This window comes from Cupressus sempervirens, chromosome 8 (genome assembly GCF_028749045.1).
Source record: "Cupressus sempervirens isolate cs-2001-9-10 chromosome 8, ASM2874904v1, whole genome shotgun sequence".
Lineage (NCBI taxonomy): Eukaryota > Viridiplantae > Streptophyta > Pinopsida > Cupressales > Cupressaceae > Cupressus > Cupressus sempervirens.
This window is the reverse complement of record NC_143125.1, coordinates 137,890,849-137,962,937: the sequence shown is the minus strand read 5'-3', so window position 1 is coordinate 137,962,937 and position 72,089 is coordinate 137,890,849. Positions and strand designations below refer to the sequence as shown.

The 72,089-nt window shown below is 35.0% G+C and overlaps 2 pseudogenes across 2 annotated transcripts; one reads left to right on the top strand and one right to left on the bottom strand.

Moving 5' to 3' along the window:
- The first annotated feature begins 35,020 nt into the window (after positions 1–35,020).
- On the top strand, positions 35,021–36,033 carry LOC149541934 (ethylene-responsive transcription factor 11 pseudogene; annotated as a pseudogene). The gene has a single exon (XR_016355168.1). The product of XR_016355168.1 is annotated as an ethylene-responsive transcription factor 11 pseudogene (transcript).
- Positions 36,034–39,165: 3,132 nt separating this feature from the next.
- On the bottom strand, positions 39,166–40,204 carry LOC149541933 (ethylene-responsive transcription factor 11 pseudogene; annotated as a pseudogene). Its single transcript, XR_016355401.1, has one exon. The product of XR_016355401.1 is annotated as an ethylene-responsive transcription factor 11 pseudogene (transcript).
- Positions 40,205–72,089: the final 31,885 nt, after the last annotated feature.

Sequence of the window (72,089 nt, the reverse complement as noted above, 5' to 3'; positions counted from 1 at the left end):
GACTGGTGAAGAGGATTTGCAAAAAAGGATAACAAGATTACCTAGAGAAAAGTTGAGTTATATGGTGTATAAAGGAAGCACTAAGACCAACTAAGACTTTAACGATATAGTGTATTGTTTATCTACTTAAGGATATTATGAAAGGATACATGAGAAAAGAAAAAAAGAAGGCTAAGAAAAGAAATTTGTTTGCCAAGCCTGATCAAGAAAATAGTGGAAGTCGAGTGAGTTAGTGTAGGCCAAATAGAAAGTTAGTTGAAGTTGAGCGAAGGAAATTTAGTATGTGTTGAGTAAAGAGAAATCTAGAAGGTGTTGAGTGAAGGAATTTTAGTGTGTGCTAAGCACCAATAAAGATTTAGTGTATGTTGTGCAACCTAGTGTTGATCGAGCATCAAAAGACAATTATTATTGAGCAAACATCATGTTATTACCAAGTGCCAGAAAATGAGTTTGATCAAAGATTTGATGAATCTAAGCTAACAATGTTGATTTCTTGAATTATGTGAAGCCCGTGGAAGATAAGTATGATGAGCTAGTGGCACAAAATTCAAGATTAACCATTTTGAGATGAATTTGAAGAGGATTGTAAGGGACATTTCTAGAAGGCAACATAATGAAAAAGAGGGTAGATTCAATGAATCTAACATAACCCTAAGATGGATGATTATGGTTAAGAGGAAAAAGATATAAATTATCTATATAAGGAGATAAAAGGCTAGAAGCAAAGTGTCATAGTGTGAACTAGAGATAGACAAGGAGTCTTGTGATGTTGTGCCATTTTGTGACTAAAGGGATGAATCTACGGCTGGCATACAAAGCAAGAAGGCTTAAGGAGGTGAAGGCTTGAATGATGAAAAAATTGTCAGAGACAAAGGAGATTGAATGTAAAAAAGAATAGAGGATTGAATAAGAGATCTATAATTCACAAGTGATCTATTTTGTTATTAGATCAAGCCCTATTGTTACTTTCTAACCACTGTATCATTCTAGATAAATCCTTTGGATTAAGGTTGACCTAATAGTTATGAGTAAATCCTTTAACATGGTGACATTCTAATGAAATGTTTTAAATTCCTCTAACAAGGTTCACACCTAATAGGGTGATTGAAATCCTTTAATCAAGGTCACATTTAATAGTCTGCATTTTAACCTTTAACAAGGTTGGCTCCTCATAGAGCTCACTTCAAAAGAGTGAAAATTAGTAGTATGTTATAGGTGGTTTTTCCCAAATTGGATTTTCCACATAAAATCCTTGTGTCAAATTGTGTGAATGATTTTGTGGTATTTTATATTTACATTTCTACAAAGTTTATTTGACCTAGGACAATAATATACTATGGTTTGAGATATTGGATGATCAATGCATGCACATGTATTTTTTAAGTACTAAAAAGTCTTATCTATATATTTGGAGCTTGGATAACTGATTCACTTCCCTCTCAGTTATTCTAAAGCATTTCAATAATATGTCATATGATCCTATCTTTTCTATTTACTCCAGTTACAATTATGTTTCTTGTTTATGTATGCTAAATTCTATTTGATGGTGTTATAGTATTTTAAAGTTCTATTCAATAAAGGATGTATGAAATAAGTCTCTAAATTTCAAGGGTTTTTTTTCATTTTTTATTAGTGGCAACTAAGTCATGGTCGAGTCAAAGATGAGTCATGAATCACTGGTCGAGTCAACCTTAATGAGTTTGAGACAATTGTGAGTTTGGGAACTATGATAAAACCCAAATCAACTAGTGAAAGAGACCTTAGCTAAGAAACTATTTCAACCACTAATATCATATTTGGAAGGATATTACAAATCACAATATATCACATAAGAAAAAAATGGAAACCACAAAGGATGGTGTTCCTATTAGAGAAAAAGGTTAATTTAATTTAATTTATTAAATTACCTTTTCTCCCTTCTTAAAATTTCACCTTTATGCAGCTTTTGCATTCTCATCTAATAATTAATTAGTAATTATTAAATAGCATTTACCTTTATGTTACACTTTTACCTTTTAAGTTATCCTTTTTGAGTTTCAATGTCCTTCTATAAGGATAGATCTTTTTTAATTATCTTACATCTTTTTCATTTCTAAGAATACAATTTGCATATTTTTAGAGAAAAATCCTTGCCTCTTCTTGTCTTTTTCTTCTCTATAATAGGTTTTTACATGCAGGTATTCTTCGAGCGTTGTGGATTTGTATTGATCAAATCCCTCATGGTATTAGAATCAGACCTGTTATAACTTGTTTCGTATTTGGAGAATAAGGAGAACGAGGGTTTGATAGATCAAATCTAGTATTTTTCAAGTATTTTTTTTGAAAATAGGGGGTCTTTGATTTTCGGAGCACTTTGAGGCCAAACAAACCTCATGGTTAGATTCAAAAGGCATCAAAACCTTTTTTTTCATATCATTTTTGTCCATTTTGGACAACATTGATCTGGAAGGCAAAAAAATATTTGCCCAACAGGGTCGTATGATACTTCACACACATTACAATGTGATTTTTTTAAAAATAAAATAAAAAATACGTTAAAAAAATTGTTGCAGTTTAGAAAACTACTACAATTTTTACAAAACCACGTGGCTTTTCCTTTTAACCATAGAAGTCATTAATTTTGGCCACCATTTTTTATTTGCCAACCTTGGTGTAGGTTTTCGGCCACCACTAAACTATTTCAACACAACCTCCCGAGCATTGTCGATGCTCCCTCGCGGTCACCGCACCACCACTACCTGCCACCACAACCTTACCTCTGCACCGCTCCAACCCTCGACTCCAGCCCACCACCTCCGCCATGAGCAATAATTTTTTAAATTTATTTTTTATTTTTTAAAAAAAATCTATTTTCATGCATATCTAGGGGCCCTGTCTTCTTTTTGCGATATCTTGAGCATAAGAGGGTATTTTTTTATCCGAAAGAAGCACTAAAAAGCTGGTTCTGAGACAGAGAAAATAGAATAGGTATTTTTGGGATTTTTTTTCTAGTTTTCTACATGTGATTGCACTTGAAGTCTATTGATGACTTCTATGTTCTGGGGGGCATAACTTCTTCGTTACAGCTCCATTTCTTTATCTAAAAAAAGCATCAAAAGTCTCTTCTTGACAACTTTCTAGATTCTCTATCATTTCACCAGTATTTTGTACTAGGTATTTGTGATTCATTTCTAAAGCTTTTTTGTTCTTCTCTCTTTTATGCATTCCTTCTAGTAGCTTGGGTTCCTTTTTTTGCATTGTGGGGGGTGTTTTCTCACATTGTTTTTATTATTTACTTATGTAAACTAGAAATAAATTCAAAAACAATTCAACGCCTTCTAAAACAATGGCTGAGAACTCTTCTTGTCTAGAACTTTTAACCCCTCACAACTACCACACTTGGAAGACCTTGATGACTCTGCTTCTCTAGTCAAAAGGGTTGTGGTCTTGTTTAGACGTCATGCAACCTATTTTTCAGAGGCCTTATGAGGTCATCCAGCATAGGAACAAGATGGATGAGGCAATAGGATTGATTTCTTTATAGGTATTAGATAGTCTATAGTTTCATTTGGATGGGTGCAATACTCCTCTAGTTGTGTGGACCATGATTCATGGCTTGTTTGGTGTTGTGAATGAGTTCAGGGCACTTCAGATAGAGGTAGAGCTTACCTCTATTATACTAGATTCCTTTCCTTCTATCAAGGACCTTGATGAAGTTCAATCAACAGAGATCCTTTTTGTAGGGTTGTGGAAAGAAGAAGACTAATGCTGAGTGCATTTATCTTATTCTTTCTAAGATTCGCAGAAACTGTCAAATTTTTTCTTCTACCTTCTATTCCACCACAGATGCTTTGGGAAATAGATTTACCATGTCATCCTTTGAGGTTTTTTGTGATCATTTGACTTGAGAGAAATCTAAGCTCTCTTTGTTCATTAGGGCCACCTCCTCCTAAGGGGGGTAAATCAAAGTCAGAAAGACTGAAGTGTGCTTATTGTAATAAGCCTAATCATGATGAGTTGCATTGCTATAAGAAGAAGTTAGATGGATATGCCAAATAGGTTTCGGATTTGAAAACTCTCCTTCAAAAGAGAAATAATGATATTCCTTCTACTTCTCATAGATGTTCTTCATCATCATCATTCCAGTCTAGTAGTAAAGATGTAGGAAAGGGTCATGCACTATGTGCAACTACTATTCCTCATTCTTCTAGATGGTTACTAGATTCAGGTGCTTCACACCATATGGCATGTTCTCAGGATTTGTTCTCTTCTTTTGAGGCTTCTCCTACTCCACATATTTTGATTGGGAACAACATTGTTATGACTGTATGTGGGAAAGGTTCTATTGATATTGATGACGACATATTTCATGATGTGCTTTATATCCCATCTTTGTCCTCTAACCTTCTCTCTATTTATCAGATTACACATTGTGGGACAAGGAAGATAAATGAGTTCGCATAGGATTTAGTGCACATTAGAGATAGTGAGAAAAACAATTTTTGAGAAAAACAATTTTATTGCTACAGGGATTGTTGATCATGCTTCCTACCTATATTCCTTCTCACATTTTGGTCCACTATCTCCACTATAAGAGAATCACTCTCTTTTTTCATGAGTGTCTACTAAGGTTCAAAGTTAGATTGCTTGAACTTATATGTTGTTCCTAAGACTAGTGTTGTGACTTCTACACCTCCACCTCATATTTAGATTCCATCTCTTGCACAAGATTACTCTTCAACATTGCCTACTATTGCAGCTCCAATCATTGATCCACCTACTGTAGTTGTTGAGGATATATTAGAGAACACACATCTCCTCTCAAGTGATAGATTCAACACACCTATTATTCCACCTCCAGTAGAGATTCCATTTCAAGATTCTCATGCTTTCTCCTTTCAAAATTAGCTAGGACTTCCAGCTACACCTTACATACATGGGTATTATCATCCTTGTCCACTGCCTTTATTTTGTGCAGATTGAAGCCACATTGGTATGTTCATTGACATAGGAGTTTTTCCATTTTGGGGGGGCCTATGGAGTCTCAAGCTTCTATCATGGAGGCATTCATTGTACTTATGGTCTTGAGAGATTCTCTTGAGATGTTTCATTTGTGCATCCTTTTTCTATCTCTTTTTGGAGTAAAGTTTTTCCCACTGTGTTTTCTCTATTTCTCTATTTCATAGATATTTTATTGTGATTGGGTACCTCATAAGGCCTTGTTGTCGAGACTCAAGTTTTCTTTCTGCATTGCATTGTAGTTTCCTTGCTCTTTCTGCATTGTTTATAGTTGCATTGTTTCTCATCTTAAGGGGGGTGCTTGAGAAAAAAAGTTAAGTTAATTTAATTTATTAAATTACCTTTTCTCCCTTCTTAAGATTTCACCTTTATGCACCTTTTGCATTCTCATTTAATAATTAATTAGTAATTATTAAATAACATTTACCTTTTAGGCTACCCTTTTCAAGTTTCAATCTCCTTATATAAGGATAGATCATTTGTAATTATCTTACATCTTTTTCATTTTTGAGAATACAATTCGCATATTTTTAGAGAAAAACCCTTGCCTCCTCTTGTCTTTTTCTTCTCTGTGATAGGTTTTTACATGAAGGTATTCTTTGGGCTTTGTGGATTTGTATTTCTCAAATCCTTCAATTCCTCATGAAACTATATGACTAGCATGAGAGAGAGAGAGAGAGAGAGAGAGAGAGAGAGAGAGAGAGATCATATTTTATAGTGAAGTTCGTGTGTCTTATCATGAATCATAACACAAAAAAAAACAAAAAAGAAGGTTTAAATGGTCTAACAGGTTTGTGTGTCTGGTAGTCAATCATATGCTTGTCAGCAACTTTTGGATGCATGTGTATGTATGTGTGTACACTCATTGATCAATTCCTTGGTATCACCATGACATGTAAATGTGTTTTTTCTCTTTTTAGATAGACAAAGGCCTATTATTCATAGAGATAAATGTGTGTGTGTGTACAAATGCATAATTTTGGGATGGAGAAGTGTTACTTATACCTATTAGAGTGGCATGTTGCAATGTAAAAGTGCATAAAAAGTAAATTATAGTATAATGAGAGTGTATGTTATCCCTTTCCTTATGATGAATATGTAACCATATACATCATGAGGAAGATAATCAAATATAACTACTTCTACAAATAAGGAGATATCCTTTAAGTGATAATATATGCTACCAACTTAGTGAAGAGTGTTAGCTTTCATAAGCTAAGAAAATAGATGAGTTATAAAAGGAAATGTCACTTACGAGAAGAGACCCTTTAAAGGAAGATTTTTTTTTAGCAAGACATCTACCTTCAAGAGGATTGCTTGAACAAAGATAACAACTTCAAGACAAAATAAGGGGATGAGAACATGAATGCACCTATTCAATCCCCTATGGGTAGGACAAAATAGGGATCCTTGGATGAAAGATGATAAAATTTAAGATACAAACTAAGGGAATTCTTTTATGTCAAACGTATTTTTTCAAATATAAAAGAGGTGATAATCAAATACATACACCTCTTGTATATAAGATAGAGTCACAATCAAGACAATTATTTACAGGAAAATAATCTCACATGATAAACAATTGTCACTTTAATGGAAAGTTGATGCCTAGAAAAAGAGGAAGAATGTACAAACAACCTTGCCCCCCAAGTATAAAGGGATGAAAGAGTGAGAAGTCCATGGAGGATTATATAACAAAATCTTGTAAGATATAAAGACAAATTGTAAGAAGCGACTATAATATAGCTTTGCACAAAATAAAACATCATATATCAAAAAGATGTATCATAAAGTAATCTGACACCATAGAGAGAAGACAAGAGACATCATAAGATATGTAATTCAAGGAAACACAATGTTATTATAGAAAATATATCATATATAAAGAAAGTGTAAAAGGAAAGATACTATTGATGATTATTAAATGCTAAACACTCAAATCCGAGAATGGAAAGATTTTTTAGGCAATAACAATAGCATCTTGCATGAAACAAAATATTACATACCTAAATATAAGAATGTATCATAAAATAATCCAAAGCTATAGAGAAATGAAGATTGTGATGAAAGGATACCATACTATACCTACTTAGTGATCACGAAGAGGATCAATAAAGAGAACACAGATCCTTGCGAGAATGAGAAAGAATTTCCAATATATGCCCTAAATGAGAGATCTTTCATAGCAAAGATGCACTTACAATCATAAGATTGAACCCTGGATGTTAATCCTTATGTAACACAATAAATGCATATAAGAGAGAACAAAAAACTACAAAAGAATGTAAGTTCATAAGGGATATTGGATTAAATAAGAGAAAGAGAGGAGAAAGATACATTCTACCACCCTAAGTGGTTTCAATTTGTTATAGACATGTAATTTCAAAAAAACATAAGATTACACTTGAGATGTAAATCCTTATGTAACAAAATAAATGAATGCAAGAAAAGATGCCATCATATAAAAGGAAAATAATTCAACAAAGGGAGAAAATGGTTCCCATGATATAGATAGGAAAAAGGAAATAGAGCCCTTCCCTCCCAAGTAAGGAGACAAGAGAAATGACTATTATATCACTCACAAAGTAGGACAATGAGCCCACAAATGAGAGGTTAGAAATTTCACATAATAAGGATTACCATTATAGGTATGTGTATATATTAAGTAGAGTGATCATGAAAAAGATTCCATTCATCATTGCAATTTATTTGAAATATATCATAAGCAATGAATTCTTTAAATTGTAAACAATTATAATGGTTAGTATTATGAATTTGATGAAGCATAGATAAAGACGATATTTTAGTTGTACTTATATTTTTATGTGAAGAGAAGATTTCAATATGCATACACTCATCAAATAAATGTATTTCATTTTTAAAGTCAAAGATGTTGGTTTTGGTAGAGAATGTTGGTGTGAAATCTAAGGTTCCACAGTCTTGAAGAGTTGATAAGCCACCCATAGGGTCAATGTGATTAGGATCATTATGATCAAAAGTTGAATTTTTGAAAACGAGGTCATAATGATTAACAAGACCTAATTTTATTTGAGATGTGACTTGAAAGGGACAAGTATAAGCACCAAGGGCATGATCCTCTATTTCTAAGGCACTTATAGGAGAAGGAAACACATAACTCATCAAGGCCTCATCTATAGAAAGAATGAAATGCATAGGAATTGGTTGATCATGAGGATCAATAATCACGTGATCATCCAATTGTATAAAAGTTGCTTCATAAGGAGGGTAGTAATCTACATTCTTATCCAAGGATAGAAGAACACATGCATTAGGGTAGGAATAATTAGGACTCAAAGCAATTTCATGAGGGGGAGAGTAGTCAATATCCTTATCAAAGGGCGCATCCCAAATAGCAACATTATTAAGGTTAGGGGTATCATGATGAAAACATGGAAAATAAAGACAACCCCATTGAAATGACTATAAAAAAATACAATCTAAGACTGTAGGATGCAAGTTTTTTGTATTTTCACAATGCAAATATATGGTATGCAATTGAGATCTTTAAGAACCAAATTAAGAACAATAGATCTGAATAGGTAGCAAAATTATAACTACAAAATCAAACAAAGGAGGGAGTGCACCAAGTTCACCAAAATGTTTAGGTGAAACTAAGAGAAAATATGAGAGATCTCAACAGATCAGGATATAACTCCAAGATGAAAGAAAGAGGTATATGATGTTGGGTTGACCAAAATGTTTAGGGATAAAATAAAATCAATGAATTTAATAGTGAAATGAGTTCATTAATCAACCACTTTACACTAAGTCAATCAACAAAAGAGAAAGAGGGCTTCCAAATATAACTCAAGTTAGATTAGAAAAACCCAAATAGGATGTAGGGCTACCTATACTAAACTAAAATTATACTAAGGAAGTAAGAAATAAATTCCTCTTTTGAATACAATATTAATTGACTTTAAATATGCAATGTGAAAGTTAATTGAACTAATTAATTACATAAAAAAGGTAAGATAGATCTAAAACCAATACATATGTGATCAACCCAATAAAAATATGAAAATAGGTATAAGATAGGAGATAAAAGGAAGGGTAGAAATATTACTTTGAAATATTCAAAGGAAAGTGCCTCTTCACTCCAAAAATAATGGGTCTAAAAGTGTGATTGGGATACCTAACTATGGATCTACGATCAAAATAGAAAACCCTAAAAATCCCAAATCTCTAGGTACAGGTTGACCAAAAGAAAGTCCACCAATAGGTTTAATAGACATGTTCCTAGAGTATCTGAACAAATTTGACCCATATATTTCCTAAAGCCCTCAACTGATAGTTCCTAGATCTAAATTTACAATTTCAACAACCTATTCCTACATGCAAGAAAAATGGTTTTTTCTTTGGATGAGGGCTTGCCTTGGTCAAGATCTAGATTGAGGAATCAACCTTTAAAATGAAATGATAATATTGATAAAGGAAGTTATGGCATGTACAAGGATGAAATTTAATAATGAGAAATACAATTACCTTTATAAATGCAATTGAATTTGGTATGTGATCAAGTATGCAAATGTAATAGCCCTGACTGAAAGAAACTAAAAGGAAACCATGAAAGTCAAAGCCTCATGATTGGAAATGTTTGTGACACACCTTGATAAAGAATGGAATAACTTGAATGGATGAAAGGAATATCTCTTCCTTAGAAGCTAAACTCCACTACCATTGTGAAGGAAGAATTTCAATGCAAGAAGGAATGATAGATCTTGGATGAAACACTTGAAAAATGCTTGATGTGAATGCTTGGAAATTCTTGCTAGAAGTCTTATGTACATGTGTATGCTTTCTCTTTTTAATGGGTGAGTGAAAATGAAATGCCCAAGCTTCCTTGTATACTAGTTTTTGGGATAAAAAAACAAATTTGGTCAACATAGGAGACAAAATCAAACAATTTAAACACCCAAGACTCCTCGAGCATCAAGACCCAAATCCCTCTAGGTATAAGTCGACTAGGTCAACCTATACCTAAGGTTAGTCCCAAGAAAAGGGACCCCAAGATCTAGGGGAAAGTGCACAAAGATTCAAGAAAAAATAAATTTGTTAGAAGATATGTCTAAAAAGGTGATAAAATAGAACCTAAAGTGCCATGCCAAAAAATGAGAGACGACCTAAAAATTTGAGAAAATATTAGGAGAGGAGAGAGAGAGAGACCAAAAACACTAAGGAGGGATAAAAGGTCTCAAAATAGAGTTCTTTAAGTATATATTCATTTATATGTATATTTATTAACATATAACAAATAATAGAGGTGAGATAATATCGAAATAAATATATTTATATATAGATATGTAAAATCTCTTTATGGCCCTTGTTGCTTATATACTTCCTTGGTTTTCTTATATATATTTTATAATTAGAAGTGATCTATTATCTAATTATAACTACTTGTTGTTTAATATTAATGGAACTTTGTCAGTATTCTAGTTAATCATGAGTTTTTTAATTTATGACTTTAATTGGTACCTTTGAGTTTTTGATTTATGAATTTACCTTTTACATTTATCTGTTAGCTGAACATTTTGTCTCAGTCTAAGAACAACAAATTATAATGAGAAACTTCATGAGTATTTGCAATAATGGATCATGAGAATTTTAAGTCAGGCTTTAAGTGTATGATTTATAGATGATGCTTTTAAAATGACAAACATATATGAAGAAAAAATCAATATAACGCTAAGAATTGTACTCATAATACGTTTAGAAATTGTTAAAGATATAAACAAGAAAGTCTGATGGATTGACTTTATAGATAACTATAAGCCAATAATTATTTTTTGATTGAGCTAATCTTGGTAACTAATTTCAATCCATTCAACATCATAATTAGTTAATTTAGGAATTACTTTTTAATCTAACTTTTCATAGAGAAGGTGATTCTAGATGATATGTGTAAGTAAGAAATATGATAATTTAAAATGAAGGTAGTGAATTATAATTTTTATAAGTTTCATAATTCAAATTAGAATGATGAGTCCTTATTCCTCTTTCTATTGTAGCCTTGATAATTTCTTACCTTAAATCCAACATAGGAAACATGTGGTTATAATCAAACAGATTATTAAGGTAACAATACTGTAAAGAAAATGACATCCTTAAGGTGGTAAAATAACTCTTCTACTAAGTATGTTACTTATGCCAAGTATCTTTAGTAAAGCTCAGTATAAGATGATGGAAAAAGTCTTTGTTATGAAGAAGGTTGATTAACATTATATGTTACAATATAATGTTGATAATCGTAGAGAAGATATTTCCTGCTACATGTACTCTATTTTGATTAATTGAGGATGTTATTCTATATGGCGATTAGAGGGTAAGTTATATTTTAATCAATTTGATTAAATACAATCTGACCAATTAAAAAGTATTTTAGTATTATATAATTTATTGCTATGAAAAGTCTAACAAAGATCTTAGCCAAATATGTTGAGTATACAAGGTACAAAACAAAGATCAAAGGCCAAGGGCTAAACACAATTTCAAATGGAAGGATAACATTGTAATATTAACATGAAGAAATTTCCACAATCGTTCATAGTATTAAGATGTAACTTCTGGTTTTGATTGTGTGCCATATTTTTGCATCAACGTTTCAAATCACATTCAGTGATCCATCACCAGAATGTGAAAAGCTATAGGAGAAAAATGAGAAGTTGTAGACCCATTAGAGTAAATATAAATATGCCAAGAATATTTACTCTTGGTATCCTTATATTTACTCTAATGGATTTGCAACTTCACATTTTTCTCCTCTAGCTTTTCTCATCCCGATGACAGAACACTAAGTGTGATTCAAAATGTTGATACAAAATCTGGCACGGTGCAATAAAAACCAAAAGTTGCATCTTAATTGTAATTTTTTTTCTTCACCTTGACAAGGAGTAATAGCTTTTTCAATCCTCAAATTAAGAGATTTGTATGAATATTAATACTAAATATGGGTATCTCATTAACATAATATTCAAATAATGTAAAGACAAGGCATGCTTGTTTAAAATCCCCATGCAAAATAGGGCCCATGTAATATCTAGTTAATAGGACATAGTTTCCCAAGCTACACCTCCTCGTTCTTTTTGCCTAGTGCTTACACTTTAAATGAGAAAAAATGTAAAAATTAAAATTTTAAAAATATATGACAAATATGTTTTATCTTACAAAATAATATCAATAATATAGATTTACTAGAAAGAAAAAATAAGAGTTTAATGTTTGCTACACTTCTTAAAGTAAATTTTTCTTAATAAAATATTAAAATAACGAATGATATTTTATATATATATAAAAGTTACAAAAGCATTAAAAAATTCTTTTACAATAAAAAAATGTAAAAAATGAATTTCTCTCCTTCTCTATCTCTAACACACATAGAAATATTGAAGATGTCCATATAAATATAATATAAAACATTGAAAGCATTCTTTCATTTGTGTAATTTTTTAAGTTTGACTAAAACAAGTTACATAATTGAATTCTATAGGAATATCATAATTTGACTTCTTGAGAAAATTTCTCCTATGTATCATTTATTTAACTTGTTTATAATATTCCACCAATCCTAGTTTAACAAGTTTAACAATAACTAAATTTTAACATTGACAAAATGAGAAAAAAATGAGATCTAATTAGGTTCTTAGTTCTATTGTGAATATTTAATCTAGACACATAAATAATTGACTTATTTGGCTTACATTAGGTAGAAGGTTTACCAAAAATAAATTTCAATGTCATTAAGTATAATATGGTGATAAACTATTAAAACTGTTAGATTTGTACTAGGAAAAATAAAGTCATATGGTTGATCTTCAAAAATAATAATATTGAAATTAAAGAAAATAGGAATAGATTAAAAAATATACAACTATTTTTTAATTAATATAATTAATAAGATATTAAACTTATCACTTTTTAGAATATTGATTTCATAAAACATTATGTCTATTACTAATTTTGGATTTGATTGTTGAGTATTTTTTTAGTTAAAACAAAGCTAGTTAAGATTATCTAGGAAATGCAATACAAGGTTTCACTCAAAGAGGGTGAGTGTGCTTCTCAAATATGCCTTGAAATAATGATTTGAAGCATTTCCATAATAAAAGACATATAGTCAAATTGAATACTGCAATTGATTAACAATAGTCACATTGATGTCCACACATCAAGCGATCAAAGAAGGGTGGTCTTGTGTGGAATGAATGTTATAGACTTGATAGGAGATAGTGTTGTATGCATCAATGTTTGTGATTATCCTTTGTGATCCATCATTTTTGGGACGAGACTATTCTCTTGACAAATTGCACCTTTGGCTCTTTTTTTGAAAATTACGAAAACACAACAAACTTTTACAAACAATTCATTATGAATTCTTCTTGATTTTAATGGTTATAATAGAAATAAAAATAGTAGTTTCTTTGTAGTCCCGAGGAATTTTTTTTCTACAATATTTTGACTTTTGGGTACAATTTTTCAGACGATAGCATTTTTCTCCCAACAAATGTTCATGCAAAAAACACACAAAGTCAAATCTAATTGAAACATTGGTACAACATACACCCATCATTGATACAACATGGAGTGAATTCAACAAGCATATTAGAAACAATCCCATGAGTTGTGGAAATCTACTAAGTTCCATAAAATATTATCGATTGTATTTAATTAAGACAAGTGTTAGTAGAATATCCATATCATAATAAAGACCACTAAGTAAAAGAAAAAGAAAATGTCACCATTGAAAGTGTTATCGTCATTAAATCAATCTAGTCACCCTCCATAAACGAACTTTTTTTTCCTTTTTCCTCCACCTCAATAATATATCTTTCTACTCCACAAAATTTTTAAGCTTTCAAATATAATTATAAATCATAGAATATGATTCCAAAAAAGCATACAAAAAAGCATAAAATCTAAACCAAAAAGTCAATATTTCCCCTCATTTTACCTAAAAGAATAAGATCTCTATCCAACATTAAATTGGGCAACTTTTTCCAATGTCAAATCCTTATTAGGGGAAACAACCAGTTGCCATCCATGTTTGTATTATCGCCATGTCTATTGCTACCTTCCCCCTCCCAATTACTGTTCATTAAAAGCACCTCAAAATGATCGCAAATGTACCAATAACCGATTCTTGGTTGCTGATTGACCCATTTGTGCAAAAAGTACTATTGTTTGGATGAGCGACTATTGAGAAGTCTTAGTGGTGGGTTTCGTGCAAATGTTTTAAAATGACATTTTTAGACCACCTCACACTCTACGAGTTCTACAAAGAGCTCCGTAAATGAGGGAAAGTCGAAAGGTTGGTGATGGGGAGGATCTTGAACAAGGTTCTAGCCTCAACTACTAGAACTCACTTTAGGCTTTCTCCTAGCCTCTTAGGGTATTTATCCTATACCCTACTCCAAGGGAATCTTCTCTCTATTCCCTTATTACACTAATCCTCACCAATCAACTCAAAACTCTATTTCACCATGGGGTCTCCCTAGTGCTCTCATTGCACCGTTCTTGACAAATGGCTTCCAGGAGTGCATTCTTGGCTATATTGAATTCCAAGGCTTGTATTAGGTCTCATTCAATAGTTTTTAGGATCACTAAGTGAATTGGAGTATTGGGTTTCCAATCGATTTGAAGATTGCATAGTTAAGAGGGCTACCAAGACTAATAACAAAATTAGGCCTCCAAAACTGATTTTTGGCTTATATCTCCTCAAACCCTTAAGAAGTACTCAAACAAATTTATGATTTGGATACCCTTTTGGCTCCCCTTGAAGATTTTTCAGGTCTGCAACACCCAGGTCATCCGTACAAGGGATTTCCAAAAATATGTCTATTTACAAGGGTTTCTTGTTTGTATGAACAGGAATATAGAGAGTTCTTCCTTCCACCACTCAAATGGACTCTAAATGATTGAACTCCTAGAATTAACTTCCTTCACTCACCACTCTTTCCTTCCATGAATTTGTATTGCACCCAACACCCCATTCTATGCCCCTTTCAAACACTTATTTGCTGATTTCATTGCCTAGCCGGGTATGCAAACTCGCCTAGGGCCTCTTGGAAAAAACAACAAACCTCTGCAAAACAAGACAAAAATACATATTTACATTGTTTATACAGTCTAGTACTTGATTCCAAAAGGCCATCATGGTTCCACCATTGGAATTCAAGTTATAGAGATTTCTTTGCTGATTGCTATGTACAGACCAGCGAACTGGCAACTTTAAAAAGATTTTTCAAACTAGTAATGAAACTGATCAAAAAAACTCCTAATCTTTACCAAAGCATCTACATTCCATACACTATAAAATCACATGAAAACAACAACCCTATCAATCCATTAAAGGTGTGGATGAAGGGTGAAATCAGAAAATTGTCATCAAAATGCTCAGTTTGCTCTTCATTCCAATGCCAAAATTCGTACAAAAGCATATGCCAACCCTCAAACTAACTTGGATTGGTCTTAAATACCTCTTACCCACGTGAATCAACAGATCCCATAGGTTTCCAACTGATTCTTGAAGCCCTTATAAAGTTTTAGCACTTTTTGTCAATGTTGTCAAGCAACTTTGCAAAGTTGCAAAGTTGCCAAGTGCAACTTTTGCACTATTGTGCATTTAATGGCTCCATGACCTCAAACATGGTTAAATGAACCTATTTCCATGTTTCCCATCCTCCTGGGGTCTTGGTTAGTGTTTGACCATTCTAGGCTCTAACAAGAAATTTAAGCAATTTTGCCAACATAGAAGCAACTTGGAAACTCAAACACAACAAAAACCTATTTACAAACACAACTCACACACTTGGGGCTTTATCCCATAGCCCTTATTCATGTGGTCTAGCCAAGACCACTACAAGCCAAAAACGATTTAGGAAACTTGGCATATTTCCTAGGTGCTCCTGCACCAGTTGGCTTTAAGCTTTTTACCGACCTACGAAGGTTCATCGAAAAATCAACAAATTTCAACATACGAATTAAAAACTGTAATTACGCAAAGTTAGCATGGACAACTACTAGATTGTTTCTCCTATATAACTTTACAAAAATAAACCAAGTGCCTTCTCAAAGGTTTTTGGTGGTTGCATGGCCCTTGCCCTAGACTGCTACCTCTTCTTTCGCCCGTAATTTCCTCCCGACTTACTCGCCCTAGGAATTCCGTGAGTTTACATTTACTTGTTTACCGTTGGGGCGGCAACCAGAAAAAGCGGCGAAACCTTTGTCCCAAATATAGCAAATGACCGGTCAAGACCGGTAGTCTTAACCGGCACGAGTGCAGAGCCAGGCGGCACTTTGTACGTCATGGATTCCGCTCCAAAACATCGCCGTACCAACTGGAGAAGCCGGTCATCTTATATTATCTTCTCGTCAAAATCACCGGTCCCACAGCCGGGGAATTGGATTTGACTCGTCAAAGTCACCGCTGTACAAAAGACGACAGATGTTATGCGCGTCGCCGTGAAAATAAAGCGGCGTTAAAAAACACGGCCGGTCAGCCGGCCGTGTTTAATACAAGCGTCCATTTCAAATAACTATGTTTAAAATGATAAAAATATATGATATTGTTAATTGATAAAAATATACATTAAAAAATGAAAGTGATGTCATCGAGCTCTACTTCTTTGTATGAGTACTACTTTGAAATACAGCCGTCACGCATTTAAAAAGGTCAAACATTTTATCACACTATTTTGATGTTCCGATTTATGTGTATTATTCATATGTCAGAATCCAGACTACCTTGTTATAATCTAGTAGTTACTAAAAATATCAAATTTCTGCCATCTAAGAAAGTTTCCATTATGTTTTAGTTTTATTTATTTTCATTGACAGTTATTTCATCATTAAGATGTGAGATAGCATTCATGAAATCCAAAAAAGTCTGATTATAAATAAAAACAAACAATTACTTTTAAAAATTATTAATAGGTACAAATTGTACTAGAAATATTCTTTTTAAACTATATTATTTAGGGAAGAGATCTTTTAGGTTAACTTCAGGCATGTAGATCTTTTTAAACTAGTATAAAATTGTTGAAAAGTGTCATTTTAAAATACTAGGCACTCATAATAATAAAAGTACTTATGGTACAAATGGACCAATCATCAACCAAGAAAGTTAAAAAATGATCAACTATTAGTACATGTGTGTTCGACTATTAGGACATGTGTTATCGGCTATTAGTACATGTGTTATCATTTTTGGGAACTTTTTAAAAGTGATAATTGAAACGTGGCTATCATGAAACCCTCACAATCATTGCACCATGACGACTATTGAGTCTCTTCCCCTAGAAAATTGTCTAAAAAAATAGTTATTATAGTGTATTTTATTTTCCTAAAATTTGATAATATTTGTTTATTTTAGTATTTTGAAAATCATTGTAATTTTATTTTAATTTATTGAATGAAAAGATAAATTTTGTCAACATTTCTATAAAAAAATTATTTTAAAAGGTTAGTTGTATGGGTTTTTTAAACCAAAAAAATATATTATTATGATTTTTATCTTAATCTATGTTTGAAATGATATTAAAATTATATCTTAATTATAATTATATTGTTTCACACACGCACGCATGCGTACGCACACACACACACACAGAGTTGTTCTTTTTTTAATTAAAGACAACTATCGATAGGTAAAAGGGTACAAATTCAATAGTTCTTCAAGCAATACCAATTCATCATGCAAGATCGAGCAGGGTCACTCAAGAACACTAGAAGAAGAATAAAGAAGATCAAAGTTTAGTAGACTACATAAAGTCACCAAATGACATTCTACCACAATAAAATACTTCTATATACATCGCATCACTAGCAATGCAAGGCCCACACACTATAATATAGTATAATACGTTCATCATATATACCATTTATAGACAATTATTTCATATATGTTGAAAAATATATACTAGGGCATTTTAAGATATTCAAAGTTGCACTTTACTTATCAAGATGATTCCAACCAATTGGTGGATCAACAAATGTGTCCTCATTTGACCTTACTAATTCTATTCTATAGATTTCCCTTGATTTGTAGTTAAAAACCACTCTTCCTTTGAATCCAAGATCTTTCAACATGGTATAGTTGAGTATTTCTTGTTATATGTTTTCTAGAATTGTAGATAGCTTCTAAATTCACAAAGTTTTTATCATTTTATATTATATTTATTATACATGAAAAATATTGATCTTATGTTAGTTGCATGTCACATTGTGTTAAATTTAGTAATTCAAGACTAGAATAATTTTTTTTGACCCTATATCTAGTTTAAATGGATTTGACACAATTCACTAAACAATAATTAATGCATTTCACTTCAAGCTTTCAATATGTCTAATAAAAGAAACAACACAGTGTTGTCTTTATTGAAATATGATCTTATCTAAGGCAAGAGTCTATACAACAATGGTAAATTGTGAGCCTCTTATTTAGGGAGGTCTTGGGTTCGAGTCTACTAGAGCTTAATAAATAATAATAATAATAATAATTAATCACAACAAAGAATAATAATTAATCTTGGCTTTGACATATGTTAACCATAAAAAAAAATCTTATAATTAATTATTTACTTATAAAGGTTGTTGGCATTGAAAGCATGGAGAACAAGTTATCAACCTCTCCAAGTCTAGTATAACACATTCTTTTCCTTTCTCTGTAATGTTGGCATGACCCACTACAACTTTGATATCAAATTCAACTCATACTCATCTATCTCAAAGTATTTTTAGCATTCAAATTTATATACAAATTTATGACTCAATCATATTGTTCTTAAAATCAAATGAAACATATTCAATAAATTGCATTTCAACCAATGTTGACATGTATAGTTCAAATTTATGCTAGCTTTAGTAAGAGATTTCAAAAGTAATAATTAGATATAATTTTTAAATGTATTGCAAAATATGAACTCCATACAGAGGCAGATATGACAAGTCTTTCACATTGGTGGGAGGCCTTCACATTGGTGGAAGATCATGCTCCAATACATCCCCTCTAACTCCTTACTAATGGAGGCAATAAAGCCAAGAACGGGGCAAATAATAAAATCTGATAGACTTTTAAGCAATTGAGAAACAATATATCAAACTCAAACCTTGGCAAGCATAATGTAGAGAAAAATAGTGAAGAAGCACAACATACCACCATGAAATCATTTAAACAAGTCCTCACCTACAACAAAGAACTGCCAGATGGAGCCAAATTTGTCCAACAAACCCATCAAGAAATAGAGAAAATCAACGATGATGTTAATGGAAGTAAGGATCCTTCCAATGTATGCATTATCAAACCTAACTTAAAAATTTGCATAGCTATAGAAGTAGTAAAAATATATATTGAAATAGTCACTTGTGTTTCCAGCACCACAATAAATCAATAAAATTCCTTCTAGGGCTTTTATGAATCAATGAATACATGATATATGGGGTAATAAATAAGGGTTTTAGGTTACCTATTTGTGTATGATTAAAAAAGGATTATTTCTCACTTTTATAGAAAACCCTAAATTACAAAAGGATAGTATTAACAAATAACTATGTTGTATACACAATTGCAATTTTAGTGTAATTGTATAGTCGCCTGATGTAAACCATGAAGAAACCTTGGCTCTCTTGTCACCAAGATGGATTACCATCAACAACCTCCCTCATTTCTTTTGGAACATCATCCCACAAGCCCTAGAACCAATAGACAAGGTAAGTAGAGTAGATTCCATAGATAATTTGCTTCCACATACAAATGTGAGAATTCTTATGTCTATCCATTAGAGTAAATACCCACTGAGTGTCATTCAATTCAACCTCCTGGATTAGAAGTTTACATACCCCATCATGTTCTTAGGTGGAATCAATACATGCTTCATGAGAGAAGGTGATGCAGGAGCATCTTGCAAGGGAAAAATTTAAAAAATAAAATAAAAAATTGTGGAGGAGAGAGAAAGTGATGAAAATAGAAGCAAAAAAAAGGAATTTCTATTTTTGAGGTGCATAGGTGGCGTAATAGAAAAAATAAAATAAAAATGGTTGTCATTCCATTTATTGAGGTGTGTAGGTGGAATTGTAGAAGGTTGTGGATATTGTGTGGGTGGAATCCTAGAAGGTTGTGGATATTGTGTAGGTGGAATTCTAGAAGGTTGTGGATATTGTGTAGGTGGAATCCTAGAAGGTTGTGGATATTGTGTAGGTGGAATTCTAGAAGGTTGTGGATAAATCATGCATTGGGTGGTAAGTGCCTATTTAAGCAAGGCATTTGAGCATTTCTAATCAAGTTGGAAGGTGTGAAGGTTTCAAGGTGTGAAAGCTTCAAGGTGTGATCTCTTCTTAGTAGAAGCTTGGAGAGGAGGAGCAAGTTTTTTTGAGTCTGTGGACAGAGCACCGAATGTGAGGCAGTTTACAACAGGAGTGTCATGGAGTTGTGAGTGTGTGGACAGAGTGTCGAATGTGAGGTAGTTTACGCTTGGATCTTGGATAAATTTTGTGAGAAGAGCTAGTGGTTGTGGTTTAGAAACAAGGAGGTTGCTTGGTGGCTTGCGAGCACAAGTTGAGATCTTGGAGGTTTCTACCAGAGTGTGGATTTAGACTAGCTAGTGTATGGGTTGGATCTTGAGGGATCTTGCAGAAATATTATTGTAATTGCTATTGGATTTTCAAGTATAATAAAATTGCTTTGTCTCCATATTGTTGCATTTTTGGTTGTGAGTTGGTAAGGGTGGTGTGGTCCTTCATCAAGTGGTATCAGAGCAGGAGTTCCTGAGCATGTAGACAGATTGCCAAAGCTAAAGTAGTTTACACCAAGACTTGGGTTGGAGAAGTAGATCTGAGTTGGTCTTGATCTAGTGGTGGATTTTCTTTCTGGAGTCCTAGATCTCTTGGTTGCAAGTCGGCAGATCATGGTTTTGACTTACAATTGCAGAGGGCTTGCAGATTAGTCGATGAATGTAGAGATGGAAGGTTGATCTTATTGAGGCATGATCGTAGAGAGTTTGTGGATTATAGATCCGTCGTCCTAGACCTGTGATGTGGTTCCTGATTGTTCATGCGAGGTGGCAGGCTGTGATCTGACTTGTAAACAATTCAAGGTTTTCACAAGGAGCGTGGGAAGGATTTGTTGCAGCAGGTTTATGAAGATCTTAGTAGATAGCTCCAAGAGGATTGGACCCTAAGATGATTGCGAATCTTTGTGATGTGGTGGAGAGGAGGTTTTATGAGATGACTGCTCAGCTTGAAACTAGCTTGGTTGATCGAGTTAGGGATGGGGTGAGGAAGGAATTTCATGAACGTTTGTGGAGTTGGAGTCTACTGATCTAAAAGAGAGTTGTTTGGCCGGTTAAGAGACTTGTTCAAGAGAGAAGATGGCATCGAAAGGTTGAGGTGGAAGAGGTTGGTTTTGTTGATCAACTTGTGGAGCCTGATACAGAACCTGTAGAGCAGTTGGAGGTTGTTGCTGAAGATATTCCTAACATTGTTGATGTTGAGATGGAGATTGGTTTTCATGATTAGTTGGTTGAGTCTGACATGGGGATTGTGGAGCACTCAGTCATGGATGACCTAGTTTCTATTGGTGATGATTTGTATGTTGTTGAGCATCTTATTGTGAGCAATGAGATTGCTAGTGTTGTGAGTTTGGCTTGTGTTGATGGAAATCTACATATTGCTGCTGAATTAGAGTTTGTTGCTGCTGATGTGGAGTTTGTTGTTGTTGTTGTGGATCCACTAGTTGTTGATGTGCATGAGGGTTTGTTGATGAAGTATTATGTTCATTTTATTCCTGGGAGTGAGCATGTTGATTGGATGGTTGAGATTCTAGTATTTGACATATGGATGCAGATGTGGAAGATTTGCATGTTGGTTTTCTTGTCCCTATTGATGTGGAGACCTTTGGTGAAGATGAAGATGGTTGTAGATCTTTCTTTTTGGTGTCAAAGTGTGGGACACACTTTTCTATCTACCGGCAGAGTTTGATGCAGGAGCATCTTACATGGAAAAATTAAATTTAAAAAATAAAAAATAAAAATTGTGGAGGAGAGAGAAAGTGATGAAAATAGAAGGAAAAATAATTTAAAAAATAAAATAAGGTAAAAAGGAGAAAAGAAACGAAAAAAAGAATTTCTATTTTCAAGGTGCATAGGTGGCATAATAGAAAAATAAAAATAAAAATGGTTGTCATTCCATTTATTGAGGTTTGCAGGTGGAATTCTAGAAGGTTGTGGATATTGTGTAGGTGGAATCCTAGAAGGTTGTGGATATTGTGTAGGTGAAATTCTAGAAGGTTGTGGATATTGTGTAGGTGGAATCCTAGAAGGTTGTGGATATTGTGTAGGTGGAATTCTAGAAGGTTGTGGATAAATCATGCATTGGGTGGTAAGTGCCTATTTAAGCAAGTCATTTGAGCATTTCTAATCAAGCTGGAAGGTGCAAAAGCTTCAAGGTGTGATCTCTTCTTAGTAGAAGCTTGGAGAGAAGGCGGAAGTAGAGGAGCGAGTTTTCCTGAGTCTATGGACAGAGCATTGAATGTGAGGCAGTTTAGAATAGGATTGTGGTGGATTTGTGAGTGTGTGGACAGAGCGTCGAATGTGAGGCAGTTTACACTTGGATCTTGAATAAAGTCTGTGAGAAGAGCTAGTGGCTGCTATTTAGAAACAATGAGGTTGCTTGGTGGCTTGTGAGCACAAGTTGAGATCTTGGAGGTTTCTACCAAAATGTGGATCTGGACTAGCTAGTGTATGGGTTAGATCTTGAGGGATCTTGCAGAAATGTTATTGTAATTGCTATTGTATTTTCAAGTATAATAAAATTGCTTTGTCTCCATATTGTTGCATTTTTGGTCATGAGTTGGTAAGGGTGGTGTGGCCCTTCATCAAAAGGCCTTATGAGGCATCAATATGATCTTTTGCAAAAAAAATGACCTTGCATCATCTTAAAATAGAAGCACTTCATTTTGAGACATTTTATCCCTCTTTGGTGTGGTTTTGATCTCTCTCTCTCTCTCTCTCTCTCTCTCTCTCTCTCTCTCTCTCTCTCTCTCTCTCTCTCTCTCTCTCTCTCTCTCGCCCCCACCCGCCTCCCCCCACCCTGCCTCCAATCTTGCTCAAATTTTTAGTTTATCTCTCATTTCTAGGCATGACCCTTTACATGTTATTTTATCACCTTTTTGGTCATATCTTCCAACATTTTTATTATTTCCCTAATCTTGCTGCACTTCCCCAAGACCTTGAGGTCTCCTTTCCTTGGGATGCCCTCACATATATAATGCCTCACTAGAGAACCCAAAAGAAATAAAACCTAATATGTTACAAAGTTCATTGAACTATTTTATATTTTATTTTATATAACATCAAAGTAGTAATATAGAAGCAATATACACAATACTCACACATATACATTCACAATACAAATTCTATCCCTCAAGGGTTCCTTCAAGTTGAGTCATTTATTAATAGTTTAAGTCTTAAGTACAATGCCCATAATTATAAATGAATTATAGATATATAACCTCATAAGAACAATTGATATGATTAAGTATGTCCAGATAACATTATCCAATGCATATGTCACAGGGTATGCAACAATAAATACAAGTATACCAATATACATTATAACATCCTGTAGGACCTCAAGGTACATGATAAATAGATACATCAAATGAATATAAGTCTCCAATACAAGAACAAGAATGATAGTAGTACACTACATCAATGAACATCTAATAACTTCCAATATGTGGGGGAACCCAATAGTAAGAAGTCACTACCACCCGACCTTGTGGCAACCTAATTATAAGAAAGATAAATTTTATTGGAGATTATACTTCAAAGCGCAAGTCCCACACTTGGAGGTTATTTCCATGTTTCACAAGGTTGATTAGGGGTCAAGCCCCAATGTAGTGCCTCTTATGTTTTCATTTGTACCATGGGCCATTTTGATTCAAGAGATATTTTATGATATTCATGTATCTGTGCATTTGCGATGCTTTGATGATTTAACATTATTTTGATTGCCAATATCATAGCTGATAGATGTTAGATAATATACTATTCAGTTTGATCATATCTATATTATAATGCTAGTGATGTAACACGATGCTTTAGGATGATCTTGTTGACATTGCAGTCAAGTTTGTTATTAGTGACACACACTTATTCAGACAGATAGTATCTTCCAAGCTTATTGTACAGTTAACAGTGTTAACCAAGAATTTTAAAACTTTATCGAGTTTTAGAGTTGCTACCGAGTTCAAGGAACAGTATTCAGTTTGCATCGATCAATTTCTACCATAATGGTGATCAACAATGTAAACTGAGCTTCTTAGTGTTTACCGAGTTTCTCAGTGCAAACTGAGTTGTGTAGTGCTTACCGAGTTCATATTTATAGTGATGTGAATGCAGTGTTGACCGAGCCACTTAGTGTGAACCAAGTGATTCAATTTATACTGAGCTCGTTGTGATAGCATTGATCGAGCTATGCAATGTGAATCAAGTGATTCAGTTTATATGCCAAGTTTCACAATATTCATCGAGTCACCAGTGCAGACCGAGTTCAGACTACTTGGAAGTGATTATTACAGACCGAGCTTCTATGTTTACCGAATCCATGATGGTGTCGAGCATTGACAGTAGATGCCAAGTATTAGAACATCACCGAGCTAGTCTTCAAAACCCAAGTTCCTACAGTTGGGCCGACTTTGTGTATTTTGTGTAAACTTGTATTGTAGCTGACTTTGTTGAATTATAATTTGAATTCGTATGTATGTAATACATTTTATCACATCCAAAAGGTGAATAATATATGACAAGAAGTATAATGCAAATTTGAAGAGAAGAAAGTGTGAAGTAAAATGGCTATAGTAGTATAAGGAGCAACAAAGATTTAACTATCACAAAAAGGTGATCATTACACTCAAAAGAATCTCATTCAACAAACCAAGTTGCAGATCAGAGATCAGCCACTATTTATAAGGTAGACTTAATAGTCTTTTGTAAATCTCTTTACCGAGTGCATACTTTATTGTATATTTGTAAATCCTTTTGCAAGGTGGACCTAACAATCCTTATTACTCCTAACAGGGCAGATCATTAGAAGTGATCATTGTAAACCTTAATAGGCCAACTTTATACTGCAGTACTAAAGCTTGTGGGTATCATCCCCACTCCAATTTTATTTTCTATTTGGAAGGTTTCTAGGTCACCATATTGTGTGTGAAAGTGTTATGAATGTTTTAATGCTTTTAGTTTTTCATGCATGCAATTAGATCAAGGTTCACATAAAGAATTAATTGGTAAATAAAGATTCAGTTTTATTGGTTACTGATTCACCCCTCCCCTCTCAGTAACTTAGCCTATCATATCTATATCCAATAGATCTATCTGGTTGTTTTTGTATTCAGATATAAACTCTTTTTTTATGGTTATATGATGGACATTATTGGATTTCTAGTGGATGTGCTCATGTTACAAATATTTTCTTTGTTCTTGCATTAGACTCTTATTATGATGGAAATGAATGATTTAAATAGTCTATTTAAATGAATTTAATTAAATGACTATTTACACAATTTCATGCCTTGTTGCTTCAACAATGTTGTTTATTGTGCATCTACACTTGATCAGGTTGTCTAGAAATGCACAAGACTTATATCCTTGATAATGACTTATGGGGTTAGTGATTTGGCCATTCATATTGAACCAATGTCATCCTTGTGTGGGTGACGTATTTGTTTTAATTTAAAATAATAAACCCTCTAGTTGATTGGTAAAATCTAGAATCATTATGTATGTATCTAGACCCGTGAACATATCTTTGTATTTAAGATTGTGCAATGGTCACAAAAATTGTTAAATTAATGTGATTTAATTATTTAAGGGGAATTTTCTATTTGATTTAATTTATTTTAAATCCTAGCTAATTTGTCATAGTTGAATTCCACTTAATTGGAATTGCCTAATTTTATTTAGGTTAAAGGGGATTTAGTTAGTTGTTTTAATTTTATTTCCCTTTTTATATGTCACTTTGTAAAAGTGCATATATTTACCAAAAAGTGAGTTTACACTTGCTTCTCACACTTTCTATTTGAGAATTTTGGAACAAATCCTCCAAACTCCTTTGTGATCTTTCCAGTGATTTTTTCATTGGGAGAGCCTTTCTTGTGGGATCATCACAATGATAGGCTTGTTGGATTCATAGCAAGTATATCCTTCTTGGTTAAGTGTTTCATCACATTCAACAGTTCTATTGATTTTTGGCGTCCATTCCCATTTCAGCCATTTTGGTTGTGGGGTAGGGCTCTCTTGTTTATTCATTTCTACTTCATTTTTGCTTCTATTATTTATAGTCAATAGGTTGGAGGTTGAGAGCTAATTTTCCCCTCCATTTTGGTATGCTAGTTCTACTTGGTTGGGCGAGTATGAACATATAAGGGTTTTGAGAGTTTTAATTTAAAGTTTTGTAGTGAGATGCTATTCGATTTTGCATAAGAGATTGGAACTTCAATTTTATTTAATTTTTGGGTGTTTGACCCCCATTTGCGAAATGGGTTTTAATTTTGTCAGATTTTGTCAATGCTGATTTTTGAACAATTTTTACATTACCTCGTTTTACATGTTGCCCACTTTTCTCAGGTTTTTCTTAGCACATATTTTAGTCATGGATTTGTAATATATGTTAGGTTTTCAACCTAACTATGGTTTTACTTTGGCTTCATTGGTACATGTGTCAAATCTGTACTCCCAACAATATGCACCATTGAGTAAATTTTATACTTAGTATTTCTTGTATTTTTTCAACCAACGATTGCTAGTCTTGATTTTGTGAAGTTGGTAGTACTCACACACGAGCACGTGCACATTCATATAATGAGATATTGCGAGACTCAAGCTCCCATAGTTAGGTTGGTTGAGATGTGATTCATTTGGGGTTGGGTTGGGAGATTACATTGCCTACGGGCACTCATCATGTGATGAGCATGGGTATGTGAGGTAGGCATGTGGAGTGGCTTCTCTTGTGTATGTCAGCCCAAAAGTGGTCAACAAGGTAACATGAAAAGGTTCTAAATAGTGATAACCAAAATACATAAATGGGTAATAAAATGTAATTTAAGATATGTGATCTACCCACCTGGATGGTAGTCATGCATCTTGAGAGAGTCGGTATGAGGATGGTGTGTCTAGACGGTAGCTACTCTTATGTGAAAGTTGGTGCGAGGACATGGTGTGATGGCCTCTCAAGGGATTTTTTTTTCACACCACTTATAACTTGGGCTTTCCATTGCCAAGCAACTTACACTCCACTAGAGTCCCTAGATAGTTATCCCATAGAGTGTCTAACCAAGACCTATTGTACTGCATTATCTCATGATCTTGGTTTCAGTCCCTTGTTCTTCTTGATGTGAATGTCAGCCTTGTCCATGAATTTTCTTGTGTTTGTGGTCAATACACTATCTCCACCAGTACAATAAAAGTGGGCCTGTGGGTACATCATGGTTGAGAGGCATAGCTACCTAAACTGTTGTAGGGGGTCGATGTACATAGTTTCCTTCTTCTAGTTCATGATTGTAGCTTGATGCTTCACTTTGATTCTTGGGGGATTCCAAAGTACATTCCCCTTGTGTTTCATGTTATTGTTGATACTTATTATCATGTTTAAAGGTAACATCTTATGGATCTATGTTTCTTATTGTAATGTTGCTTATTTTTTCACTATTGTATTGATGGTTATTATGGATTAGCATAGTTTTGTCTTCATGATAGTATGTTAGAGTTATAGTTTATGTTAGAGTAATTAGATATTTTCTAATTAACTCTATTCTACTTAAGCTAAACTTTAGTCATCTAATAATTAATTATTTTAATACAACCTATGTTTTACCTTTTAAGGTTTTGATCTCCTTTATAAGGATTGATATCTTTTTAAATTATTCATTAACTTTTGATTAATAGAAATATTTTTTTTGCTCATCAAGAATGTCTCATTTGTTGATTTGGGGCTTCTAGCCTTCATAGTTTTTTCTTCTCTTTTTTTGTGAAAGGTGTTTGCATGCAGGTGATTCTTGGGAGTTGTGGGGTTGATCTTTCATCAACTTCAACATTTTATTAGAGCTCTAGATCTTCAAGCCCCTATTCTATTCACAAGAGGTTTGGCTTGGTTTTTAGATCCGTGTTTTCTCTTTCAGAGGGTTTTAATTTTTAGAAGTGTTTTGTATTGGATTTGGGGGAGCACTAGTTATCTTTTCATAGCACTTTGAGCCCAAAAAAACACCACCGTTGAGCTTAGAGTACTCAAAAAGCTCTATTTCCATATAAAATTTGTCTAAATTGGACACTATTGAAATTTGAGGCAATTTTGTTTTAGCCCAAGGTTGTACAACCTTGGGCTCAAATATTGAGACAACAAGACTCAAAAAAATTGAGAAAGCAATTAAAAAAAATGTGCATGGCATTTGGTTATTGAAAAATTCATGTCATTTTTTAAAGAGAAAAATACATGCAAGGAAGTGCATGAATTTCTCTTCAAGCGTTGGGCGCTTTTTTTTTCCAAATTTGGGAGGACCCATACTCTATGTCAGGCCCTTTGATTGGGCATATTTTTGTTTCCAATTATCATTTTTGCACTTTATGGGTGGTTTTTTGGTGCCTCCTACCCCTCTCCCGCCCTCCTTGGAAGTGTCTCTCATTGCCATTGAGCTCAGGCTTGTGAATCAAGTTGGGGTCATTTTCTTTGGGTAGATTGGTAGTTAATGGTCGGTATTTTGGAGAGATTTTGGCATGTTCACATGCAGATTCATGTGAAGCCTTAGCCTTGTCATCTCTTCTTTATGTCCTTGTCTTTTTTACATTCCACCTCCAAATTCAAAAGCCTCATCCACAAATCATGGTGCCAAATTTGATATTAGCGCACATGTATTTTTTGGAGAATGTGCATTTTTAGAAGAAATGACATTTTTTTAATTGAGAGGGAGGTCTAGTTTCTTGGGCTTTGATCTCTTTGTAATTATTCATTCACTTTTGATCAATCTTTAGAAAGGAGATCAAAACCCTACAACGTAAAACCTAGGTTGCATTATAATAATTAATTATTAGATGCCTAAAGGTTAGCTTACTTCAAGAATAGAGTTAATTAGAAAATATCTAATTACTCTAACACCCCCCCACCCACCTTAAGATAAACTTAAGAGTAGCTTAAAACATAGAAACTAAAACTGAAAGTAGATTTGAGTCCCACCAACAAGGCCTAATGAGGTACCCAAACATAATCAAATATTTGAAAAGAGGAGAAATAGAGAAAACCACATGGGAAAAAACCTACTCTAAAAAGAGATGGAAAGAATGCTGAAAAATCTAATGAAGGACTGAAGAAGCCTCCAAACTAGGGAATGTCCCATAAGATTGGAACAAATAGATGATCATGAAGAACACCATTGAAGAATGTAGAAGCTTCAAAGCTTTGTCAAAACTAACTATTGATATGAAGAAACTCCATTGAAATAGAACATGAATGAGTAGAGAAGACTATAATTTTCATGAGTGCTCTCGAAAGACACTACTCAAATCAGGAGGCACACAAAGGTAAACAACTGAACTTGAAGATATAGATGACATAAAACACCAAATCCTAAAGAGCTAATCAATCAAACATGGAAGGTTGCATCCATAGTAGGAACAAAAAAGAGAGTATCTATAGATATGGTAAATGATCCATCTCAGCAAAATGCACAGGTACTTAGCAATTGCATCCACCTAGTACATAGGAATAAATATTGAATACATAGCACACTCCATCTAACCAAGGAAGCATGAGAAACAATAGAAGAAACCCCCCTAAAGAAGACAAGGGTGAGGTGATAGGCAACTAAAAAAGTGTACCAAAAGAGATCATGCATATCAAGGAACCATGATGTAGATGTACGAAAGAATACATATGTATGTACTGAGCTGATCAATCTCAGACACATCACGAGGCTAATGTCATGGAAGGGAAACTCACTCGAAAAAGGAAGATGGCAAACAAAGGCAAAACATCAACCCCCCATGGCACTTTAAAAAGAGTAGTGCATGTACAATAAGGCACAAGATATGGTGAATCCCAAGGATAAAATAATTTGTATGAGTGTCCTCAAGTGATAGTGTTTGAATCATAAGGAAAAACAAGGCAAAACAATTGAAACAAAAATATAGATGGAATATGACACTTTATCTCAATGTGTTTGCAAGAATGTATAAAAATGATGTCTACAAAGATCATAAGAGAAATAAGGATGATAAAATAGATAGTACAACCCATGATGAATCATCTAAAGTAACAAAACTGATCCCCAAACCTAAAAGAACCAAGATATTCACCATAATGCAAAAATGCAAAAAATTGAATAGAATGTGCCTAAAGCATAGTTTGGAAAAACAACTAGCATCACTAGAAAGAGCTCTGAAAGAACTTTCCAACAATATAAAGAATTACCAAATTGAAATTGGATGCTCAAGATATGTCTCTCAGAGTGCGAAATAGAGATCCAAACTTTGACAACAGAAAAAAGCCATCCTAAAAGCATTAGAACTAAACATTACCTATACCACTGTGATGGCTTGGAACTAGCTTTCTAGCAATATCTTGTTTGTGTAAAATAGAGTCCATATGCTTGAGATGTGAGAAAAAATGCAAAGCGAGGTCCAAACAGAGCCAGGAGAGGTGACAACAGGGTCGAGGAACTACTGATATCAGCAAGTGATGAGCATAGATTTGACCATCAAATGGTCATTGAGGCAAAAAAAGCTTGAAACATGACCCCTACTAGAAAAAATTCTAGTCATCGGAAATGATGTGCCAAAAAAAAGGGTTAGTGCTAATAGAAAAACTTGGGAGCCAATAAAATAGCACCATGTGAGACAAAAGGTTTGGAGATCGAAGGCACAATAACCAAAACTTGCATGCTTTCTCCAAAAATTATGCACAAAGTCAATAAAGCCCAAACCATCAGCAATAGCCATAAGGGCCATAAAATGCCTGTGGCATGTGGTTAGGCCACAATAATGGTTCCCACTTTTTGGCCAACTTTGACACTAAAATAGATATTTTTAAAAATTCTACACTTTCAAATGCGTATTACTCAAAAATTGTAAAGAATTTGGAAATGATGTATACTCATAATTTGTAACATTTTTTGTCTAGTTTCTAACATTGTTTAAAAAAATAAAATTAAAGTGATTGAAATCCATTTTCTTTTCTCCTTCAAGAAGTTGTATATATGAAAAATCAACATTTTAAAAGACTGGTGGTTGTTTTGATCAACATAACATTTTTTTAAAATATGATAATGAAAAAAATCTTTCAAGTTTAGAATGATAACAACAATACCTAGGTACTTTAGTTGGTTTTTCTCAATTTCATAAAAAATGTAGATTCTATTCAATAGAAAAGTGACGTTAACGATAAATTAGACATAGGTTGATTTTGATCAATATAATTTGTTCTATATTAATCGAAATGGATTTTTTCATGTTTTTTAAGAAAGGTAACACGCATGCCTTTGTAAAACACATTTTTCAAATTTTTGTTTTTCTCATTTTCTATTTTTCCTGAAGCTTCAAATCGAGGCTTGTGAGATGAAAAAAAAACCTATATTTAATAAAACTACAAATAAAACATCAAAATAAACACAATGTATATTAAAAATATAGCAATTGGAAAGCTTATTTAGAGTAGAACAATCTGGTATATTTAGTTGTAAAAAACAGACCTATTTTACCCTTGTTTGATCCCTCAAAAGGGAAAAATTTGACAAAAAATAAAATAAAATTGTAAAATTGGTATTTTGGGGGCTTCTGCAACACTTTTCTCATCATATTTATGCTCTACGACATCCTAGGGACACTAGGTCAATAGTTGACATCAATGACAACACAATTACTAATCATCATGCAGTCAAACTTATACCATGACATTACTTTAATATCACCTTTCTATCACAACATCAATTATGCCAACACATAAAATATAAAATTTTGTATGAATTATTTTTTCTTCTTTTTCATGTTAGTTATTGTGAGGAAGCTTTCAACTTTATCATCCAAATGCCAATTAAACTTGAATTGGTTGTATAGATGAGCTAGCTTGGCACATGTTAATCACATAAAAATGTGCAACTAGGCTTATTTGTAACATCATTTGTTACTAAGATGGAACTTGAGAATGTTGTGCCTTATATTCTAATGTCAAACGCCTATGAAGAAGTTAGTTGTTGGGGTGATGTCAAGAAGGTAAGAGGAGTGATAATAGATTCAAGAATTATGAAGACATTTGGATTTAGCTAGATTGAAGTCTACAAAATGTTACATGTTTTTTTGTGTACAAGATAAATCAAACCCACAAACAGAGAAAATCTACCTAAATTTGGAGGAATAGCCATTTAAGATGAAGTATTAAGGTGTTTTTGGCTATTTCCTAGATACAAGGTATGCATTGAATGATATAGAGGATGAAAATCATTATTTCTCAATAGGTTTGGCAATTGCATTTGTATTGCAAACAAAAATTATTGTGGTTGTATCCCATGTTAATATATCCAAGATCCTAGATTACTAAGAGTGGGGGATAAATAATCACCAACTGTAAACTCAAATCACAACTTATCAAACTAATTAATCAAAATTGAAACTTATCATCTATTCATGCATCCATCCATTCAACTTGTGAAACTTAATCATAAAGAAACTCATAAAAGCATCCACACAAGTTACAGAATGACATAGAGATTTATATTGTGGAAACACTTGGCTAGAGGAAAAAACCATGATAGGAATTGATACCTAAAATTATTTTTCGTTCTTATGAAATTCATCTAATTAAGAGCTAATCCTTATTAGGATCTTACAATAATGTTTGGTTAAGAACAATCCTTGTAAGGAGTCACCCAATTAAGGGACTTACCTCTAGCCCTGTTAGGAGATTTGCTCTGTTAGGAGTAACCTTATGAAAGGATTTTCTAACTCAAATTAATGAACCACCCAATTAAAGGAATTGAATTTAGATCCTACTCACCCTATTAAAGTGACCTTGTTAGAGTCTTTGACTTGTTCAAACTGTTAGGATTAACCAAGTAGAATGATATGGAAATAACACTTCACAATCACTTACACAAATGCTTTTTAGTCCACCATTTGCATCTCATTGTAGACATAACCCTTGTCGATCGCAACTACTTCAATTGATAGATCTACACCTACACTTGCAAATTAACTCTCTAACATATACATATATTTTTCATCATTAGGTAACCCTAACCCTAAACGTGTTATCTATGAAAATTCAATAATATTTGACCAAAACATGCTACACAACCCTAATCCATCATTATCTGATACCAAATGATCGACATTGCACATTGCACATTGATCTAACACCACACAAATGTCCCTTTCACCTTTTCTATTAAAAAATAAATAATTCCAAGAAATTTCATCACAATCTTCAATATATAATTGATCAATCAAATCTCTTTGCTTCCACATTATTTCTACATCATCAACCATCTCACCAACTCAAAAGATCTACTAGAAACAACCTAAATATTATCGGTCCAAGATCAAACTTAACATTTGACATGTTCTTCATTTTTCTTCCTCAACTTTGTCAAGTTGATCCAACACATGGCTTCTTATAAACCAAATCGAACAAAACTCTATCATTGGTCCAACAACTTAGTAAACTTCATAAATCTTGAATCTCATCGCTTGAAATAACACAAATTTGATAAATCACTCAAATCATTCACTGACTATCATAAACTAACCAACTTGATAAGACTGTTTCACTTTAATCATTCATAGCTCACTGAATACTAATACATGTAGTACATGAAATTACAAAAAATAGAAACTAGAGATATCTCTGTGTCTCCCATACTAATCGTGCACACTTACTTGTTATACAAGTCAACCACACACTTAATATGTCACATGCATTGTAAAAGCTTACTGCTTGACAAACAATTCAACACAAACTATCAAGTTGACATCAATGACAATACAATAATTGATTAAATCGTCATCACACATGTGCTTGAAGACATCATCAAACTCTCCTATCAACTTTTGAAGACCTCTACATTAGTTATGCCAATAGCCTAAACATTGAGCTCTCCATAGTTAATCAAATAAGATCACTTAGAATAATTTTCTGTTAGAGTGAAAAGAAATCACGACCATATGGAAATTGCCCTAGAGACTCACACTACAACTGAGATTGTTCTTTAAAAAGGTTGTCATGAGAGGTGTGAAGCATATCCTCATGTCAATGAAGGACAATATTTTTGTTGACACAAAGTTGGCGATGTTGAGTGATGCAAAATGTAAATACATGTATGCACTATAACAAAGTTGTATATTCTGAACATATGATTTTCCCAATGTAGTGTATTGTTTTGCATGAATTTTGAATTGGATCTTTGTTTCTATTTCTATGGATTGTAGAGTTTGATATGAAAAGTTGTGAAGGAAAACTTACTCGATCTTTGAAATAAAATGTCGTAAAGGAAAACTTAGATCTAAAGATCATTCACAACAATGTTAAATACATGTTATCTATTACACAAACTAATATATGACAAGTAGATCAAAAAAATTTCTAGATCCAATATTACACAAGATAAATGTTACTATCCATCATTACACAAGATAAATGTTACTATCCATCTAACCATTGCACTTTGATAGTTCTATATGAAGAATAACCAAAGTATGGATTTAAGGCCTTGGGGATAAGGAGTAACCCTTAAGGTCAGAAATCGGCTCTAAAGAAAGATAATACGGCGAAAAAGTCGTGAGTTTCGAGGCGTCGTGCCCCATTTTAACCGTTCGGCCACCGCCTTGAGGCGGCAGAATTCTTGTTGTTAGGCAGATTAAAAGCGTGGACCAAAACCAAAAAGAAAAACAGACAAAATTATTTGTTCGTGAGGCGTGCAAGCGACGATATTCAACATTGATTAGGATAAATAGATTTCCGTTACATGGGCGAGATATTAGAGTGATAAAATAACGGAGGAAAACGCGGCAATGAGGGATTTGCTGCTTCATTGACGTTCACAAAGACGGTGGATAAAATAGAGTGAATCCCACCCATCCATCCATCCGTCTTCCTTCTTCTGCTGTCGGCGTAAGCCCACTTTCTTCTTCTTCCGCCGCTCTTCATTTCCTATTATAAATAACTGCTCGCCTTCCATTAACAACCGTAAGTTTTCCTTTCAATTTCTTAGTGTTTCGATTCGAAAGATAAGTTGCAGTGTTTTTTCATAGTGATGGCTCCCAGGAAGGAAGGTTTGGAGGTTAAATACAGAGGTGTGAGAAGGCGGCCATGGGGTCGCTATGCCGCGGAAATCAGAGATCCGAAAAAGAAATCGAGAGTTTGGCTTGGAACTTTTGATACTGCCGTGGAGGCCGCCAAGGCGTATGATGATGCCGCCATTTCCTTCAGAGGCGCCAAGGCTAAGACGAATTTCAGCTACTTCGGCAGCGGCCGTAATGGCACGCATCAGTTTGAGGCCTGTTCGACGAAAAATCGCGCTAGTGCTCCGTTTTCGGCCGATAATCGGCAGTTCTTTTGGCCTGGCGGTGGGAAAGGGGATCTCGTTTTTTTTGACGGTAGACGGGAACTTGTTAAGAGAAATTTGAAGGAAATTTCGAGAGAAAATGTTCAGAGCGATTGTGATTCTTTGTCGGCTGTTATAGACGAGGGAGCAGAGGCTGCGGCTCCGTCCGTGAAGAGATTGCCGCTTTTGGATCTTAATCTTCCTCCTCCTGATGACGACGAAGTAGCATGGCAATAGATCCGCTCATAAGAGATATTTCTTTGCAATTAATTGAATATTTTTGCCTTTTCTTCCGTTTTATGGATAAAAATGATTTCTGATGCAAATTTAACCTTCAGAGATCCAAGGGAATTGACAACGCACGAACGAATGTATATGTAAAACCCTCGATTCCAATTTTTGGGGTTCTTTATAAATAGAACCGAATTTTTTTAATCTATCATCATGTCTGTTTTTTCCTGCATAGTTATGATATGTTACAGCCTGAGCAATTATGATTAAATTTGTTCTCATTACTATCGCTTTTTCAAAAGTGTCTGTTACGTTTGCAAGCACGGTTTCATCTACCCGAAAGACAATGACAGAAATAATTTCTTTCTTTATTACAAATGTATGAACGTCTGTCGAGTTCTTGTGTGTGTATCTGTGCGTAGTTATACGATTTGCGATTTGTAACCTGTAATCAGTCATTTTAGTTTGTTCTTTAAAATAATATATTTACAAGTATGAGCTGAAACATCTCTTAAGAAATAATCTCCATTGACATTCCAAACTGTTTAAAGTACCATGTCTCTGAAGGAAATATCATCCAGTTACTCTGGATCTCGTAAAGCAGTAAATTTAATGCTTTACCGACCACACAAACTGCTGCAAATGAGGCCTCTATTGTGCGTTATGTAACCTCAAGCTTACCGCGTAAATGAAGTCTAAATCATGTTCCAGATCTCTCATAGAATAAAATGCTTCGAAAAGAGGTTGATAATTCAGATCGCAGCACCAAAGTCCGGCAGAAATGGTAAGAATTGGAAGCCTAACTTGCTTTTCTATATTTTTTAATTTATTATGGACGTGACAGCGACGGGCGGTTGAGCAAAAGGAGGACGGCTTTATCGGCGGCATTAAATGTAAGTTTGCGAGTTGAAGCCGATCTCCATGAGAAATCTGTGGGCGTTGCATCTGACAAAAGAAAAGTCGGCCAAATTTCATGCGCGCATCTCAAACGGCTTTGCAAAGAAGAATCCACACCATTGCCAGTGGCGCGTTTTTCCCTTGGTTTCAGACGTATACGCATCTTACATGATCGATCGTCAAAGCAACATTGCCGTGCTGGAAGAGCGTCAGATTCCGTCTAAGCAGGTTGAACAAATCGGTTTCATAGCTTCATTATCTCGCCGATCGGTGGGTACGGCCATCAATCCACAAGCGGAATATCTTAAGACAACAATTTTTTTTATAGTTCAAAATAGTACAACGAAAGCTGTTAAAGAACTGTAGAATCCTAGTCCAAAGCTGGTAAAAGGACGCGACAAATTCGAACGGCAGATTAAATCACACGGCAAAGCACAGAAAAATCCCTCTGGAAAGAGACTCGCAACTACTAAATTTCGTAAATCCGAAGCTAACAAAATCGGCGAGCGACGGAGATTGGTTAGGATAATGCGAAAAACCACAAACAGCCTTGAATTTCGATCGCAGTTTCAAAGGTACGGATAAAATCCTGAATCTCCAGAAGAAATTATAGTGTGTTTTGGATAATACAATACCGCCATTGAGTGAATGCTCAACCTTGTTTTGCTCGGACGGCGATTTCAATGGCGGAGAAAAGCTTTCGAATCCGCGTCTTCACGAAGACGGCACTTTCGGCGCTCAGATCGATTTGTTTCTACAAGGGCAGCTTTCGAAAGAACGGGCCCGTGCCGGTTGCCCGTCGTTGGTGACAGGCTCAACAGGTGGCGGTCCACCCACTTTCCAGTGTCTTTTTCCCGCTCGTCGGCGGACATACCGACAAATCGAAACAAAAGAATTATCGTGGCCATTAAAATAGAAATATCAGCTTCCCTTTTAACGGGTCTTTGCGCATTACGTGGCATGCAAAACAGGTCGTCAGGATTTGCGTCCTTCATTTTCGCGGATTTGTCTGGGCCTCCAGAAAACAGACGTTTTTTCTTTTTCCATCTTTGTGTGGAGAAGCCGCCAGTGCAAGTTTTTTTTATTGTCTTTTGTTTTTGTGTGGTGGAGACCCCCAGAGGACGTTTCGTGTCCCGCTGTACTTCTAGCGGACAGGTGGCGTTCACGATCAGAAAAGAGACATCTTCTCCCATGATTATGATATTCTTATTAAATGTTTGCGAGCTCTTTGTTTTTTTTCCTCTTTGACAGTTGTTCTTATCTTTGATTAGTTTGGTAGACTCGAGTCCCACTTCGCCTATCCCCGCGGCCGAATCTTTTGTCCCCACGCGATTGCCACGCGATTCAATATTTGTTTCTTTTTCGCGTTTCAAGATGATGCGATAATATTTCGTACGTGTTCAAATAGAGATGAAATTTTAAAATATGTACTAATAGTTGATTTTTTTAGCTTTCTTGATTACTGACTATTTGTGCAATAAGTACTATAGCAGCTATTGGGGATCTTAGTGGCAAGACGCGGACAAACTTTTTAAAATAATACTTTTTAGACCACCTCGCACTCTATAAGTGCGAGAAAGCTAGAAAGCTGATACTTTTTAGACCACCTCGCACTGCGAGAAAGCTGAAATTTCTTCACTCACCTACTGAGGTATCGTATCCCTCAATTAGACACATTAGCGTTGTTCAACCCCTCTAAGTCATGCACAATCACAATGTATAAATTTATGACCATTTGCATAACACATGCACCATGGTATTATCCTCCTCTCATCTTAGGGCCATATAAGAGCCATCTAATCATATAGCCAAAAATCTATAAATAAGATATCATCCTAAGCTATTTGAAGAAAAGAAGGTAATGTTAAACACTAAATTAACTACTAAATCAATCATCCTTAATTTATTTTTCAAACCTCTCTTATATGTTTGACATTAAGTTTAGGATTTCATGCTCCTAAATCTATCATTTAATTGCGCTCAATTCTAAATTCTCATATCATCAAACATTTATCAATGTAACTAAGGAAGGAAATTTTTTAGACTCACTTTTCTAAAAGACAATACAATAAATATCTTACATTTTATGATTACTTAGAAGTTAAATATAAATTATATTTTAAATAAGAATAAATATTTTATGATGATAAATAGTATGTATTTTACTTTCAATTATTGAATCATAATGTTAGTTTTAAAGTGTAAGCATAACAACACTTAAAAATAAATAGAATGAAAATTTAGTTACATATAAATTATTATTTTTTAACAAGAACCAGTATTTTCCATTCAACTAGGAGAAATTCCGTAATGAATATGCATAATACCATAAAATTCATTTTTTGAGCACTTTTCAATCTAGCGACCCAAATATAAGAAGAGATGTTATATGACATATCGTCGAACCTTTTTTCCCGTTTAATTCCTCCAAACCTTGATCATAAAGAGATAAAAAGATCATAATATTTTTTTATTAAAAATGGGAAAACCAATAAAAAATCAAGTTGCACGGATTACTAGCCCCTCTCTCATAACCAGTAGTTATGGCATATGCAAGAGACGAGATCCGGCAAGTGAGAATGGAAATTAAATAAATACTTTGTTTCCAGTAGGCAACAAACAATTGAAGGAATGAGATTCTATATACATTGCTCGTTTATCGCAATCCCATCACTCCACCATGGGACTTGTCAAACGGCACTAAACTTTTCAATCAGACACAGATCCATCAAAAAGAAACTTCATTAGCCGATCTGGATCCTTCTTCTTCTTCATCCAAAGGCGGGGGATAATTGAGATCGAAAAGCGGCCGTCTTATCGCCGGGGAACCCTCGGCCGGCGCCGGCGTCCTGGCCGCCGGCCCCGCTTCTGAATCTTCAACAACAGACGAAGAATCACAGTCGCTGTGAACATTTCCCGTCTCAATTTCCTCTTTTCTGATAGAAAATTCCTTTCCTTTTCCAGGAAAGACGAGATCGCCCTTTTCCACGGTAAGCAAAATAAATGGCCGATTTGCTGAAGAATTATTTACAGAAAACGGATCATTTGCAGAGAAGGAAGGTTCAAGCTTCTTCACGGACTTCACCGCCGGGCAGGCATGGAAATCCAGGGTGCTATTTTCACTGGAGCTCTGGTTCGCCATGGCGGACGACGAATAAGCGAAATTCGTCTTTGCCTTTGAGCCTTTGAAAGAAAGAGCTGCAGCATCGTAAGCCCTAGCGGCCTGCTCGGCCGTGTCGAACGTGCCGAGCCAAACCCTAAGTCTTTTCACTGGATCTCTGATCTCTGCTGCGTATCGACCCCACGGCCTCTTCCTCACTCCCCTGTAATGAATTTCCAGGCCATCTTTACGCGGCGCCATTTGCAGAGAAAACAGAAGAAGGCGCCTTTCAGAATATGGAAAAATGAAAAATGGTTAGGGTTGTGTCGGCTTAGGGTTTGGCTTGGGCTATTTATAGCAGAGAAAAGGAAGAGACGAGGAAAAGGAGTGGAAGAAGGCGTAGAGATTCTTCCGGTTGCGCCGTCGGGTTTCAGTTATTTAAAAGGAACGTGACCGGCGATTACGGGTCTCTGACCGCGCCGCCGCGATTTTAATGGCGTCACGGCGGCGCATCTTTTATTCGTCGTCTTTAACTCAGTAATCGCCTTTTCTTCGTAATTTCTCATGTACCCCACACGTTTGATTTGACATTAACCTTTTCTTTTTTTGAAGTTGATTGCTCTCACGTGCATTCACAACACACTCTCTCATTTTTTCCTTCTAGTTTTCCACTACATCTCAAAGAGGACTGAGCATGAGCACAAGTCAAATTTTATATGGCTATTACAATTCAAAGTGGCTAGTTTTTTTTAGTCAAATATTGACTCATATTTTATGTGTAGAAGGAATGAATGAAACACTTTGTACTTGTTGTGTCTTAAGTGATGTTCACATAGATATAACGTGATTCTTTTTGGGAAGTCATTCATCCAATATTGCTCAACTCAAACACATGTATTCATGGAGTTTCTTCCACGATTAATCCCACTTAGCTTGCTACCCCATTTGGAAAACCTTTAGAAGGTGTTGTGCCTTATGAAACTTTCATGATACAACCCCTTTAACTCATCAATCACAATATTTTATATTGCAAGTCAAATTTTGATATTGTTGTCACGATTCAATTGTGCAATTTTCAAGTCAAATTTATTGACCCATGTTTCATAAGTAGCGGTTCTCTAGTATCCGTCTCTTATGAAAATGGATGGAGCACATAACACTTGAATTGCATTTAGGTGATGCTCACATGAATGTGCTTTCTTTATAAATGCATGAAATGGAATTTATATGTCTGCATCTTTTATGGCCTTCTTCCGCAACACATGCACCTTAATTTTATATAGCTCAAGCTTGTATATGGCATATTGATTTTTTAAAGATTGTAAGGGTTTGATGAGTTTAAAGTTATTTGTTGAGTAGTAATGAGGATTGGTAGATAAATTATTATAAGAACATAGGTATTTGAGTGGTTCTTTCTAAGCACTAATTGAAACATGTGTTTAGATGACCTCAATAATTATGTATTACAACCATTAATAAATTTTCACATGTAACATTGACTTTGATACTAACAAAGAGATGATAGTTTAGAAATTACATTTTTTTTTTGCATTTATATACTTTAACAAATCTAGAACAAACACTTGTAAACATTAAGCACATGAATTGAGGACATATTTGAAAGGGATTATTAGTAACAATATTACTATAATAATATGGTTTTAAGCTTTTAATAAATTAAAAGTTGAAATTAAGGTTTAGAGTCCATAAAGTTTGCTTAGTCTTTTTGATTCTTATCAAGTCTCATCTTGTTCTACTTGAGGATACATTTCCTCCAACCATAGACTAGACATTTCCTCCCCACACCTTCCTTGTAGAAATGGTCCAACCATTCACAAGGGTATAAACAAAGGACTAGGTATATTTTCCATATTTAAGTTGTACAACTCTAATTAGTCATACAACCATAAGATCTACTGATCTATGTATGGACCTCTTAATTAGGTGGTATATTTAACCTTGATGAATTGACCAACAAAAGAAATTTGTTTGTGCCCCTTTGGCTAAAGGTATTAATCATACATGCTAAGCATGAGATACGTATACTGAACTATCTACCCTCCCTTACTTGACTTGATATTTTTATCTTCTAGTTGTTAGAAAATGACCAATTATATAGGAAGATAAGTAATATGTGAACATGTACTCTTATTGCATTGCATTTCTGACAAATATTTAGATCAATCAATTCAATTGTCTTTACACATAAATACACATGTATGGACCAATAATCATCTCAACTTTTTCAACCTACATAAGCGTATGCGTAAGATTGCCAATTTTAAAATATCTTTACAATTTACTCTTTCTACCTGGGTGAACCCACAATAATGAGTTCCACTTTAGTGGGACGAACAAAAACGAAAAAAAATGCAAAATGGGAAATTGAGTTTACGATATGTTCCCATGAACATACTTATTATGTTTGCGCGAACTTTTTTTTAATCATGTTCGTGCGAACATATTTCGTATGTTCGCGCGAACATACATGATAAATATGTTTGCGCAAACATGATAAGTATGTTCGCTCGAACATGATGTTCGCGCAAACATATGTTCGCTCGAACATGATGTTCGCGTGAATGTACAAAATTACATTTTTTTGGGCCCTTTTTTTTTTTTTTTGCTCTTTTGACACCCATAATTGCAGATAAATGATCTACTGTAAAATAAAAAATTTCAAAATGTGCTGCTCGGAGCAAGCTTTCCAACGACCATAATTTTAATACATATTTTAATCATCAAGACTTTCAAATATGAGTTTAACTCATTATAAGTTCATTACCAATTAAACATCAACCGACTTTGACACCTCAGAAAAATTAGTAAATTAGGTCAAACTTTTTTTTTAAAATATGGAGGAACTAGCTTATTGAGATACTTTTCTATTAAAAAAAAAAAAAAAATAGTTTATGATAAATTGACTTCAAATTATCTGTGTCAAACGGAACGTATGTCTGAATTACGGTTCATGTTACTTCAAAACTTTATAAACTATACAATATTCAACCAAAATATATCAAACCAAATGCATCATCTGGATATTGATGTTACAAATCTAACATCGAATGAATTACTTCATTATCATTTCTAGAAAAAAAGTTATGTGTGTCAAACAGACTGTCACTTTTTAAAATATTGAATTTTATTATGTACCACTTTTCAAAGGAGATAAAAAAAATTGACATAAATAATTTTTTTTTTTTAGATTAAAAAATATGGTTACAAAGTAGGAACAGAGTACTCAAAATCATTAGTTCATGTCATCTTGAAATTATTTATAGTTTTCGAGATATAGTGACTTGAACATGATTTTTTTGTGAAAATATTGATTTCAGTGTCAAAATTGGTCAAAAAGTGGAACCCATTATTGTGGGATCACCGACCTTCGTATTAGGTGTTATTGATGAATAATTTTTCATGGTTGGTGTTGGTCCCAACTAGTATTGAGAGGTGGGGTGGTGGGGGGGGGGGGAGTGGGGGAAGAATCATTACCGACTCTAAAATAAGTTACTTTTTCAATTGCTCCAAATATATTAACTAACAACCACTTGATTGCCAACACAAATATAAATGTACTAAGATAAAAGAAAATGAACTCACACACAAGAGAATTCATCAATGGACACACAAATTTTTGTATGGTGAAAACGTTGATGTGAGGATGAAAACCATGGTGGGGATAATATACTCACTAGCCTTTTACTACAAATAAAAGGTTTCCCTATTAAGAGCTACAAATTGTTTCTTTTGAGAGCACATTTTCTCAAGAATGTTAGTAACTTGTTAGGATTACAAACAACTTGTTAAGGCTACCTAGTTAGAGGATTTAGCTCTCCTTCTGAGAGGCACCTAGTTAGAGGATTCAACATATGCTTACTATTGAAGCATGTTGGGTTAAGAGCTTACAAAATGATTACAATTTTTAGAAAGCAATCAAAATGTGATCTATAATAAATAACTCTTTCTTACTTGATAGATCTCCAGTGTATATCTCTTCGGATATCGTGTTCTCCCCCTGTCACCTAGATGCACTTGGTGATATCTGTTGTATTCCTTGGCTTTTCACTTTTCTACTCACATGTGTTTGCAATGCACACTAATGCATCTAGTTGGATGTGGCTCTTCATTCTTAGTCTTCTCCTTAGCAACTCTCATGTGTCATTTTCCTTTTCCTTTTCTGTGATCTTATTGTGACATTATATCTTTCTTTGGTCTGTAGTATCTTCTCCAGTTCTCTATTTTAGTATTCTTTCTTTTTCATTTTCAACCACACACTTGAATATGTGAAGTCTCCTCTTATCTATGGGTGTCAGAATTGTAGAAGTTGATGAAAGCCAACTTCACAGCTCACCAAGATCACCTGCATACAAATAACTTGCTAAAGAGAAACCGAAGAAGGAAAGGTAGGGCTTGGAGAATCTCAATGGTGTGACAGAAATTATATTACAACAATGAAAAATAAAATTGTTGTACAAAAATACAATGAGAGAGCCTATTTATAAAAGTCTATAGGAAGCTTCTATAACAAGCTAGAAAGCACTAGGAGATAAGTGTGACAACTAAGCATATGTCCATAAAAGGTGGATTATCCTCCATGTAGGTGAGAAGATAAGTATGACTAGGTAGGAACAAACTCACATGTTGTCAACAAATCCTAGATGAAAACTAATAACTAAAAGCATTTATCTAAGTAAACTTAAGTAAAGCGTAAATAATAATAATTTACTCTAACACCCCCCCTTAAGTGCAACTTAGGGAAATGCACTTAAGCTTACAAAAGCTAAGATGAAATGCAGAATGGGTCCCGACAACAAGACCAAGAAAGGTACCATGTAAAAATGCAAAGAAATGCAACCTCTGAAAATGGGGAAAGAGGGAAAACCTCATGGGAAAAACCCTCCCCCAAAAAGAGGTAAGTACAAACATGCTAAAAAAATGAAGGAAGGAAGGCCTCAACAAGACCCTCCCAAGGACAACTTTCATAACCCCAAGCATAGACCGCAACTGAAGATAGCGTGGCGATGCAAAAGGTTTAGTGAAGATGTCAGCAACATGTGCGTCAGTGGGAATGTACTCCAAAGAGATAACACCATCTTGAATCAGCTGACGAATGAAGTGCATATGCAACTCAATGTGTTTGGTGCGCTGATGCTCCACTGGGTTGTGTGAGATTTGAATGGCACTCTAATTGTCACACCACAAAATAGTGGGACAATCTGGAGGAAAACCAAACTCAGTCATCAACTGCCGAGGCCACAAAATCTCCTGACTGGCAAGTATTGTTTCTCTGTACTCAGCCTCTATAGATGAAAGTGCACAAGTATGCTACTTCTTACACAACCATGTGATAGGATCAGATCCAAGACAAAACACAAAGCTAGAAGTAGACTTCTGACCATCGACATCACCAACCCAATCTTAGTCAGTGTAGCCAACAATGTGAGGAGTCCCCGATGTGTAATGAATGCCATACACGAGTGTGCCCTTAATGTATCTCAAAATATGCCTAGCAGCTTTCCAGTGACTCTCATGAGGGTCTTGGGAAAATTGAGAAACAAGGCCAACTACAAAGGAGAGATCAGGACGAGTGTGTGTCAGGTAAAATAAGCTGCCAACCAACTATTAATACAAAGTAGCATCCTTTAAAGGCGAAGAGTAGGAGGTAGACAAGATGACACCCAACTAAAAAGGTGTTGGAGCAGGCTTGCAATCAAGCATGTCAAAGTGTCGGAGCATGTTAAGAGCATACTTCTGTTGATAAACAAAAATTCCAATAGAGGACTGAACGATCTGGAGACCAAGAAAATAGTGGAGCAAACCAAGATCAGTCATCTCAAATTGGTCCATCAATGCACACTTAACATCCTGAATCATAGAGGATGAGCTACCCGTGAGGATAAGATCATCAACATATAGGAAAAGAATCAAAATCTCATCTCCAAGATGCTGAATATACATTGTAGGATTGAAATGGTAGCCGGTGAAGCCTGTAGAAATCAGGAAAGAGTCCATCTTCTCATACCAAGCTCGAGGGGTTTATTTGAGACCATACAATGAGCGTCAAAGTATACAAACCAAGGAGGAATCTTGCATAAATCCTAGAGGTTGATCCATGTAAATATCCTTAGTAAGATCACTGTGTAGGAAGGCACTCTTCACACCCATCTGAAAAATAGGCCATCCCTATGAAGTTGCGAGGGATAAGACAAGGCGGATAGAATTCATCTTGGTGACAGGGGCAAATGTCTCGGTGTAGTCAATACCCTCAACCTGCGACCCTTCGCAACAAGATGAGCATTGTGCTTATCAATTGAACCATCAAGATCATACTTAGTATGATAGATCCATTTGCATCGCACTAGTTTTCTTCCCTTAGGAAGAGTACAAAGATCCCAAGTATGATTCTTCATCAAAGAAGAATACTCCTCCATTGCACTGTCCCACTCAGAATGTCTTGTCATTGCTGCAAATGTTTAAGGATCATCATAAATAGCATGATTGAGAAGACTAGAACCCGCAGTATAAAAAATAGGTGCGACGGGAAGTGAAAGGGTCACTAGTTAGAGATCTTATAGCCTCAATTGTAGCTTGAGCCCATTTAGGCATTTGGGGAGAATCCTATGGCAGAGGTAAATGGGGATCACCAAGACCATCATCCTCATCATCTGTGAAATTTACTGGAAGAGGGAGTAGTGGGAAGTGAAGTAAGCGCTGGAGGCAGGGTATGAACTGCAAGAGGGCTCTCATCAAACTAGATATCCCATCGAAATAGGACCTCTCTAGAAGCAGGATCAAACAACCTATAAGCCTTAACATCCTTGCAATAGCCAACAAAAATGAGTGGTTGGCTCTTCTATTCCATTGCTTTCCTTTGAGCATCAAGTACAAATGCCCATGTTGTACTCCCAAAAACTCGGAATGACGATACATCAGGCTTGACATGAGACTAAGCCTCCTCATGAGTCATATGTCAAACTACCTTGTGAGGCATATGATTCTCAATATAATTGGCACAATTGACTGCCTCTGCCCAAAAACATGAATCCATGGACCTGGATTGAATCATACAATTAGCCATCTCTCGAAGTGTTTTGTTCCTTCTCGCGGCCACACCATTCTGCTGAGGGGTGTAGGGCATTGAAAACTGATGTTGAATACCATATTCAGAGAAAAAATCCCTGAAGGCTTGGTTCACATACTCCCCCCATTATCTGTGTGTATCTATCGAATACAAAGACTAGACTGCTTCTCTACAAATGTCTTGAAGACTTGAAATGAATCAAAGACATCAAACTTTTACTTTAAAAAGTACACCCATGTGCATCTGGAGAAGTCATCAATGAATGTAAGCAAATATCTAGCACCAAAAAAAGGAGTAGGAAATGAAATGAGGTCATTATGAATCAAGTCCAAAGGTGCCAAAGCATGAGTGACTCATCCATGTGGAAAATAATCCCTATGTTGCTTGCCAAGTGCACAACCCTGACAAACACCATATATACAGGAAATTTGGGGAAGCCCAATAACAAGTACCTGTGTGCTCATATGCTGAAGATATCTATAATTGACATGGCCCAAACACTCACGCCAAAGTCTTCTTATTGAATCTGCATGTGCAACGAGACATAAACTTGTGTCATCAGAAGCCTCAAATCCATCAAATCTGTAGAGGCGTGATGCAGAGTCAACACTCCCAGTAGCCACAATCATCTCAGAATCATGTAAGTCTCGAATAACCACATCATGTGGTGAGAACTCAATTGTCTTACCAGAGCCAAAGTGGCAAATCTGATAGATGGACAATAATTTCATTGAAATGTTAGGAACCCAAAGAACATCCTTAAGAGAGCCCCCGGCTAGTGCAACAGAACTAGAACCTAGAATAGCAAGCTGTTATGAGTTCCAAAGAGCAATCTGTGAGGTAGCACAAGGAGCAAGTGAAGTGACCAACTTCAGAGTGTTTGTCATGTGTGAGAGGTGTTAGAATCAAGAATCCAAGTAGGCCCTGAAGTCGTAGCTCGAGCAGAAAGAGCATGACCTTTCCCTGCAAGGGGTGATGTAGACCTAGGAGCTAAAATATGATGTTCCTACATGGTTTCCTTTAAAGCCTCCAAACACTTCCAACACCTAGAAATAGGATTTCCATCCTTTCCACAAAAACTGTAGGTCTCACTTGATTTCTTCTTGGTCTTGGAGGTAGACTCATCAGACTTTGAAGAATCTTTACCCTTTGGAGGGTTAGCTGGAGGTTTAGGATCAGTTGTTGGTGTATCTTTCTTTGATTTGGCTTTCTTGTTTAATTTCCCTTTAGAATATTGTGCAACCAAGGATTGGCTTGAAGAGCTAGAGGCATCCACCTATTGGAGCTTTGCCTATTCTCGTGTCAACCAATCACAAAATGTCTCAAATAAAGGCATCTGGTGTTTGTCACCCAAGGCATCCATAGTGGAGTAGAAAGTGGACGAGAAGATCTGATATTGTCCTTGCCACTTTGAGAGTATCAAAAAGATACACTCATCATTTGTTTTGGGTTTTCCACATCCCTGCAAAATTGTACGCAGAGATTTGAACTTCATCAAGAAGTCTTCAATAGTGGGGAAGTTGGCTGGTGTCAAAGAGGTCAACTCTGTACCTAGCTGAAGTGCCTAGAACTCATTCACTGTGCCAAACAAGTTTTAGAATTTGGTCCAAATAGCCTGTGGAGTGGTCAAACCATCCAAGTGAAACAATAGACTATCTGAGATGTTTAGTGCAATCAATCCCATGGCTTCATCCATTTTGTTCCTCTGTTGAAGAACTTCAAAAGGGTGCTACAGAACATGTTTGTTCACATCTATACATGACCATAAGCCTCTTGACATGAGAATCCTAGCCATTTGTGCTTTCCAGGTGTGATAGTTGTGTGGCATGAGCCAGGTCACAGAAGGATCTGACATTGAGAGAAAAAGATGGAAGCAGAAGGGTCTTATTCTGAAGTAAATTAAAGAAAAGAAAGTGTCCCCCCACAATGCATAACAATATCCCTCAAATACCAAAGAAACAACTATAGAAAGCACAAAAAATGAGAAAAGAACCTGGATTCCAAATGTAGAGAAGGAGAAAACAGAAGCCTCTACTTCAATGCCAAAAATGGGAGCTCAAACAAACTTGGAATGAAATGAAACTACTATCATTGTCTCTGTCTCTGAACCAACTTTCTAGCAGTTCTTTTAGATTGGAAAAAGACATCCGTATGCTCAAGTTATGGCCAACAAACCAACTGTTGCTCCAAAAGACAAGCTCATTGGAAACTTACAGACACGGCAAAAAATTTGATAGCCATACGACCGTCAATTAGGTGTTGCCAGGAAAAATTTTGGCGACCAAAATGTTGACGTCAACTGTCGAATTATGACATTATCTTGTTGAAAAGTGAAATCATCCTATTAGAAAGTGAAGTAAGCATGGGGTCGCAACTGGATGACGTAAGCTTGCTGGAAGATGATGTCACTCGTTGGAATGCCGACATGTTTAGTCATGTTTTTGACGTAATTTGGTCTAAATATGATGTCACAAGTGTGCAAGGTTTGGTAGCAGTGCCACTAGTAGAGGTTGTGGCCAAGGTTTAGTGGCTCTGCGGTGGTGCTGCCCATGGTGGGGGCGCCTGAGCAGTGCATTGGCCACATGATGGTGGTGACATAGTGGCAGAGTGGTGGCCACTAAGCAATGGCTTCTGCTATGCTTTTTAAATTTTATTTGCAATAAATGCGTCCGTACAACCTGCTAGGGGGCAAATTTTTTTTGCCTGATGCTACAATAGCCAAAAATAGAAAGTTTTATATGGCTTTTGACTCTAACAGGGCTTCTGAGCACAATGGAAATGTCCATTTGGGCCCAAAGTGCCCCCAAAAAATGTTCTTCCTCCCAATTGAAGAAAAATTCACAAATAAACTAAGGTTTGTGTCTTCAAATTGCGGCTTCAAAAATCCTTCAAACTAGGAAGTAGTAGAGAGGCTCTAACACAATGTAGAAGTTGATGAAAGCCAACATGTATGCTGAAGAGAAACCAAAGAAGGAAAGGTAGGGCTTGGAGAATCTCAATGGTGTGAGAGAAATTATATTGCAACAATGAAAAATGAAATTGTTGTACAAAAATATAATGGGAGAGCCTATTTATAAAGGCCTCTAGGAAGCTTCTAGAACAAGCTAGAAAGTGCTAGGAGATAAGTGTGACAAGTAAGCATACATCCACAAAAGGTGGATTATCCTCCATGTAGGTGAGAAGATAAGTATGACTAGGTAGGAACAAACTCCCGTGTTGTCAATAACTCCTAGATGACAACTAATAACTAAATGCATTTATCTAAGTAAACTTAAGTAAAGCGTAGATAATAATTATTTACTCTGACAAGAATCCTAGGAGAATATCCCGCTCAAACTAGTGAATTCAAAATTTGAATTTGAATTATTGAGTGGGACACCTATATCATAGTGACACAAGGAGGGATTTTGAATAGCAAGGGCCAGAGGCACACCTAACTATCCAACCACCTTGCTGAGTAAACACAATGAAAGAAAATAGCATAGAGAAAAATACCAAGGAGAGAAAATAGAAAACATTTTATCGATTCCATGTTTGACATACGTGCCCAGCTATAAGGTATTCCAAGTTATGACAAAATACAAAATACAACTCCAAGATCTATGATCCAACTCTAAATTCGCTCTTCCCAGAATGTCTGCTTTGAACCCTCTAAGAAATACCTAACCTAAACCTAAACACCCTTGTTTATACTTGCCAAAATGACTTACAAAATATTATAGATCATTACATAATAGAAAGACCAACCTTAAAATGGTTTGCACACATCCCAAGACAAGATCCTAACATTAAATTCACGATTCAAATTAATGACATAAGTCAGCTCAAACTAAGAATCAATCACATACAAACTCAATCAAAGAAGGAACTAAGCATTAGCAAATATTAGGTTCACTTAGTACATGAAGGAACACTCATCCACCAAAGTACTCAGTAAATACTAGATAACTCGATGAATAGTGAAGAACTCGGCCAACATTGAACAACTCGACAATAATTAGAACTCGGTGGCAACTAGAACTCGACAATAACTGGCACTTGGTAGTATTTGGCACTTGAAAGTAACTAGTAGAATAAACAAAAATTAAGAAGGATTACAAAGGCACCTAGGATGCTCTTGCATCAGACAACCATGGTTGAAAGAGATGATTCTCCCGAATCATTGAGATGTCACAACCTGAGCTAAATCTATCTCAAATTGTGAAATCCAGTTAGCATCTTCAATTGGTCTATTCTTCCATTTTACCAAATAGTCATAGCAAGTTTTTTCTCTTGTACTTTTACCAACTCTTTGATCCAATATTTGTTCAACCTCTTCAATCTACTTCTTAGGATAATCATTAGGTACAACAACTTCATCATTTGACTCATGATACTTATGTAAATAAACAATATTGAATATAGGAGATATATCTATGTCATCAAGTAACTCAACTTCATAAACATTACCACTGTCAAACTTCCTCAAGATCTTATAACATCCAAACATCTTCATTTTCAGCTTATTGTATGTTCCGATAGGAAATTTGCCTCTCTTCAAATGAACCATCACCTGATCACCAACTTCAAAAACATGATGTTGTTGGAATACTTTAGAATAATTGAGAGGGGGTGGGGGGTGAATTAGTTATCCAAGGTCCATATGTATAAATAAAACTTTTCACAGCTTAGTGAACCCATAAAACATTTATCATCATGCATCCATCCATAAGATTATGCAACCACTTAAAACTTATAGGTTATTGTCAAATCAATTTGCAAAAATGTAAACATGAAATATAACAGATTCAACAACACATTTGACACAATGATTTACATGGAAACTCAATTGGGAAAAACCACTAGTAACATGCTACCCTTTTTCACTCTTCTAAAGTGATGCCCTATGAAAGGCCACCCCTATTAAAGGTTACAATACACATTGTTAAATGTGACCCTGTTAAAGGATTTGAATCACCTTGCTAGGAGTGAGCCTTGTTAGAGGACTTTAGACCATTCACTTGGAATGTCACCTAATTAAAGGATTTACAAATGACTATTAGGTTAACCTTAATCCAAAGGATTTACCCCAGATTGATTCAATTATTAGAGAGTAACACTAAGGCTTGATCGGATAACAACTTACAACTTCATTTTTAGATTATAGATCTCTGTTTCAATCCTCTATTCTACTTGGCCTTCACACATTTTAGCTCTGATAGCTTGTTCACCCTTCAAGCACTCATAACCTTAAGCCTTCTTGCTTAACATGCCAATAGACTCTTCTCTTAGGTCACTTGATGAAGCAAAACCCTTTACTCCTTGTTTTCCTTAAGTTCTCACACATGACAACCCTTGCTTCTGACCAGCCATTCCTATAAATAGGAAATTAAGATCTTTTTCCGCTCATTGTCCATCGTCTAGTTTAGGGTTAAGATAGATTAGGTAGGATTCAATGAATCTACCCCATATTTCATATATCTTCTAGAAACTTCTCCTTCAATCCTCTTTGAATTCGCCTCAGAATGGTATAACTTAAATTTCATGCCACTAGCTCATCAATCTTATCTTCCACCTGGTTCACATAATCAAAGGAAAAAAACTTGTTAGCTTAGATCCATCAAATTCATGATCTTTCAAATAATGTAGCCACTTGACATTAACTTGCTTCTAATGCTTGGCACATACTGCGTTGCTCGACATCCTCTGTAAAATCACTTGGCACGAACTAAAGTTTACTGGTGCTTGACATCAACTAAACTTTCCTCGACATCCACTATTTTTCTCAACATACACTAGAATAGACTTTTACTTAGCTCCAATTGATTTTCTGGTCGGCTTGCACTGACTTTGCTCGACACCTATTATCCACTTGGTCAAACTTGGTAGAGCAACTTTGTTTAACTTGTTCTTCTATACTTGCTTAGTGTAACTAGCCTTTGTAACCTCAAGTAGGTTATCAATACATCACGTTATCACTATTTTAACTGATTCTTGTACTCCTTTACATATCATAACTCAACCTTTCCTCTAGGTGCTATTGTCACATCTTTTGATCAAATCCTCTTCATCAATCAAATAAGTGATGGTATTTAAATCTTGTAAGCAGTTGTATTATCAACAAATAATAGGTTTGACATTAGTGACAAAACAATGATTGAAACATATTGATCATACTTGTATCAATTTGTTCTCAACAGTCACTTTCTTCAACAATCTCCCTCTTTGACATTTATGGAAAACCAAATTGATCAACCAAACAAACTAGGTTAAAATAGTAAGACCAACAAAATAACAAAAAAAAAAATTCTTTTTATTGAAATCTCTCCCTTTATCAACAACTTCTATCTTCTTAATAGGTTACAAAATTCTATTATGTCATCCTTATGACTCCCTCTGAATTACTTCTTATATCTTCGTCTACATTATCTTCCTCTTACTAAGTAGATGTAATCCGTAGATACACTTTCTATGTCAAAATTTCTCCCTCATACCATGAGTTAGGATTTCTCCATCTTTGTTTCTTTTTTTTGTATTATATATCTCCATCTTAGATGTATATCTCCCATTCTTTGTATATCTCCCGCTTTTTATAATATCTCCCTCTTTGACAACAATGCCAAAGACTTGTTATCTTAATATGCAGATACAAACTTCTTTAGTTTCTTCCTTTGTCACCTTGCTTGTGACTAATTTGTAGTGTCACCTCTTTGATTACTTTAGGCGGCTCCTAAAGTAAGATCCATTGCATCAATTTGTAACATATGAAAATCAACTTGTTTGGTATAGGGCACTCCTTTTCTTACTTAGATAGCCTTTGATAAGGGTATCACCCCTAGTTTACATCTTAGATACTCATGAACATCCTTAGGGAATGCTTTTGTGAAAACATCAGTAATTTGTTCTTTTGTGTTAACATATTCTATCTTCACCTCTTTATCTTGAACTAATTCTCTCAAGTAATGATACTTGATTGCAATGTGCTTAGTCTTTATGTGCATCACATGATTTTTTGATAAATTTATAGCACTTGTATTATCACAATAAAGTATCACTGGTTCTGTGATCTCTTGCTTCATACCTTTGAGTAGTTGTTTGATCTAGGGTGCTTTTTAGTGGTGAATATTCATATTTTTGTGAATTTTAGAAAAAATTTGCTAGTAATTTTGCTATTAATTTAAGATTTAATTCAACCTAAATTGCCACATTTTTATTAAATTCAGTTCTAAAATAGTTGAAATTGCTTAATCATTTATTTTGTTAAAATATTTAGACTTAGATATTTGCCACAATATTCGATACATGATTAGAGTTGATTAACCTAAATATTATATATTATGGAAGAAATTAAAATTAATTCACCAATAACTATCATAATTATTAGTTACTTTAGGGATATATTACCATATTTAGTTTTCACTATTGATTTAAAATATAATGTAATTATCCTCATAATTTCCATGAGATAAAACATGAACAATTTTGTTTTGTAATATTCCATGAGATTAGCAAACTTCCTATTATTATTGAGATTCACCAATATTTAAAAAAAATTATGATTCCAAAATAATTGCTAATATTTTGTACTAAAAAATTATGCTTGCAAAATAATCGCCAAAGTAAATAATATTTAAAATAAAAAATTGAGAGATTCGCCAATAAAAATAATTTGGTTTTTCAAAATAATGAAAGATTCGCTAATAATTCATATCTTTTTCTAGAGGGAAGTTTCTTAAAGTTTACCCTAGTTTGATCCATACAATGCTTGTACAATTTACAACAACAACAACATATTCAACTTCAGCTGTCGATTGTGAAGTGCAGTTTTGTTTCTTGCTAGTCCAAGTAACTAGCCTCTTGCCTAAGAAAAATGCTCCTCCATTGGTACTCTTTCTGTCATCAATGTTTCCAACCCAATCAACATCACTATAGACTCTTTATTCAAATTTCTTATTTTTCTTACAATATAGACCATACTCCTCTGTTCCTTTCAGATATCTCATTATTCTCTTTATAACCATCAAATGATTCTCCTTGGGATTAGCATAGAATCTTGCAACTATCCCTATAGGTAATGTAATGTCAGGTTTGCTATGTCCTACATATTGTAATTTGCTAATCATAGACCTGTACAATGTTTGATTCATCTTAGCTAAATCATCATTCTTTGACAATGTGTCCTATCACCATAGGAGTACTTACTAGTTTGGAATCTTCTAATCCAAAAGTTTTCAATATTTCCTTGACATATTTTGACTGAGTGATGTACATACCATATTTCATCTGATATACTTGCAACCCACAAAGAACTTGATCTCTCCAAACATAGACATCTCAAATTCTTGCTTCATTTAATTTGCAAAAACCTTACATAAAGCATCTTGACTTCCAAATATGATATCATTAACAAAAATTTCAGATAACAAAATACATTTTCTTTTTTCTATCTTCATGTATAGATTGCTATTATCATCAGTCCTTTCAAATCCAATCTTCACAAGATAATTATGAAGTCTCTCATACCATGCTCTTGGTGCTTGTTTCAAACCATATAGAGCTTTGTGTAATCTACATACCATGTTCTTATTGTTAACCCAAACAAATCCTTCTAACTGTTCTATGTAAACTTCTTCCTCTAATATGTCATTTAGAAATGCAGATTTAACATCTATTTGATAAACTTTGAAACCTTTGTATGCAGAATAAGCAAGTAAAGTTCTCATTCCTTCCAATCTAGCAACAAGAGCAAATGTCTCTCCGTAGTTAATTTTTTCTTCTTGTGCATATCCTTTGCAAATTAATCTTGCCTTGTTCCTTGTGACTTCACCATTTTCCTCTAGCTTGATTCTGAATCCCACTTGGTGCCAATCACATTTTTGTCTTCTGGTCTAGAACTAGAGTCTATGTTTTTTTTTTCTAAATTTGTTCAATCTCTTCTTTCATGAATTTACTCCAATCCACATATTCTAAGGCATCTCTCACTGATTTAATTTTTTTCATGCTTAGTAAACATGTATCATTTCTTAATTTGTTTCTTGTCATTGGTCTAGCATCTTTATCTCCAATAATTTGTGCAGCAGGATGATGTCTCTTGACATATTTGGACAATCTTGGTTCAACTCTAGTTTCTTCATTTGGTCTTTCAAATTCAGAGTCACTATTTACACCTCTGTAAGGTAGATCAACATCTCTACTAATCTCAAAATCAAAATGTTCTTTAACTTCATTTTGTAACTCAGCGTTAGAAATGTAGCTTAGTTCCTAAATGTAGCTCGACATTCATAGTATGTGATTTGGCAATCACTAAAACTTGGTGTTGGTTTGTATCACCTTCTTCAGTAGGCATACCTTCATAAAAGTATACAAATGATTTGTATTCTTCTAGCTCTTTCATAGGTTTAGCCTTACATACTTCTATATATTCATCAAAATTTACATTTTCATTTTGCACAACTTTGTTAGTGTTAGTATTTAAACACTAATAAGCTTTACTTCTTGTGGAATATACTAAGAATATACCTTATTCACTTTTTGCATCTTGTTTACCATTCTTGAAGTCTTTGAGAATATAGCATTTGCTTCCAAATACTTTAAAATATTTTACATTGGGCGAGTATCCATACCATAGTTCAAAAGGTGTTGAATGAGTACCTTTCTTGACCTGTACAAGGTTCAAGGTATAGACAACTATACTTACAACTTCTCTCCAGTATTTCAAAGCAACATTTTTCTCCATCATGAGTGTCCTAGCATAGTCCATTATAGATATGTTTTTCCTTTCAACAATTCCATTTTGTGGAGGGGTTCTAGGGGTAGATGTTTATCTTTTGATTCCTCTCTCATTACAAAACATCTCAAACTCATGTGATGTAAATTCTCCTCCTTTTTCAGATCTCAGACATTTTAGACTTTTACATGTTTCCTTCTCAACTCTTGCTAAGCACCACTTAAACATTTGGAAAGCATTAGATTTTTGTTTCAAAAACATAACTGTAATCATTTTAGAATAATCATCAACAAAAAACATAATGTACTTATCTCCTTTGTAGGTTAGCACATCAATTGGTCCACACAAGTGAGTATGAAAAATCTCTAGTATTTCTTTAGAGGTATGAGCTTTTCTGTTAAAACTTGATTTTGTCATTTTGCCTAACTAACAATGTTTGCACATTATATTATCAGATTTCTTCAACTTAGGCAAACCTCTAAATTTTTCTCATGTTATTGATATTGACCAAGTTATCAAAGTTAACATGACATAACCTTTTGTGCCATAGTCATACATAATTAAAATTTTCAACTAGACAAGTAGTATCCTCTATGTTAAGGTAGAATAGATTACTCCTGGTCAGATCACCCTTTCCAATCAGTTTTCCATTTGTGTAATATATTTTAGCAATCTTGTTTTCAAACTCAACATTAAATCCTAAATTATTTAGTTGTGACACACTCAACAAATTATAGTCAAGTCCTTCAACATAGTAACCATTGTCACATAAAATATTATTTGTGAGTTTGATAGAACCTTTTCTTTTTATCATACATGGTGCATTATTACCAAATCTTACACTATTTCCATCATAAAAATTCAGGGTAATGAACTTACTTTTGTCTCCAATCATATGATGTGAACACCCATTGTCAATAATCCATCTGTCATTCTTGTTCACACAAGTCACAAGTGTAGTTGCCTCATCTTCATCAGATTTTTCCTTCATTGCAACATACACCACTTCATCATCATGTTCATTACATTCATCTTTTGTTTCCTCTTTAGCAATATAGCAAGACTTCTTGCCTTTATCTTTGTAGTCCTTCCTATCTTCAACTCTTCTACTTTTGTACTTGTCACCACCTTTTTAGTTCATCTTCTTTGGACATCTAGCAACAATATGACTGACATCATTGCAATTGAAATAAATGAGAAGTGATTTACCTTTGAATTTTCCTTTACCTCTGTGGAATCTTCTTGCTAATAGTACTTCAAGTTGTTCTAGATTCTCCTCATCTGTATCATTGTCACTAGACACATACTTTATCTTTTTCTTCATCTTCTTCTAATTAGGTTCCTTCAATGACAACTTAGCCTTGAAAAAAGATTCAATATTTTTAGGTTTTTAATTGTGGGCATATGCACCAAGTTGTGGTGCCAAAAAGGTGACAAGGATTTTTTTTTTCCTATTTTACAAAGCGCATAGGCGCTATAGCGCGTACGCACTATAGCGCGCACGCGCTATGGCTTGGGCAACCCAAGCTATAGCGCGTATGCGCTTTAAAAAAAAAAAAAGTATATATGATGGGCTGCAGACCCGCAACCCATCATTTTCATCAGTATTTTCTTCTACTCCTACAACGAGCAGTGCGTACGCGAGTTGAAGACTTAACATTTTCACCACCATTTGCCAAAATGCCTCCTCATTGACAAAATCCAAGAACACAAGTGCACCCACGACGACGCCGTAAGTGATATAAACCTAACTTTGCATTGTTTGATATATTTTTCATATTGTTTTGTAAGTTTTTTGTATTCTTTTGTAGGGTTTTTACAAATTTTATTTAGATTTGTTTATTTATTTGGATTTCAATTGATTTTTTATCAGGAAATGTTCATAATCAACTAGAAAATCCACAAGAACATCAAAACCCTCAAGAACCCCAAAACCAAAACCCTCCTCAAGAAGAACAACAAATTCCACAACCCGAACCAATTGCAAGACCTCCACCAAGCACACAAGAAAATATAATGAATGAAATAGTGAGAGCCAAAATTGAATTAGAAAGACTCATTGTTCGGTTGAAAGAATCCGGAAAAACCAATCCAATGAGGGCTCAATTGGCATCATCCCTCGAATCCATTAACACCTAGATAGCCTCAGTTAGTGGTCAATCAGATATTTGGCGGGTTAAGAGGGATGAACAAAAAATATTTTATGTAAATAAATTGTCATATGAAGATGTTAAAAAAAAAGAAATACCGAAAGGTAGTATATGTGCATTATTTAGAAAACTCGGTGAGCAAAATACTATTAGAGAGGGTACTAAACGATTCCCCATCCATTGGTGCATACACAATGGTATTAGAAATAATTTTTGGAATAGATGGTGGATGGTTTTTGATGCCCCTCCTTGCAACAATCATGAGGTCCCCATGTATTTTTTGAAGAAATTATATTGTGAGTTTGTCCTTGGGGAGATCCCCAATTATTTTGATATATTAGACTCCCAGGGTAGAGGTGGGGGGTCATCATTTGAGAGGCCGGGAGCACGTCGTGACCCTAATGTAGTTAGGGCACCTGTGGTCAAGCCACAGCGTGAGCATGTGACTATTCCTTCAGTTATGAAGGAAAATGTAGAGGCCAACACTCTAGGGACCATTAATGCTTTGACGCAGACCCTCATCCATTCCACGAGCCCATTAGTTGAGGGGGAACCTTTTGTGCGTCGTGGTCACATGTGCACTTCATGCGGATCCCTATGCACATTTGGCACTCATGCTGGAGATGGTGTAGATGATGGGCTTGTCACCAATCAGTTCCTGAACGAGACATTTGGCATTGACACATAGGTAAATTACAATTATAATTTACTAATTTGATCACATTTCATATGTATAGTGAATGATTAATTAATTAGCATCTATTGACATTGTTCAAAATTCAGGGTCAGAGTGTTGCTGGGCCTAGCAGCAATCCTCCGGGCCCATTTTTTGTCCCTTCCACGAGTCTTGAGGTATGTATCGATTTAATAATTTTTATTAATACATAAATTTATTATGTAATCATATTAAGGATTGACAAAAAAAAATTATGCATGTGCATTAGTTCTCCACAGGACCCTCAACCTTTACCACAGACTCAGAGCATAGACATCATACGAGCTTCACACAGGTATAGTTGTTTCATGTTAATTTAATTCATTTGATTATATTTATTTTATGTTTCATGTTAGATGTAATGTGTATTGTATGACATGTAGCTCATGATGTCGAACACACCTCCTCATCTGCGACAGTCTGTTGATAGTGGAGTGGCCGCAGCTGTGGCTAGCTCACAGCCACTGACGAAGGTATGAAAGATTTTTTTTCATTTTAGTTGTTGTTTATAATAGTTAATCTCAAAATTTCTAATGTTAATCTTTGTTTATATATTACTATAGCTTTTATAGTTTTTACACAAGCAGTATGTATGTTAGGCCTACTGATACTCTTTTAATTATGGATCGAAACCTTGTTTTTGTTTTACTAAGTGGTAAGGGGTAGTTTTGTTTAATGGTTATCTGCTAATAGTAGGTTAGTTTGTTGTTAAAGGGTCAACCCCCTAGTTTTGGCTACTTTTAATTCAAAAACTAGGAGTGAAGGTAGAAGTGGCAGTGAAAGAATTAGATAAAGAAGAACTAGGAGCACATATTGAAGTTAGAAGTAGAGAAGAAGTAGGAAAATCAAATAAAGGTATGAGGACTAAGAGTAGGAGATAATGAAATTAAAAGTAAAGATAGGAATAGAAGATTAGTTGTATTCCAAGTTGATTGCAACTAGGAGTAGGACCTACAAGATGGAAGTTATATGTTTTCTATAAATAATAGTCAAGTTTAAAGATATGATTGGTGATTAGATATACTCACCTTGGTCTAGTAGAGTCATAAGTGCAAGAGAATTTTTGTTTTAAATTAATATTATTCATAGGCCAAAGTCAAATGTTGAACTTGATAATAGAACTAAGCATATCCTTATGATTCAAAGAAACTATAGTTTTTGGAATCAAAACCATCAACTCTCCTTCACTATTTCTTTGGGATGAATGGAACTAGCATAACAAAATTCTACATTCTTTCATTCTCCTCCTCCTCCTCCTCTCATACAAAATAAACTTGGATAAGATAACATACTAAACTTTTGGATTCATGGCCCTTCTCTCTTCTTTTCATACTCTTACAACTATGCTAGTGGGGTAAATCATTGAGTATTTTCTTATCTTTTATTTTTGCTCTTTCTTTTCTCAAGTGACCACTTGAGCTTTTTCTATAGCTTTTACAACACGATGCTTGAGATTGAGACTTTTTTTGAGTGAGGTCTCCTTAACTAGTTGACTTGGAATCTTAGTAAGCTTTAGGATTTTGTTGTTCTTTTATGTATCCTTGCAAATGAATGCAATAGTTAATATTCTTGGTTTGGGAGCTTTTGTCCTTCAGCTTGGTGATATTTAATCTCCTTGTAGTTTTCCCAAAATCTTTACCTCTTTCTCTTTTTTTCTTCTACTTTATTGTGTGCATGAGGTGGACACATGCTTCCAATAAAGTGGGGACTACATGTATCATTTGAAAAAGTAAGAACTCTTATTTGGTATTATTTTTAGCCCCATTTTAATATACATTATGGGTTCCTACATTGATTTCACACTCTCCTTTAAACACTCATTGGACCTTCAAATTATTATTTAAGTCCTATATTGGTTCATTTTCTTTAAAAACTCAAGGTTACCCTTATCTATAAGTGTGCTTCTCTATTTCAACTTCAATCAAATAATTCCTTTCATTTATTGGACCTTATCTTACCATTTATGACATGTATTTTCTCTCTAAACCCAAAAATAAGTTGTTAGATCAAATTTCACATGTTCTAAATATCTTGGACCCACAATCAAAACTTGGGTTGGAATTGGTGGGTATAAGATGACTTTGGTGATATTTACTCGGGTATAATATTTTTGTTGGTGATATGTATATTTATAAGTGATTATATTTATTGAATTTTTGTAGGGTCTTGTCATGCCTGACCATCCACGAGCATTTGAGGTGAACTTACAGAGTGACTATTTGTTGGTGGTAAGAAAATAATTGATTTTGTGTGTACATATATTTGATTTCAATGTATAATAAATATTGATTCATATCTACTTTCTTTGTATCAGTTGGAGCTGGAGAAGAGCCTCAACAAGAGGTCGAGTGAGCATGTCAGGAGGGCCCTGTCATCTCCACTATCTCCCTCCACACGACGGAAAAGGACGTCGAGAGACTTGTTTCCTTCCCCTCGTGGGAAGGAAAAGATGTAGTTGATCTAGACACACACACACACACACACACACACACACACACACACACACACACACACACACACACATATATAGGCATTAGTGGACATATTCGATACACATTTGATGTATATGACATTCTATATTTGATGTATGACATTTATTCGATGTATGACATTATTCAACTTATGACATTATTGGTTAATATATGATATTTTTGTTCATATACAACATATGATATGATATGTTTGTTCATGTTTGTTCATGTATGACATTAAATTAGATATGTTCATGTATGACATTAAATTAGATATGTGCATACATATGAAATTAAATTCAATACCTAATCTATTCAAAAATTTGATAGAATATTGATTAACAATAAACTTTATCATTGTTTAAGCATAAGTTAAGCATTTGCAATATGTCATCGTCATATGATTTATGATCTTGTTCATGTTTAAAGTTTTCCTTCTCTATCATTTTTTTATCAAGTTTAATTCAATACCTAATTAGTTTAAATTTTTGATACAATATTGATTGGCAATAGACTTTATTAGGCAATATTCGTGGACCTCTTGGCAATTGGTCACCTAAATGAGAACCTTGAGATTTATTAGGAACTCCATTAAAGAAATCAGTAGTTTGAAATTACTCTATCCAACAAAATAGTGGTCTACAAATATTAGAGAGATAGACTTAATATTTACCAAGTGGTCATCCAATGCCAAGTGTTGTGGATGTATCTCCATTCAAAGTTCAATCACATGTTAAAGAATAGGCATTTTAGGAGTAAGAATAAGTTATCTAACCTTATTAACATTCTTTTGTATGAGTTCCAAGTAAGGTATCAAGAGTGCTTGAAATTCAAGACTTTGTCTTCTCATCTTGTCCATGTCTTTACTTAAATCAACTTGGATTAACTAAGGTACCTCAATTAACTTCAAAACACTATTCTTTAAATCCTCATCAATATTTTTCAACTTTCTTAAAAATATATTATGTCAAATGTAGTACATCACATAACTATTGGAGTAGGTGGATTATCTCCTTAAGAATATTTTCTAGCTCGGTTGTAATACCACCAAGTTCAACTTGTTGAGCAGTAATGGACTCATTTAGTTTCTCCATAATCTTCTTCTCTATTCTTTTCTCTTCTAATTGTATCAAATTTTCATTAACATCAACATTAGGTGCATTTACCTATTTTACAAGTAAACTTAATTGATCAATCATTGGAGGTTTGTCATTGGTTGGTGCATCTAGAACAATTTGTAATAAGATGTCCTTCACATCTTATAATACTTGTTTGTACTTCACTTCCTATCTTTCTCTTTTGCATCTTTCCCCTTCACAATTCTCCATAATTTATCATAGCATTAGAATCCAATTTTGTATGATCATAGATTGAAAGTATGATAGCTTCATCTAATATTACCTTATCTCTTCTACTCTTTTTCATCTTTTTGTTGTCTTGTAATGTGATTGATCTTGTACTTGGTGATATGTCATTCACAGTGCTCAATACATATGGCCCTACTTCTACATGTGATGATAAGACAAAACTTTTGGATTCCTATTCTTAGGCTATTTCCAAAATTCAAGATGATAAATTTATTGTGCCTGGGGATTTCAATGGCATTCTATCTTGGGATGAGAAAATTGAAGGTATATTCCCCCTCTTCATAAAATGATAAATTTTCTGATTTTGTGAATAATAACACCCTCATTGATATCCCTCCTTCTAAAGGGGCATTTACATGGACCAATAAGGGACAAGAATTTCACCAAATTACTAGAGATTTGATAGGTTTCTTATTTCTCATGATTGATTCCTTTCAAATATTAATATTAATTCAGAAATCCTCACTTTGGTTGCTTCAGATCATTTTGCCATTTTCTCTATGCATTGAATCTAAGGGGAGTCCCAGTCGTAGTAAAACATTTTTTAAGTTTAAGCATATGTGGTTTAGGCACTTGGATTTCTTGTCACTACTCAACCAATGTTGTCTGCTCCTTTTTTCAAGGAATCTAGAATGTATCAGCTTCATATGAAGCTTAGATAGGGTTAACCTAGCTACTTGGAGCTAACAGAGCAGATAGTTCGATCCCACAACGAAAGGTGAGAGAGATTTGGCAGTTGGCAACTTTGTACTAGCCAACACTGAAAGTTTTAACATCACCTGAGATGGCATTGTAAAATGAAAATAGAATGTGATCTCCAAAAAGCAAGAGAGGTTATTGTAGGTCTCTGCAACATGGTCTTGAAGGAACTAGAATTGCATCCATACCTCACAAGACCTCTGAGATATGCCCTGTCAAAGATCGCAAACCTATGGGATTTAGTGACCCTTGGGGACATTTTGGTTCATCGTGCTCGAGAATGTTTGAGCGCTGAAGGGGATAGGACGAGGCTGAGGATAGGGTTTACTTGGCCACCTGGAGCTAACAGAGAAGACAGTTTGATCCCATGATGAAAGGTGAGAGAGATTTGGCAGTTGGCAACTTTGTACTAGCCAACACTGCAAGTTTTAGCATCACTCGAGATGGCATTGTAAAATGAAAATGAAATGTGATATCCAAAAAGAAAGAGAGGTTATTGCAGGTCTCTGCAACATAGTCCTATAGGAACTAGAATCGCATCCATACCTCGCACGAGCTCTGAGATATGCCTCGTCAAAGATCACAGTCCTATGGGATTTAGTGACCCTTGGGAACATTTTGGTTCAGCATGCCCGAGAATGTTCGAGCGCTGAAGGGGGTAGGACAAGGTTGAGGATAGGGTTTACTCAGCCACCTGGAGCTAACAGAGCTGACAGTTCGATCCCACGATGAAAGGTGAGAGAGATTTGGCAGTTGGCAACTTTGTACTAGCCAACACTGCAAGTTTCAGCATCACCCGAGATGGCATTGTAAAATGAAAATGGAATGTGATCTCCAAAAAGTGAGAGAGGTTATTGTAAGTCTTTGCAACACAGTCCTGGAGGAACTAGAATCGCATCCATACCTCACATGAGCTCCAAGATATGCCCCATCAAAGATCTCAACCCTATGGGATTTAGTGACCCTTGGGGACATTTTGGTTCGGCGTGCCCAAGAATGTTTGAGCGCTGAAGGGGGCAGGACAAGGTTGAGGATAGGGTTTAACCGACCACTTGGAGCTAATAGAGCTGACAGTTTAATCCCACGATGAAAGATGAGAAAGATTTGGCAGTTGGCAACTTTGTACTAGCCAACATTGCAAGTTTCAGCATCACCCGAGATGGCATTGTAAAATGAAAATGAAATGTGATCTCCAAAAAGTGAGAGAGGTTATTGTAGGTCTCTACAACATGGTCTTGTAGGAACTAGAATCACATCCATACCTCACACGAGCTCCGAGATATGCCCCGTCAACGATCACAGCCCTATGGGATTTAGTGACCCTTGGGGACATTTTGGTTCGGCGTGCTCGAGAATGTTCGTGCGCTGAAGGGGGCAGGACAAGGTTGAGGATAGGGTTTACTTGGCTACTTGGAGCTAACAGAGCTGACAGTTCGATCCCATGACGAAAGGTGAGAGAGATTTGGCAGTTGGCAACTTTGTACTAGCCAACACTGCAAGTTTCAGCATCACCCGAGATGGCATTGTAAAATAAAAATAAAATGCGATCTCCAAAAAGTGAGAGAGGTTATTGTAGGTCTTTGCAACACGGTCTTGTAGGAACTAGAATCGCATCCATACCTTGTACGAGCTCTAAGATATGCCCCGTCAAACATCACAGCCCTATGGGATTTAATGACCCTTGGGGACATTTTGGTTTGGTGTGCTCGAGAATGTTCAAGCGCTAAAGGGGGCAAGACAAGGTTTAGGATAGGGTTTACTCGACCACTCAGAGCTAATGGAGCTGATAGTTCGATCCCACGATGAAAGGTGAGAGAGATTTGGCAGTTGGCAACTTTGTACTAGCTAACATTGCAAGTTTCAACATCACCCGAGATGGCATTGTAAAATGAAAATGGAATGTGATCTCCAAAAAGAGAGAGAGGTTATTGTAGGTCTCTACAACATAGTCTTGTAGGAACTAGAATTGCATCCATACCTCGCACGAGCTCCAAGATATGCCCCATCAAAGATCGCATCCCTATGGGATTTAGTGACCCTTGGGGACATTTTGGTTCGGTGTGCCCGAGAATGTTCGAGCGCTGAAGGGGGCAGGACAAGGTTGAGGATAGGGTTTACTCGGCCACCCAGAGCTAACGAACCTAACAGTTCGATCCCATGATGAAAGGTGAGAGAGATTTGGCAGTTGGCAACTTTGTACTAGCCAACATTGCAAGTTTCAGCATCACCCAAGATGGCATTGTAAAATGAAAACGAAATGTTATCTCCAAAAAGTGAGAGAGGTTATTGTAGGTCTCTACAACATGGTCCTGTAGGAACTAGAATTGCATCCATACCTCGCACGAGCTTTGAGATATACCCCGTCAAAGATCGCAGCCCTATGGGATTTATTGACCCTTGGGGACATTTTGGTTCGGCGTGCCCGAGAATGTTTGAGCATTGAAGGGGGAAAGAAAAGGTTGAGGATATGGTTTACCCGGCCACTTGGAGCTAACGGAGCTGACAATTCAATCCCACGACGAAAGGTGAGAGAGATTTGGCAGTTGGCAACTTTGTACTAGCCAGCACTGCAAGTTTCAACATCACCTGAGATGGCGTTGTAAAATTAAAACAGAATGTGATCTCCAAAAAGTGAGAGAGGTTATTGTAGGTCTTTGCAACACGGTCTTTTAGGAACAAGAATTGCACCCATACCTTGCATGAGCTCCAAGATATGCCTCGTCAAAAATCACAGCCCTATGGGATTTAGTGACCCTTGGGGACATTTTGGTTCGGCGTGCCCGAGAATGTTCGAGCGCTGAAAGGGGTAGGAAAAGGTTGAGGATAGGGTTTACTTGACCACCCAGAGCTAACGAAGCTGACAGTTCGATCCCACGACGAAAGGTGAGAGAGATTTGGCAGTTGGTAACTTTGTACTAGCCAACACTACAAGTTTCAGCATCACCCGAGATGGCATTGTAAAATGAAAACAGAATGTGATCTCTAGAAAGTGAGAGATGTTATTGTAGGTCTCTGCAACATGGTCCTGTAGGAACTAGAATCGCATCCATACCTCACATGAGCTCCAAGATATGCCCCGTCAAAGATCGCAGCCCTATGGGATTTAGCGACCCTTGGGGACATTTGGGTTCGGCGTGCCCAAGAATGTTCGAGCGCTAAAGGGGGAAAGACAAGGTTGAGGATAGGGTTTACCTGGCCACCCGGAGCTGAAAGTTTGATCCCACGATGAAAGGTGAGAGAGATTTGGCAGTTGGCAACTTTGTACTAGCCAACACTGCAAGTTTCAGCATCACCCAAGATGGCGTTGTAAAATGAAAATGGAATGTGATCTCCAAAAAGTGAGAGAGGTTATTGTAGGTCTCTACAAAACGGTCCTGTAGGAATTGGAATCACATCCATACCTCACACGAGCTCCAAGATATGCCCCGTCAAAGATTGCAGCCCTCTAGCATTTAGTGACCCTTGGGGACATTCCGGTTCAGCGTGCCCGAGAACGTTCGAGCACTGAAGCGGATTAGACAAGGTTGAGGATAGGGTTTACCTTGCCACCCGGAGCTAACGGAGTAGACAGTTCAATCCCACGACCTTTTTTCCACTAAGTTGCAAATTTGATCAACTTTTACAACTTTCAACAATGCAACTTTACACAAAAAGTGCAATTTTTACATTTTTCACTTGATTCCAATTTTATGACTTAGAAAAGGTTTGGAAACAGTAAAACCTCAGAGGAATATAGGAATATAGATATTTTTATGGTTATTTCCTAAAAGTTGCTAAATTGTTGCAAAAGTTGCTAATGCAACTTTGCAATTTTTGCATTGACAACATTTGGGTGAATTATGCATTTTGGCTTGGAGGGTATAGAAACTGAAATGTGTTGATGGGAACATGCTAGATAGGGTATAAAAAACCTATTAAATCTTGAAAACATCTTAGAGTTGACTATTTGTAGGATTTTCCCATCAAGAACTAGAAGGGTCACTTGGCACATTGTTACAAATTTGCTCATTTTGGGTTGTTACTTGGGTCCATCACCCTATCCTCTACATCAAGATTGATCCTAGGTTAGGGGTGGATAGAAAAGACCTATAAAGGTATTAAATAATGTAATAAGGCTATCAAAGCCTCTAAAAGATGTAAAAGGCACTAAAAGTGCAATATTTTGTAAAATTGCCAACATTGGCAATATAAGCCAAAATGGGCTTAATCAAGTCATGTAAAGGATCCAAATGGAGGTTTCATTTTGTTTTGAGAGTCTAAATGAGTTTAAAACCTCATTCCCACGTGTGGGAGTTAAGTTTGGGTAGTTGAAATTGATTGCTCCAAAGGTGGATTTAGTGTTTTCTCTAAACAAGAGTTTCATTTTACATTGGAAGTCATCTAATATAACCAAAGTGAAGGTGTTTGAACCATTTTGGGATTCTAGAGACGTTGCAAAGTAATATTTCTAGAAAGCCCTAGGGTAAAGAAGCTAGAAATGAGGGTATGCAAACTCGCCTAGGGCTAGATTTCTATGCTCCTTTCAAACACTTATTTGCTGATTTCATTGCCTAGCTGGGTATGCAAACTCGCCTAGGGCTTCTTGGGAAAAAAAAAAACCTCTGCAAAACAAGACCAAAATACATATTTACATTGTTTATACAATCTATTACTTGATTCCAAAAGGCCATCATTGTTCCACCATTGGAATTCAAGTTATAGAGGTTTCTTTGCTAATTGCTTTGTACAGACCAGCGAACTGGCAACTTTAAAAAGATTTTTCAAACTAGTAAAGAAACTTATCAAAAAAAATCCTAATCTTTACCAAAGCATCTACATTCCATACACTATCAAACCACATGAAAACAACAACCCTATCAATCCATTAAAGGTGTGGATGAAAGGTGAAATCATAAAATTGTCATCAAAATGCTTAGTTTGCTCTTCATTCCAATGCCAAAATTTGTACAAAAGCATGTGCCAACCCTCAAACTGACTTGGACTTGGATGTGCTTATTTAGTTTAATGGTTTGAATCTATTCTTGAAACAAGTCATTTGCTAAATGTTTATTACTTCTTGGGGATCTATTTTGACTCCTCAAATCATTGGTATCAAATCTAGTAGATCTATTGAGGGGTGCAAAATTAGTTACTTGTCTTGTAGATTGTTATATTGAGAAGATGCCTCCAAAAAAAATATACAGAAGGAGATACAAGAGCTGATATAAGCTACTAAAATAATGGATAGAGAGTTGAGGAAATAAATAGACTAAGATGCAATAAGGTAATTTAGAGAAGTGAGACAAGTAAGCAAGTAAAATGCAACCATCTCGGAAATCTTGGAAGCTTTGGAAAGGATTCCTATGAGGGATGTGCATGAAGAACAAGAAAGTGATGCTTAAGCACTTGAGAATCCTCATGGAGAGGATGGAGGGGACTTAGATCTTGAAGAAAGAAGGATGATAAGGTTGTTGAAGATATTTCAATGTCATAGAAGAAAGACAATAACTGATTTCCATATCTATCATGGCAAGACAGATAGTGAAGAGGTTTTGCGGTTGATAGATTCCCAAGAGAACTATTATAATTATGGAGATATAAGTGAAGTAAAATAAGGTAAAGCTATACAAAACATAGCTAAGAGGGACAACATTGACATGGTGTAGTGTAATGGAAAAGAGGTTTTGTAAGGTTGGAACAAACATGACCAAATGGTGAAGGATGTGCCTCTTCCATCAAATAATACATTCCAAAAATAGAGGATAAGGAATAACTTGAAAGAAAAGGAGATGGGTTTGATGACCTACATAGAGGAATTTCAAAAGTTGAGCATAAGAGGTGGATTAGAGCATAAAGATGAAAATGTTGCAAGGTATCTTAATGGGCTCATATACAACTTGCAAAATGGGATTACCTTGATTTTTCCTAAGATGCTTAGAGATAGTTTCCAATTGGCTATAAGTGCATAAGATATGGTCAATAGGAAGAAAGAGAGACAAGAAGGTGGTAGAGGAAATGCAAACAGAGGAAGGGGAAGAAAAACCAATAAAATGGGAATAAACGATAGTTTAGTTTCATATGAAATGGTGAACAATTTATATTTGGAATGGTCACCACACAATAGGCCGTATAGAGCATCACATGTAAGTAGTGATGATTTTATTAAAAGATAGATGACTATGAGCATCAAATGTTTAGAGCATCTCCATTAAAATATGTTTGCTGGTGTAAACTTGTGAGGAATAGTTGGTCCCAATTCAGTTGTGTGTCAATATTAGGAATGTGACCAATTAATGCGACAACCTCATCATATGTCACCATAGTCGAAGTTCTTCTTGATGGAAGTATCATAAGTTCATTATTAGATGGATATGCCAAATGTGGAAGAATTAAAAGGAATATATGTTGATTGATTGAATATAAAACCAAACATGTGGAATATGATTATACAAATTACAAATTATAAGACTATGCCTTTCATGATAGTCGCATTTTCATATTGGAAAATGAAGAATGACTTTTGGAACAAACATAATAAATACTTTCAAATAAAAATGAAGCCAATGTATTGTATTATAAGCTCGAATGGTAAAGACCAAGCCCAAACATTTATTAAGGTGTAGCATTTATAATTGTCAGGTTCATGTGAAGAAGTCATTGTTCATATTCTAATTGTTGTGTAATTTGATGATAAGAAGAATACAATGATATAGAGGTTGATAGTGACTTAAAACTTTACAAAATGCAATCAATGAGAATTTTACATTGATGGGGGAGTAATAATCAATGTTTGATTCTCATTGTTTGAAAAAATCTTATATAAAGAGGGAGTAGACAGATGATATGGTTTAGTCTTCTTCCGAGAATCTTAGTCTACAATTCTAGGCATAAGATGATTGGCATACAATGGTACTTGAACAAAGAACACTAATAACTATTGAGGATGTGAATTGATAATACCATTTTGCAGATGTTTTTGGCATCTCACCCTTTATCACTTGTGCGTCAACTTTATTAGCCCTCTTCTTTGGTGACCTACAAATGAAGAATTAGCACAGTAAAAAATCTAAGATAAGATTAAAAAAATGGGTCCTATTAAAGAATCTAATATAAATTCAAATAATGTATCTAGATTCTAAACAAATCAAAATTAAATCTCATCACTTACACATCATAACAATATGGTCCACCTTAGTCATGTGATAGTCTTGGGGAAGAGGTTGTAACATTGTATTTGGATCCAATTGATCACTTTTTCTCTCTCTCTCTCCCAATTCAATCTAATGAGCCAACTAGATCTACTCGACATTTTAATGTCTCAAGTATTGCCTCATGGTCTGACTCACAAAATTTCCAAAGAATCTTATTATGTGGTTTTCTACCATATTTTATCAGGTGGACATTTGATGTGACAACAAGGTTTGAATAATGAAGAATCTTCCTCTTTGTTTGCCAATCCTTGAATAACCACAAGTTAGGATTCTTCATAGGGTATCGTCTAAGCCATGTGCTTGTTACAACCACCGCACCAACATGGTACTCTAAACCTTCACCATCTATAACCGAGTGATCCAATTTTTGTTTGGCTTCAACACAACGACACAAATAATAATTTGTCCCTTCTTCATTGTCTTCAGGTGCAATAATAGCAAAAACATGGCCGGTAGTGACAAATGTACAAAATACGATCATTAATTCATAAAATACTTGGGTAAAAGTTATAAAGTTACATATTGAAATTACAAAGATATATAAATATAAATATATATATATACACATATGCATATACATATACATATACATATACATATACATATACATACACATAGGCATACATATACATATACATATACATATACATATACATATACATATACATATACATATACATATACATACATATATATATACATGTACATACATATATATATATACATGTACATACATATATATATATATATATATATATATATATATATATATATATATATATATATATATATATATATATATATATATATATATATATATTACCAAGTTGCACTAGATCTGACAAGCAGTCAAAGTCAATAGATGAATCGATCTCTACCATTT